The 60,948-nt window shown below is 43.0% G+C and overlaps 1 protein-coding gene, 1 long non-coding RNA gene and 2 pseudogenes across 2 annotated transcripts; 2 read left to right on the top strand and 2 right to left on the bottom strand.

The window, feature by feature from the left end:
* Positions 1 to 266: 266 nt before the first annotated feature.
* On the bottom strand, positions 267 to 24,927 carry GOT1 (glutamic-oxaloacetic transaminase 1). The gene is made up of 9 exons (XM_037050772.1): positions 24,697 to 24,927; positions 14,410 to 14,591; positions 8,564 to 8,687; positions 7,884 to 7,996; positions 7,547 to 7,651; positions 5,531 to 5,681; positions 5,280 to 5,445; positions 4,176 to 4,318; positions 267 to 1,077 (listed from the first exon to the last, which is right to left on the bottom strand). The coding sequence occupies exons 1-9, from the start codon at positions 24,812 to 24,814 to the stop codon at positions 938 to 940; spliced, it is 1,242 nt and encodes a 413-aa protein (XP_036906667.1). The 5' UTR covers positions 24,815 to 24,927; the 3' UTR covers positions 267 to 937.
* On the bottom strand, positions 15,591 to 20,009 carry LOC118990250 (60S ribosomal protein L22-like; annotated as a pseudogene).
* A 215-nt stretch (positions 24,928 to 25,142) lies between the features above and the next one.
* LOC118990260 (uncharacterized) lies at positions 25,143 to 38,898 on the top strand. Its single transcript, XR_005067191.1, has 3 exons — positions 25,143 to 25,180; positions 35,338 to 35,400; positions 38,872 to 38,898. It is a non-coding gene; the product is annotated as an uncharacterized LOC118990260 (long non-coding RNA).
* LOC118990259 (60S ribosomal protein L29-like) lies at positions 28,200 to 28,670 on the top strand (annotated as a pseudogene).
* Positions 38,899 to 60,948: the final 22,050 nt, after the last annotated feature.

Below are 60,948 nucleotides of genomic sequence, written 5' to 3'. Positions count from 1 at the left end.
ACTGCATGGACGGGACTGCGACCCAGAATCACCCTGAGGGATGTCAACCCTTCTATGCATTAGGGTTTTAAGTAATACAGGAAGACAGCTGGCCTCTGTAGGACAAGCCAGGTAACTGGCTGGAGCTGTGGAGCGGTGCGTTCACATAAGAGGAGCCTGCTGCAAGCACGTGTTAGTTTTTTCTTTAGCGAAAATACACACATCCTTCTATAGCATTCATTTTAATCCATGCGTTATAATCCATGAGTGGGTCACAAAACCAATTCCACAGGTTCTCAATCAGCACTTTTATTTCTTTAGTGAAATGGTACACAACAGAATAGAATGGACTAGAAAATAACCAGAACATTGCACGCAGAAGGGCAAATACCGGTTTGTGAAACTTTTCAGTTAAATGTGTGCACATGTGTGTGATGTAAATTAATTTATTTCTTACTTCGGCTGCCCTAAAGGACTAAAGCTTGGGGCCATGGGGACACAACCATGCGGAAAAAGCAGGGAGACAGACACTCTGGGGAGTGATGATTTTTAATGACAGACAACACCCACAATCGCACGCGGCTCTTCAGACGACCTGAACTTTGGGACTAGACTTTGTAGAGTCAGGCAACACACAGAAGCACACAAGCGACACAGGCAAGACTCCTGTTTCTAGCGAGGGGGCAAGATATCTACATCTCATGATCAAAATACCGTTTTATTCTTAAATAGAAAGCTTTGTTTGCTCTGGCCTCCAAAAGGGCTCTCATCCCAGGCCCATGTTTCTTTTCAGAGGCTCTCTCCACGTGGGGCCAGTTAGGCAGAGGCCACCCCTCCAGAGCAGACTTTCAGTCCCCCCAAAATCTAATTAATCCATGATATATACAACTAGGTTTGTGCAGGCAGGGAACACTCATGACAGGACCGCTTTGGTGGGGCTGGTTTCCCAGTTGCTTCTTCACTGGATTTTGGTGACTGCTTCATGGATGGAGGTGGCCACGTAATCTATATTTTTGGTGGTTACGCCGCACATGTTGATCCGGCCACTTGGCAGCAGATAGATGTGCTTTTCACTGATCAGATACTCAACCTGCTTGGCTGTTGAAAACCGAAAGAGATATGTAATCACAGTAGGAATGCTTTAAGCCAAGAAGGTTCAGTGATTCCATGACAAATAGTTTTCCTTCTTTCCCCCATAGCATAGAGAAGCAAAACAGAAGGAATTATTTTGTCCAGTTGGTACACAGGGAAATATCCTCAATCAATTCTGGAAACTAGGCTGGCTAGCCAACTTTTTAATCCCCAGAAAGTTTAACATTGCTCCTCCTCAGGGGAATTTTAATCTGGGACTACCTCCCAACCCAATCTTGCACCAGGGTGTCATTCACCAGGACACCCTATCGACTGAAACAACCCTCAGACTTAGGAGCGTAGCACTGAGAGGAAGAACTGGTTACGTCGTGCTTCCTTCACCGTTCTTTCCCTTACCTGTATTTGCTCACCCCTCACCACCTGGCAGCAACCTCCCTTTGACACCCCCCTTTCACAGTCCATTGTACAGGCCTGTGCTTGAAAGGAGCTGGATAAACGCTGTGGGCATGAACCCACGGGCTGAAACACTGCAGGCGCCTCTCCGACCTGGCACTGCTCCGCTCTCTCATTCAAACCCAAGCAGGAGCGCTCTCCCACGCGTCTGCAGAAATTCTCGTGGATAAAGTAGGAAGGGACTGACTGTGCTTCCTTTGTGTCACAACCTCTAGAGCTTTTCTGCTTTATTGCAAAGCCATGAGAGAATTTCAGCTGATTTTTGTCTTATTTGTACCCTTAAGACACCATCACCTTAAGGGAATGGGATAATAATAATTGTCATGGACTGAATGTTTGTATCCCTCCAACATTCATGTTGAAAGCTGAACCCCCAATGTGACAGTATCGGGAGGTGGGGCCTTGGGCAGGCAATTAGTTTGGGATGAGGTCATGAGGGTGGAGCCCGATGATGGGAGTAGGGCCCTTATAAGAGACCGAAGGCAGCGTGCTCTCTTACCATCAGCGTGCTCTCTTATTCTCTTACCATGTGAGAATAAAGCTAGAACACAGCCACCTCCAGGTTAGGAAGAGAACCCCCACCAGATCCTGACTGAGCTGGCACCCTGATCTCAGACTTCCCAGCCTCCAAAACTATGAGAAATAAATTTTTGTTGTTTAAGTCACCTAATCTATATTTTGTTATAGCAGCCCGAGTAAGATGGTAGTAAAATCATAATAATCAGAGGAGCAAACACTACGTGCCACACAGTGTTCTGAGCACTTTATATTTAACTCAGTTCATCTTGATTGTAACCTTCTCATCCCCATTTTACAGATGTTGCAGAGGGGAGTCGAGTGACCTTCCCAAGGTCACACAGCTAGCCAGTGTTGCATCTGGGATTTTAAGGCAGGCAGTGTCACCCTTGATCCTGAGTTCTTAGCCATGACACTTTGCTACCTCCGTGTGGAAGTAGAAAATCTGGACCCTATACTCTGGGCTGCCCATGGGTCCCTCCAAACAAAGGGACCTTCAGAAGTGGCTGGCATGGCTTTGGCTGTGTAAATTAGAGTCATCCAAGAAAATAAAGTCTAACCTCACACAGCAATGCAGCCACAGACAAACCACTATTTGTAAATACTATGCCCCAAAAGCAGATGTGGTTACAGGTCTCTCATCCTGACTCTTAAAATGAAAATGAAACTACTCTACTGTTTCCTGACTTTTAAAACATTACGGTGGAGAAGCCAGTAAGAGTTATGGACTCTTACCCTAGAAAAAGGCCAATATATACATACCCAATTTTTGAAATATCATTTCAGGGGCGCCACAGGTCTCCTAAAGCACACCCGTGGACTGCAGGAGGAAAGCCCCTGTTCTGATGAATAGATGTAATAAAGGAATGTCATACCATGAGAGCTGTAGATGCCAGGGGATGGGCATCTGGGGCTCACTGCACAACTCCTCCAACTTTTCAATACGTTTTAAATTTTCCCTAAAAAGGTATTGGGAGGGGAAAATACCTCCCTATTTTTATAAAGGGTAAATGGTGCCAGATACTAAAAACATAACTTTTGTGTTACAAGCACAGATCTATTCTCACCATTCTTCAATCCATAATATAACTAATTTCCTACTCTGGAGGGTGGGATGACATAGGAGGTATGTGAAGCTGATGTTTTAGGGGGAGATATCCCCATCTTGTGAGCTTTTACAATATTACCATTAAAACCATTTCCATTACACTTAGTATTTTTAAAATTGGAGGAGGACTATTTTACTCATTCAGGTGAACTAACACCCATTCCAGGGCCATGAGGACAACTGTGGCTGACCAAGCTGTCCCTTTACTTTCCTGGGTAGCCTCTCACTTTGCCCCGCAGTACTTCAAGGGGTCTTTAGCACACTATCTCTACTGCCTTTCTTGTTTTTATATTTATTTCCTTTGGCTTTTTCTGAGCTCCTTTCAAACAGGCATTCTGATGGCCCTGGTTTATAATACCTCCCAGCACCTCTGTCACCCCAAGTTAGGCACACCGCACCGTGCGACCAGAGCTTGGCCAGGAGGTGCTTGGGAATGACTTATTAAGTGAATGAGCCCTCTAGCTTTGGAAAGGACAACCAATTGCAATAGGCCTTACTGACAGCTGACCAAGATCATACATGGCTGCCCACTGGACATTCAATCGTCATTTAATTCCAACTACCAATTTCTTGTTTATGAAATGGAAAGAACTTTGAAACCTCTTTTTGAGGGCAATGCCTATAAAGACCAACCAGCAAAGACCTGTTTAGAAATTAGGTCCCTGAAAAATCATATATAATATTTATACTTAGGATTATGGAAGAGCTGAAAGGTATCCAAGGATTTATGAGAGAACTTTCATAAATCAAGGCTCCAAGGTACAAACCCTGTCACTGGCCAGCTGGCTCTGAGCCACCTCCCTGCCCACAAAAATGAAAATGTGAATTATGGGAGGTGGGACAGACCACAGCAATGCTCTCCTGTGACCCAAGAAGTTCAGGAGGTGGATGGGGCACACCGAGAAACCTGTACTGGGCCAAGCCAATTCGGCGACAACTGATGGAGCCGAGCCCAAGGACACTAAGAAGAAGGAGCGCTGTGTCTAATAGCTGATAGTGAGCACTCGTGGGGGTGGGGGCCACTTACGGTTCAACCCCGTGAAGCTGAACATTCCAATTTGATCAGTGATGTGGTTCCAGGTTCCAGGGGTCTTGAGGGCTTCCAATCGTGCCTTGAGTTCAGATCTCATGGTCAGAATCCGGTCAGCCATTGTCTTTACATTACCGGTCCTGAGTGGACAGTGACATAAATACCAATACAGATAGGAGAGACTGTACAGGAAAATGTGGAGGTTTAAAATCCACAATTTAATCTATAATCTGAAAATGGGATCAGGCCTGCCTGCTATGGTACACGGATGCCTGGATGGGTGGATAAGCGGGCCAGAGAGAGAGCATTACCAGGCCGCAGGAAAGGACTATATTTACTGGTGGAGGTCAGTGCTTGCCTTGGCGTACTAGATGTAATACCTCCTATGTTTTAACTTAGACTTCATCTAGGTGCTGATCTAGACAGAATGATGTATTTTATCATGCCTAATTAAGTAAAGATTTCAGATAGAGCTACTATGTAAAAACTACTCTATTTCAAAATAAGATAAAATATATGTAAAGTTGTTAAGAAGTAAAAGCCCCCAGCCCTGGCTGGTGTGGCTCAATGGATTGAGCACTGGCCTATGAACCAAGGGTCACAGGTTCAATTCCCAGTCAGGGCACATGTCTGGATTGTGCGCTGGGTCCCCAGTTGGGGACACAAAGACGCAACCACACATTGATGTTTCTCTCCCTCTTTCTCCCTCCCTTCCCCTCTCTCTAAAAATAAATAAATAAATAAAACCTTTTTTTAAAATCTAAAAAAAAAAGAAGGAGAATGAGGAGCCCCAAATTGTCACAGTAACTTGAAGCTGGAAATCCTACCTGTTTCCCAACTTTAAGGCGATGAAGCCTTGGTGGGAGAATGGGGGAAACCAGCATTTCTTCCTAGATCCCCAGTGCTTGTTAGGCACAGGTGTTGTATTACACATGTGAGGGTAGGCAACACCCCTATATTATAGAAATACCTGAGACTCAAAAATAACAAAGTAATTATGTCCTGCCTCTGCCAAGATAAAAGGAACAGATGGTTGAATGTAATGGGACAACTATTGTTCTGCTTCCCCACCCCTTGCCCACCAGGCTGTGAGCCCCTTACCATTCCTTAAAGAGCTCAGGGTCAGAGAGGGTAGCGGCCACGATCCGCGCTCCCTGAGCAGGGGGATTGGACCAAGTAATTCGCACAATCTTCTCCATCTGGGAAAGGACCCGCAGGACGCTATCCCGTTCTTTTGCAACCACGGTCAGATTCCCCACACGTTCATCTAGAAACAGGGATAAGAATCAGCCGGGGGGGCCCGATGAGGGTAGGGTGGGCTGGGCAGGTCTGTAACTCAGGAGAACACTCACTGTAGAGCCCAAAGTTCTTGGAGAAGGACTGGGCACAGAAGAGCTCGAATCCTTCAGACACGAAATATCGAATGGCCCAGGCGTCTTTCTCTAGGTCTCCAGACGCAAAGCCCTGATAGGCTGAGTCAAAGAAGGGAAACAGAAACCGGCGCTGCAAGGAAGGAAAGTGAGTCAGAGCAGGAAATCCTTCTGGAATCAGCCTCGGACACTGGCTTTCCTTCCCCAACTGGTGCCCAGAGAGAATTTCTAACACTGTCCACTTCACCTATTTCTCTTTTTTCTGCATCTAACCACCACTTTAAATCTGTTTCTCTGTTCTACTAATTACGGATCCCCAAATCTAACAATTTCTTTACTGAAATCTAACAATTTCAGTAAAGCCTGTATTTTTGAAGTATTAATATATTGTCCCAGGGCCTATTTTTGAGGCACAGAAGTAGTGGCTGTCCTACTACGTTGGTGGATCTTTCCCACGGATTCCTGGTGTGATAGGCTTAGTCAAATGTCAGCTTGGTATCCCAAGGCCTCGTCACAACCTCAGGCTATTCTACTGAATACTGAAAGACCGAGAAGACTGCTTGCTTTCTATTCTAACTACTCCAGTCTCCTCAAATGGCGCCCCCACCCCACCCCACCCCCCCGCACCGAACTTGCTCCTGCTACTTGGCTCCCTCTCCATGTGGACACCGCCCCTCGGCCCCGAACCACTGAAGCCAGAGGCCAGGGTGCATCCTCCACTCCAGCCTCTGCAGCTCATCCCTCACGTCCACTCATCCTCCAAGTCCTGCCACTCCTGTCTCCTGAGAGCTCTAGAATCTTTTCACGTCTGTCACTGCCACCTACTTAGCTCAGGTCCCTATCAGCTCCTACCTGGGTTACAGCAACAGCCTCCTAACGGATCTCCCCGCCTGTCTAACCTTGACTCCCTCTGATCCATTCCCTATCATGCAGCCAAGGTGACCTGAAGACAACGTACATCCAACCACGTCACTCCATGATATCAAAGATTCCCAGCGGCTCATCAGTGCCCTCAGAATGAAGGCCAGTACCTCAGCCCAGGCTCTGGTTTCCATTCACTTCTCTAGCTTCATGACTCACACTCCCCCAACCGTCTAGGAATCTAAGCCAGGAATTACTTTCCTTTCCTTAAGTGCACCATGACCTCTGTATCTTGGGTTTTGGCCATGCTCTTCCCCTTGTAGGGAACACTCCTGCCCCTTCGGCCCCAGCCTGTCCTCATCCTTGAAGTCTCAACATGGAAACCACTTCTTCTAGGAAGACTTCTGCCACTACCACCCGCCCGACACACTCCGCCCCCACCCTCCGACCACACACACTCCTCCTACAGTCAAGGCTGTGTGTCTTCCTGCACCCAACCAATACAGCTGTCTCACAGTACTCTGCTGTCTCCCCAGACAGGCTGAGTGTGTTCTTTGCGGGCAGGGACCACCCCTGCTTCGTTCCCTCGTGCATCCCCATGCTGCCGGTCACAGAAATGCTGCTCAGTAAGCACCCTTTAAGCACATTAATAAAGAACATACATACACTTTAAGCTAGAAATTCCAGGCTAGGAAGTTCTTCGAAAGATATAATACAATGGAGTTTAAATAACTGTTCATAAGAGCAAGAAACCTGAGATCTGAATGTCCATCAACTGATTTAGTCAATCCCTAACGTGACACAACCGTGCACAGAAAACAACACTCCAAAAACAGTTAATGACACATAAAGGAGGTCAAGTGAAGGACGGGGTGTGTTATAAAACAGTGCAGACAAAATGATCCCATCGCTGTAAAACAGATTCTTGTCTAACGACACTTAAAAAAAAACCATTTACACCCTGCACCAAAATATTAACAGTGGCTTTCTTTGGATAATAGGATTTACAGTTAATACTTATTTTCTTTTTCAGGACTTTCTTCATTTACGAGTTCTTCAGTAAACAGGTATGACTCCGGAATACACTAAAGGTCAGAACATAGTACTTTTTAAGGGATGCTCTGAAGAGGCAGTTACCTTCATGACGGAGGCGATCTGCTTCCACTGCTCGGGGGTTGGGTCCGTCCCGGTCGGGTTGTGCGCACAGGCGTGGAGGACGAAGATGGAAAACTCAGGAGCGCTCTGAGGAGAAGGAGGCCATGTCAGCTCTGACACTAGCAGGAGTGGGGAGAAATAGAGGCAGTGGCACACTGGTCAAGGGCGACGTGTTCCATCTCTATGTGCCATTTCAGAAATCATCGTCTGGTTTGGGTAGGATCTCTCAGCCTCTCTCACTTATTAACAGACCCCAAAAGTTTTCCCCACTCCTCCTGACACAATCGGATTCTGTTTACTTTTTCAGCTCATGACCCACCTCCAGATCACTGAGGAAACCCTGGAGGTCAAGTCCTCTCTTCTGTGCATCCCAATAGTGATAGGACCGAATATCTTTAAATCCAGCAGCAGAAAACACAGCATTATGATTCTCTGCAAGCAAAGGGGTAAAACATGAAACGCTTTTACAAACACAAGGAGGTATAACTGGAAAGGACGTAAATCAGCGTCCAGGGCCCTGGAATATCCACTGCGCAACAGCGAGGTGAGGGGTTAAGATTTGGAAGAATGATTGTAACCAAAACCAGTTCCTATATCTGCAGTGGGATATAAGTTTATATGAAGTTTATAAGTTTATATGGGATATAAGTTTAATTATTCATATTCTTATATGAATAAGACTGATTCATATAAACTTATATCCCAATGTAGATACAGGAACTGCCTGTACCTACATTTTATGCCTCCTCTGGGAAGTTTCAACATACATGAAAACACAAGTCTACCAAGATTTGCAGGGGGAAGTACTCCTAATGTGAATTTGAGCACCCGCTTACTCATTTCCTGCCACAATCCACTGCTCAAGCCATTCCCAAATGTCAGTTGATCACCAGCTGGGTTACATTTCTAGATTAGCAGTGAGAGGCATGAGCATACTTGCCTCTGGCCTCTGTTTCTCCTCCTGATACACCTAAAGTATGATACACCTAAAGAACTCACCCCAGGTTGGTGAGGAAACGTAGACAGGTGTGTCCTTGTTGTTTGTTCCATTGTACCATCGTGCTAAGAAATCAGCTCCAATTCGAAGTGCACCTGTTCCCCCCAAACACTGCACACCTCCCACCTGAAATAAAAGAAGCAGGGTCACTGGTTGCTAACAGTGAGGTCAGAAAATACTGTAAAAACTATGGTGATGATAAGCACTTACTGTGTGTCTTCTCTGTGCTAAGCTCTTTAAACGTGCTATCTCATCCAACCTCACAGCTACATGGAGAAGATACTGTTGTTTGCCCCTGTTTGCAAATGAGGAAACTGAGGCCGAGGAGTGCAGCACCCTGCTCAAAGTTACCAGCTAACCGACAGCAGGGCACTTCAACCCAGGAATTGTGAAGTCTGACTCTTAGGGGAGCTTCCCTTGTGAACACAGAGGCAGAGGACATACCTAGGCACATTAGAGTGTGCCCTTGAAGGCGCTAAACCCAAGATCAAAACTGCCTTCCTGCAGAAGCCTAGAAAATGATGCGTGCAGCTTGCTATCGACATCAATCGGAACACTCCTTTCTCCTTCTATAATGCAAGTTTATTAATCCTTAGAAATGGGCTCTAACAAAACAAAGGGGACATATGAAAACTACTTCTCCTTGAGCTTCATCTCATCTTAATATGACCTCACATGGACAATAATAACAATCCTAAATGTTACCATTCACAAAATACCTTCACACACATTCCTATTTGGCCCTCAGACAGTCCCATAAAGTAGTTTCTACAGCCGCAGTTTCCCTGAGGAAACTGATTCAGAGACGCTGCCAGACAGCGGTGAGCAGCAGAGCCGGACACCCACCCAGGCCTCTTCCCTGTGGTCACTGTGCCTTGCTCGTGTTGTTCTGCCTGTGTCTTTGATTTTGCCCTTCCAAATTATAACAAGGTTTCAGCATAACTCTGGCAGTAGAGAAAGAGTGTAAATGACATGCTGCTGACTATGCTTACACGGTTAAGGAGAAAGGAAGAAATCACACGAGAAAGCCTGTCTAAAGAAAGGGAAGGGCACACCAATCTAGTAACAGTGGCAACCTCTGGGAGGGGCCTGGGCTATGGCAATAGGGGTCAAAGGGACTGTGGCCTAACCTGTGAACTGTCTTTTAAAAATAAGGAGTGTGTATTTATGCATTAGTTGTACAATTTTTAAATAATTTAAAAAATATATTATGATGTCTGGGATCTGCTGTAAAATAATTCAGCCTTGGCGGGGGGGTGGGAGGTATACAAGACTGACCAAATACAGATCATCATTGAGGCTAGACGGTGGACACGTGGAGGTTTGCTCATTGCACTGTTTTGTTTATTTTGTATATATTTGAAATTTTCCACAATAAAAAGGTAAAAATAAAATCCTAGGTAAAGAAGAAAAGCCCCCAAAATCTTTTTTAAAAAACTAACATAACACTGGTGTTTAAAGGTGACTGAAAACAAAAACAGAAAAAAGGGAGAGGCTTACCTCTTCCATGAATACTAACTTTCCAAATAAACATGAATGAACAGTATGAATTCAAAAGTACACTTAAAACTAGCCCTCTGATCAAGTGAGAACCATCCCATGAATGCACGATTATTAAGAAACACATTATAAAATTTTTCATGCTGCTAAACAGAGAAAGTCCAAATGATCACCATAAACAGATGAGAAAGACAACATAGATATTTCTGATATAAATGCTCAGGAAGACATAAGAAAATGCATACATCCTGAAAAATAACTGGAAAAAACATCCACTCAGCCACAATGAATAAGTAAGCCTCACGATGAACAATGAATCATTCGCAGAAAGCTCCTCTAAGCCATAAACAAGGCAATGATAACTATCACCACTATCATGCCTCACTGTCCTATTTACATTCGGCGATGTTCACATCTGTGAAGGAGTACTGTCTGAAAGAAGAAAGAAGCAGAGTTGAGATTCAAGGAAATGCGACACTGAGCACAGCTGCACGCTGCAGAGAGACACAGGAGCGTGGACGTGGTGAAACTGGGTGCCTGCCGGCTCTGGCAGACTAACTTCCCTGTTCTTCAGGGATCCCGACCCAGCCTTCCCATTACATAGAAGGCTTCGCGTCCACAATTGTGAGCTATCTGAATTCTTTAATGCAAATCTCTATCAAGGTAATGTAACCTACATGCGTGTTTATTTTTCATGGATTTGTCCCCAAGTTGAATGTCAACTTTATTCATTATTTCACATTTCACACATTAAGTAATTCCGGAATGTTGACCATTCCTATACAAATAAGCAAGGTCTCCCTAAAACAAGGTTTTAAGTTATCATTGACATGTAACAAGTGGGTGTGGCTGTCTGAGAAAATGTTTCCAGGGAAGATTTTTTCTTTCCTATGCTCAGCTTTTAATTCCACCCTTCCTCTCCCAGTCCAGAAAGCAAATTCGTGAACTAAAATAAGTCAGAAAGTCAACAGATGATTGAAAATGTGTTTGGAGAAGATACACCCACTTCACTAACATGAGCTGATCCTTGATATTCATGATGTATATAATGCTTAATAAATCAAATTTTCAAGAAACTAGCACTCCCTAAAATAAACATATATATGGGATGGATGGCTTCAGTGATGTACACATTGCTCTAAACTACATCTGCATTAACAGAAATGAATTTACAATGGATCAATAATGTAGCAATTTGGTCACTCTGTCAACTGATTTTTAGCAAACTGCTCTAGAGCCCAAGAAAGTTCTGTATTTGGGATGAAGGAAAATCATAATATCAAAGGAAATAAATACACACTTCTCAAGAGGCCAGGCAACTAGACCTGAGTGGCCAAACAGTGATATCCAGAACAAGAGAAATCCAGTAAGCCTCGTTGTGAGGCTACGTCAGTAGATCATCCATACTTTGGACTTGGCCAAAATCCCTGCTAGACTCTAGAACATCTGTCTGGATCACAAACTACTAGTGTGGTAACTTCACTGTGAGGGGCAGGACGGCCAAGTAGATGCTGCTTGCAGTCAAGGTCATACTGCACCGATCTGGGTGCCCACAGCAATTCACACAATATCTGGCTCCTGGGACTAAACAAATATGGGCGCAACCAGATGGAGAGAGTGACAGTGATGAGACAATGAGCACCACAGCCAAAGCCCCACAGCTGCCAGTCACCTGGGGGGTCACCATGTGACCCACATGCCCTCCTACCTACAGGGGCTCAGTAACTTCAGAAGCTGAAACAGTACCACGCAGGAGATGAAAACTGGACATTTTTGTCTGGATCCTCTGGTCTGAAGATGGAAAAGCAGTAAAAGGCAGTGAGGAGTCTAAAAAATAGGTCTTTTCAAATGGCTACCAGACCTGCTCATGTTAAATCCTGAGAAGAAAAATCTAAGGGAAGATGACCTGCTTTCTGGTTCATTCGTGGTTCCTCTCCTCAAGTCTTTGCCCAAATGGCATTTCTATTCTACTGTGACCATCCTAGTTAAAACTTGTATCCACCCTCTCTCCTACCCACAGACTCTAAATATGCTTTCCCCCACTCTATTCTTATGGCATTTATCATCTTTTAATGCACTACATCATGTTCTTATTTATTACGTTTATTGTCGGTTGCACTCCACAAAACCGTAAGCCAGGACAGGGGGCCTGGGGTGATCGGGTCACTGCTGCAGTCCAGGGCCTGGCACAGGGCCTACCCCCGGCGGCAAGCACTCATCTGCTGACTGCGTCAGTGAGTAAACTCAAACATCTGAGAATCTCTGAGGGGCCAGCCTAGGAGATAAATGGTGAAGATTTGCAAGATAAATAAGCAAGCCATCATCCCTGCCCTGGGGAAGTTATGGCCTAGTGGGAGAGACAGACTTATAAAATTATACACCTAATTATACTTCTGGGCTTTCAAGAGGTGAGGGAGGCATTCACAGCAGAGAAACACCTGAGGCAAAGGCTCTTGGAATGACAGGACCTGGAGGGGAGGCGGGGAGAAAGGTGTGAATAACTGGAAAAACAGGATGAACAAACAGCTATAAATATGCTGCTCGCCCAGTTCAACATCTGGATTCTACCTTGTAAATAATGGGGGAGCTATAGTGTACGAGGGGGGAGCAGCTGGCATGATTACCTTTTTGGGTTTTTGTTTGTTTGGGTTTTTTTGCTACAGAAGATAATTCTAGCTGCACTATGCAGAATATACTAGAATAGAGAAGAGACTAAAGGCAGGAGACTAGTAAAAGAATCCAAATGAGGCGGTGGTAGGCTGAACTGATACAGGAGCCTGGGGGTGCTGCAGACATCGGGGGACAAAGCAAAGGCTCAGAGCTCACTATCAACTGGTACCTAGGGTAATAAAAGTGCCGTTCCCCCCAAAAAATCTTCAAATATTTACAGACTGACATTTAAATTTGTTCTATGACCAAAAACAACAAAGGATGAACTAGAAAGACTACGAGGGAGGACTCCATTCCACAAGCAACAGCCCCAAGTCTTACAGTAAGTGGTCAAAAATGGGGGGCACTGGGCAAAGGAACAAGAATCGGCCAACACAGTTAATAAGGGTATAAGAACACAAACTTACAGGAAGAAATTCCCCGACACAGAATCGCTGTTTTCATTTGTCAACAGAATGCCAACTATAGAAAATAACCCCCAGTTGCCAAAGTTCCCCAATTTCAAACTTCATCAGGACACTCCTCTCCCCCTGTGGAAAGTGGATCATCAGAGCAACTTTCCAGTGCCACGCCCTTAATCTCCAAACTCTACCATTTCTACCGTATTCCCTTTCAGTTCCTTCCATAATTCTTTAAAATCAATACGCATGTCCTTGGGTGAAGATAAAAAAAAATTCCTGTGAAGGAAAGGGGATTGACAGAGAAAGGTCTTGGAAAGAGAGGATGGTGGTACCCTCCAAGATTCTGATTTAACTGGTCTGGTATGGGATCCCGCCATCAGTATGTTTTTTTAAATTCCCCAGGTGATACTAATGTGCAGCCAGCACTGAAAACCTGTGTTCTGGCCTCTTTCCCCAAGGTTTAGCTGAAGTCTCATCTTTGGCCATTACCAGCCTCCCTCTCTCCTGAATCCCTACAACACTAAAAATCTCCACAATACCACTTCCTGCGACATAGAGCCTCTGTCACTGGCTGCTTCCAAGTGTGCCTTCCATGTGTCATCAGTTATACACAGACTGTACGCCAGGAAGCACCCGAATGAGAAGCTGAGATCAAGGCTAAAAGAATGAAGGGTTATTAGAACTGACAGGAACTTCAGAGAACATCTAGACTAGTGGTTCTTGAATTGGGGGGTCACAGACTCCTTTAGAAAATCTGATAAAAGTTATGACTCTTCTCCTCAAAAATACACAAACACACAGAACTCTGCATAAAATTTCAGGGGAATTTGGAGGCCCCTTAAGTGACCCCTTATGCAAGTTATCCTTATGAAACCATGAACCACAAACTAGTCCTTCAGTAGCATGTGGATGAGACACAAGGGCTGGAAGGATAACTGATTTCCTATGGTCAAAAACAGTGGCAGAGCTGAATCCAGACCCTGGGCTCCTGATCATTCCATTAAGTTCCCATGTCTTGGCATTTCCTCTGGCTGCGTCACACTCAGCAGCTGAAATCTGATCATCAGCTGGGCAAAAGTGAACAACTGAAGAGGCTGTGCTTTATGCAGAAGCACGTTACTGCACTCCCAGGTTCCTGAGGTCACACTACTTAAACTCTTATTCACAGACAGTTCAACAGACATAGCACCTAACATTTTACAACAACTTGAATTCTCACCCTTTTATTATCTTCATTGTTCCTAAAGAGAAAATATACCACCTCATCCAAAACTCACCCGCTTCTCCTGGAGAGCTGGGCTGTCGTCCCCAAGGGCAAGGCGGGAAGCGTGAGTCCGGAACTCCACTAGGCCCAGGATCGGCAGATACTCGTGGTTGAGGGTACTGTCGTTAGCTATCTTCTGCTCCACCTTCCTCACGACAGGCAAAACCCAGGGCTGGGAGTCATCTGTGCGGTAAGCTGCGACAGGGGAAAGAGTTGTATAAGGGAATTGTCTGAGGCTTCGACAAATAAGAGTTTGGAACTGTGAACAGGAAAAGTTCTACGACCATCTGATAAAAACAGACCTGAGGGAAACGACCTGCTTTGTGCCAAGCACTAGACCTGGTGCTGGGCAAGCAGGACAGACATGGTTCCCATCCTTATGAAACTTACAGTTCTAAAATACACGACCACCAAAAACTAGAATGCTGAAACAAAACTGGGACATCCAAGCCCGATAGAGGGAGAGAATGCATGAGACAGCACTCAGCAACTAAAACGGTGCATCTAACAAATGCTGTGTCAGTACTGCTGGTGCGCTGAGGTCTCTACGGCCACGGACTCAGCAACCTGCTTCCTTCTGCACCTTTCCAAGCGATCTCCAGAAAAGGGCTATGATACTGCAGATGAATGTGGTACCTTCAAACATAAACATGGAGAAGGGGTGGGAGGATGGGAGGAGTCCCGCCCTTCTTCTTGTCCTATGAGAACAGAAATGGGACAAGTGACAAACACTCTGTGACTAGATTCCAACAACTGGTTACACAATCGCCAACAACCCACTGAAACACACCTGCGTCCTGTGTTCTGACATCATTTAATGTTTACCATCTTAACAGTTCCTCCCACTTCATGTGCTTCACACTTTTATTGGTCTAAATGCATCTATTTCATCTATTTCACCTTGCTTACAAGCAAATTTCTGAGCACTTCTACACTAAACGTATTTTTTGTCCACTCTGGGTTATCCTATCACAGTTCTCTTTTCCCTGTACCACCCTATGATTATTTTGGGATTACAGCTTTAGCGGGCAGCTGCTCTGGCTTGCACCCAAGCCAGTGATCTCTCCAGACAGAAGTCCTGACTGAGGCCACTTGCCTCTGCGTGAATGTTTAGGTATCCAAAAGCCTGTATTTTTGCAAGTGACTTTGACATTGGAAATTTTCGAGTAGTTCAGATTGAGGTTTTTTTGGGGGGGTTCCTATGTTTTATTCAAGAACTTGCACAAAATGTTATCAGATAAATGAGTTTTAATCCTCATCTTCCTCCTCTTCTTCATCCTGGTTTATCTGGAAGTAGCAGCAATTCATAACTCTCTTTGCTGTTAGCAACTACACGCAACAAATCATGGAGATTACTCTTCTTCAAATATTCTTTTGGTGAGATGTTTCAAATACCTTTTGGAAAAAGGCACCTCAGAAGTCACAGGGATCTTGCTCTTGCTTCTTTCGATGGTTACAACCCCTCCACCAAGGTTTCCAGCTTTTCCATTCACTTTGATTCTCTCCTGAAGGACAGTTCAAAATTGGCAGGATCTACGATTCCATCTTCTACTGGGTGGGTGCAGTCGAGGGTGAACTGCAGAACCTGCTTCTTTTTTTTGCCCCTCTTTGCCACAAGCTTTTTCATGGGAGCTTAGGCAGCCGCAGACCTGATTAAGTTTTATCCAGTTGATTTCTGCCCAATATTATCCCCTTTTTTTAAAAAGTCACTTCGTAGGGTGGTTGGTATTATTTACTGAAAAACACATGTTGATTGTAGAAAACTTAGAAAAGCCCAGAAATGGTAAACATGATTAACATGTAATCCCAGCACCTAGAGATAAGGAGTACGAAAATTCTGGGGTACAACCTTCTTAGGCTTAATTTTTAAATATATTTTATTGATTATGCCATTACAGTTGTTCTATTTCCCCCTTCATTCCCCTCCACCCTGCACACCCCTCCTCCACTCTTCCCCCCCTTTAGTTTATGTCCACGTGTCTCAAGTTCTTTAGATTCTATATTTCCCCTACTATTCTTGCCCTCCCCCCATCTATTTTTTACCTACCATCTATGCTACTTATTTTCTGTATCTTCTCCCCCCTTCTCCTCCTCCCATTTCCCTGTTGCTAACCCTCCATGTGTTCTTCATTTCTATGGTTCCACTCCTGATCTAGCTGTCCTCTTGGTTTGCTTTTGTTTTAGGTGTGGTTGTTAGTAACTGTGAGTTTGCTGTCCTTTCACTGTTCATATTTTTTATCTTCTTTTTCTTAGATAAGTTCCTTTAACAATTCATATAATAAGGGCTTGGTGATGATGAACTCCTTGAACTTGACCTTATCTGAGAAGCACTTTATCTGTCCTTCCATTCTAAATGAAAGTTTTGCTGGATAAAGCAATCTTGGCTGTAGGTCTTTGGATTTCATGACTTGGAATACTTCTTTCCAGCCCCTTCTTGCCTGTAAGGTCTCTTTTGAGAAATCCGCTGACAGTCTGATGGGTACTCCTTTGTAGGTGACTGTCCCCTTATCTCTTGCTGCTTCTAGGATTCTCTCCTTCATTTTAGTCTTGGCTAATGTAATTATGATGTGCCTTGGTGTGTTCCTTCTTGGGTCCAACTTCTTTGGCACTCTCTGAGCTTCCTGGATTTTCTGGAAGTCTATTTCCTTTGCCAGACTGGGGAAGTTCTCCTTTATTATTTGTTCAAATAAATTTTCCACTCGTGGCTGATTCTTTTCCCCTTCTGGTACCCCTATAATTCGGATGTTGGAACGTTTAAAGATGTCCTGGAGGTTCCTAATCCTCTCTTCATTTTTTTGAATTCTTGTAACTTCACTTTTTCCTGTTTGGGCATTTTTTTCTTCCTTCTGGTCCACCCCCTTGATTTGAGTCCCTGTTTCCTTTCCATCACTATTGATTTCCTGTGCATTTCCCTTCATTTCAATTAGTTTAGCCTTCATATGTTCCTCTAATTTGTGGCTAAAATCAACCAGTTCTGTGAGCATCCTGATTACCAGTGTCTTGAATTGTGCATCTGAGAGGTTCGTTATTTCCTGGTCACTTAGAGTTATCGGCTCTGGGGCTTTGAGTTCTTCTTGAGCCATATTTTGGATTGTTTGTGCCTGTTACGTATGAGGAGCAGAGCCCTAGGTGTTCACCAGGGCCCGGCGAACCAGTCGCTGGGTTGTGACGCTGTATGTGGGGGCGGGGCCAAAGGAAAGCAATGGCGGGCGCCCTGTGCTTTCTTCCGCCGCCACCGCAGGCCGGACAAATCATCCCTCTGCGCGTGAATGGGCCTCGTGATCCATCCCACTGCTCACAAATGTGCAACCGTGGTCAGCCGCTGCTGGGTTCGTTGCTGGGGGTTGCGAGGTCCATCTCACTTCTCACTCCCGCCGTCTCAAGCCCTCACTGGGTCCGCCCGACGCTACCCTGGATGCCTGGGCACCTGGGGTCGAGGGATCTTTCCTGCCCAACCCTGCTCCACTGCTGGCTCCGCCCCTCTTACCCGTCCGGTAGAACGGTTCGTTGTTGTTGTTTTTGTTGTTGTTGTTGTTGGACTTCCGTATAGTTCAATTTTCTGATCTTTGGCTGCGTCTTTGTTCTCCAAACCTTTGTTGTATTCAAACTTGGTTGTGGGAGAAGGCACAGTGTTTCCACCTACGCCTCCATCTTGGCGAAAGTCCCTAGGCTTTATTTTACATGAGTATATTCTTTTATAAAATATGGATCAGACTGTATAAAGAATTTTCAAAATGCTTTTTTTCACTTATTAAATATATGAGCATCTTTAATCACCATTAACTGTTCTTCCAATAGGTGATACATTCACACGTCCTCATCCCATCTTTATCATCCATCTACCTAGTTCCAGGTACTCTCCCTCCATAAATAACAAGTGTTCCTAATTTCTTTTTGTAGCCTTCCAGAAGTTCCCTTTGCACACACAAGCAAATACAGCTATGGTCCCCCACCTTTTACACAAAAGGTAACATAGAGCATAGTACACACTCTTTGGTTCCTTGCTTTTTCCACTTGAAGATCTTTTTCTATCTGTGCATACAATGTCTGTTCTTTCTTACAGCTGCAAAAGTGCTAAATGTAGCATAATTTGTTTTGCCAATTTCTGGTTGATGAACATTTGTTTCCAATTTGGGACTATTATAAAACTTCAGTGAACAACCTTGTACACACGTCATCTTACATGCATGCAAATATATCTGTCAGATGCATGGCTGAAAATGGAAGAGTGATCTGAGAAGTATGTGTATTTGTGGGTTTTGACAGAAATCCAAACTGGCCGCCATGGGGATTTTATCAGTTTATATTCCTATCATCAATGTATAAGACTGTCTGCTTCCCCATAGCCTCACTGAGTGATTTTCTGCCAATATGAAGTTGCAAATAGAATCTCAGAGTAGTTTTAATTTGCATTTCTCCTATTATAGATGAAACTGAGCATTTTTCATATATATATATAAGCTATTTATAACACAATTGTAGTGGCTAGACTCTCCATGTTAATTTAGGTTATTTACTGTTATAAACATTGTGGTGAATGTTCTTACAGCTTTACACATATTCATGAGTGTTTCTTTAGAAAAAATTTCTAGATGCAAAATTACCAAATCATATTATATAACTAATGAGACTTTTTATAAGATCATTTTGGTTTTGCATCTGTTTTCTATCAACTAACTCTACCCTACAGGAATGTGTCATCCGTAAATATGATAAGCACATCAAGCTAGTAACAGAAATGTGGCCAGTGCTGCGGACTGACATAGCCATCAAACAACCAACAGTCTCTGGGCAGATAGACCTAACTCCAATGTTGTCATACCCCAGCTCACCGGACTAACTCCCTCTCAACAAGTTCAAAAAGCCCATGTTATCAGGGGAGATCTGGTCTGTTTTTTTAAAGAGATATAATAATAACTACTTACTTCCAAGTAAGAGTTGTCACTTTTGCAATTGTTTTTGGAGGTGACATCTCAATGTTTTGAATATTCTCAATGGTGCCAAATCTTCACTTCACTGGAGGTAAATTTAATTTTTGGAAATGGTACTTCTATCATGTCTAGCAAAGCAGGTGGGTGATTAAACTGGATAATATTAATGCAGAATTATAAAGATAATCCTATGTGAATCTAGGCCATAGCAAGAGAGTTTTCAGGAATCTTTGAGCAATAGCAGTATATATGGACTGCACTACACAGAAAGAATATTATTTAGATATACAAGAGCTTGGGAATTAATAGAAAAAAAACAGTTCTGTTATGCCTTACATCTGTTTGGAGGTTATATATGTAATCATGCTACCTATATTATATTTATGAGACTATCATTTGTAAATCATGTATTCTAAATAAATGAAATATGAAGGATAAAGAAAAGGCCATAGTACTACTGCTCTTACCAGTAGTGTATACTCTATGCAACTCTAAGAAATACTTATGTCAAGGAGGCAGTGTGTCTACACTGTGGCAAAAGATAAATTGGCCAATTTATACCTCCCCTTTCTGCTGCACTTCCCAGTTTCAGTTCCAGATGTATTCCCAATGCCTTGCTTAACTGGCCTAATGAGGTAGAGGCAGATTCCTCTTGGGTGATTGGAGCAATGAGGTCAAGCATTATCAATAACATTATTCCTGCTCTCCAGAGGGATTTGATTTGTTTCTAGACCCATGAGCTTCTCATTCATTTTTTTCATCCACTCATTCATTTCACAAGACTTACTAAATCTTCCACGTATCAGGCACTGGCTAGAAGTAGCGACAGAGAGATGGGCAAGATAAAATAAGACAATGCTCTCCAGAAAACACAGAGCATAGACCCCTTAATTCTTCTGTGAGGGATGAGGGAAGATTTTAGAGACAATGAAGTGTGAGAGGATTTAAAAGAAAAAAGGGCCCTGGCTGGTGGACTGGGTCCCTCAGTGGACTGCGCCCTGGCCTGCAAACCAAAGGGTTTCTGGTTCAGTTCTCAGCCAGGGCCATGCCTGGGTTGCAGGCTAGTTCTCTGGCTGAGGGTGTGCAAGAGGCAGCCACACACTGATGCTTCTCTTCCTTTCTTTCTCCCTCCCTTCCTCTCTCTCTAAAAATAAGTAAATAAAGTCTTTTATAAAAGGGAGTGAAAAAAAGAAACAAGGAAAGAAGAGCATTCCAGGCAGAGGGAACACCTGTGCAAGGTCCTGAAGGCTTGAAGAGATGAGGTTTTGGAGGCTCTGCATGATCACGGCTGGCATGTAAGATCCACACACGGAGAAATAGAAAGGAGTGGCTCAAAGAGTCTTGGAGTCTCTCCTAGAAGGAACTTCATTTCACTGGGCAAGCCAGTGAAAGCATTTAAGCAAAGGAGTGACATGGACAGCTGTACATTTTAATAGGATCACTTGAGTGACAGGATAGAAAATAAACTAGAGAGGAGGACAGAGGCAGATAGTTAAGTCAGGACATTACTGCAATAAACCCGAAGGAAAATAATGAGGTCTTTAATTAAGACAGCAGCAGCAAAGAGAAAGAAACGGAGAGATAATTTTTTAAAAAAGATTTATGAGGCAGAAGAGACATAAGCTAGTGACCAAGTAATCAGACCTGGGACCCAGGAAAGGGTACCTGATGACTCCAAAGTCTCTCTCTCATTTGGATAATGACTGGTGGTGGTGGGGTCAACCAAAACATAGACCATAAAGGGGAAGAAAATAGAAAAGATTGAGGGGAAGGTGAAGATGATTAGTTGTGTTTTAATTATTTGAATAACGTTGAATTTCAGGTGGTTTTAGGATAGGTCCAGCAAACTGTAGCAAGTATGGGCTTGGTGTTCAGAGAAGAAATCCAGGACGGAAAGAAAGACTTCATAACTATAGACATCGACAGTAGCCAAAGCCACTGTATAACAAGGACTTACTGAATACTTAGTACAATACATACAAGGCACTGTACTAAATGCTTTACATTTTTTTTACTCTCAATTCTCATACTAACTCACAAAATAGATATTGTGATCCCTATTTCAGGGATCTAGAAACTGAGACCAGAGAAGTTAAATAATTTTCCCAAGATCCTAACGACTGTAAGAGTCCTATTATTAAGTCAAACTATTAAGTTCATGGATCCATGTGACTTTTTTAAGAGAAAGAGATGTCTAGAAAAAGCCCAAAGCAAGCAGATCCCAGAGGACTGTGTGAGAGACCTCCTTATCAGCATGCTCCCACACCAGTGCCCTTGGGTATAGGCCTTTTTTAAAAAGTCACCCAGGTTTCAGGTGAGTCCAGCAGTCTTGCTTTCCAGAAGAAAAGGAACAAGATAGAAATTTAAATGGTGAAACCACCACCCTCTCCAACTCCTAAGATTTCCTCTCCCCTCACCCTTCCCCACCTAAAAGCCCATGCAGGGATGCCTCTAATGTCCTTCTCCAACTCGGGTCCTGGGGGAAGGCCAGAGGCACTCGAAAACCTGACGCAGCACATCTCCCCAGCGATTTTATCTGAAGATGCCAGAACCCAGATTAAAAACAAATATTAAAGTAAGCACAGTTTGGAGCAAGAGAAAGCTGTTTATGTGATAAATGAACTGGGTCTATGAAGAAAAGTCTTGCTTCAGACTGCACAAAGCTAGGCCCACGGCTCCCTGGCCTTTAAAGCCATTTGTCTGAACCTTTGAGAAGGACCAGAACAGTCAAATCAGACAGCATCATCCGTAACAGTGGGAAATGTGATGCTCTGCTCTCACTACAAGGAAGTTATGCAAACAGTTACGGCAATAAGAAACTCTCTGAGGAAAGATCTGCAAGTAGCAACTAGCTAATAAGGTTATGATTGCAATTTATTTTAAACGTGCCCAGCATCACTAGAACCTGAGTTGGATAACCTCCATTGGGCTCTATCTTAACTTGGAGGGAAAAAGAGTATCTTCCCCTAGGTCAGTGATTAATTACATTTCCTTCACAAAGAACTGACTGTGAGATGCGTATAGAGTTAGGACATACACACACACAAGTTGGAAAGAGACCTCTTCCACTCTACTTTATTTAGACCCTTATCGAAGCACCTGCCATCCACAAAAAAGACGGGTCACAGTGATCATCAAAAACAATATTTATATAACACTTTTCATTTACATATCACATTTTACAAATAATTGTTCATTTAATCCTCAGTCAACTGAAGAGGCCAGTCAGTAACATTATTATCCTATCCTACATTCCAGTAATGTGCTAGTGAATCTTAGAGTAGAATTTTAGAGAAAGGGCATACACATCCTGGCTCCTCATTTAATCAACTGAATCTGTTAAATAACCCATCCTAGGGCACATCACTGGACCTGTATCCAGGTCTATGGCTCTTCCCACTATAGTGCACTGGCTCCCCCAAACAGAGGAGGTGGCAGAGACCCAGGAGCGGGAGAGACCCGGCCTGGAATCCCAGCTCCACACCACCCACGGCCATATAACCTGAGGCAAATTGCTTCATCAGTCTGGGCTTTAGTTTCCTTACCTCTAAAACAGTAACAACCGTACACTCATCGTAACCATTAATGAGATTAAAATGAATAAATCACTTGCTCAGAGTAAGGAGGTGGAGTTCCTGGAAAACATGACAAAGGAACTGTCATAGTTGAAGTGAACTTCTGAGGTACAGAATATGTGCCTGAGCTAATCACTTCTGGCATGAGCACTTTATTCTTGAACCAATGTCAGAAACGTTTTCACTTCGCAGCTCTTGAGCTGATAACTTTTGGTCAACATCTTCTATGTGACCCACCCCCCAAAAATGTCAAAACAATAATAGTAATGGCTAATTCTTACATAACTCCTACATATGTGCCAGAAACTGTTCTGAGCACTTTAAATGTAATTAATCCTCAGAAAAACTCTGTAAGACAGTCCAAAAGTAACTGAGCCAATGAAATCTGAGGTTTTAAAAAGATACATTTAGATCAACATCAGTATTAGTTCTTCACTATATATCTGGCCCTAAGGTAATACTTGGGAGTTTTGGATTGGTACTTGAATGGTACTCACTCCAATTTAATTCCAGGTAATTTTTCAATATTCTCCCAATCTGCTGCCTGCTAAAAATATCACTTTCCCTCTGTGGGTGAAAAATGCTTTATTACGGGAAATTTCAAAAATATACAAGATTGCAAGAATAAGTTAATAAGGTACCCATTACATGTACCCATTTCCCAGCTTCAACAAATTGTCAGCTTCAAAAAACCATCATTTTTAATGGCCTTTTCCTCATTCTTCCCCCATAATCTTGGCAGACTTTTTAACAGGTCCTATGGGCAGGCAGAGACAGCCGCAGTGGGAAGACTGATTCTGAACCTCCTCCTTCTTGCTGCCCTCTGCTACAAAACATGAACTTTCTTTCAAAATTTTTAGTCCTTTTACTCTAAGGCACTTCTCTAGCATAACACATCACCCTACTCATGCTCTTCCAGGTTGCTCTCTGTACGTGGTCAAGAAAGTGTCTGTGGAGTTTCAAACATCCACATGACGGTGACAGAAATAATAAATTCACCAGAGAAAATTAGAGCTAAAGGAATTTCAGAAGCACTTCAGTACAAATCTTTTTCTTGGCAGAGGAGGAAAACAGGCCCAAGCTCTGAACTGTCCAAGGTCCAATACAAGCAAGAAAGAAAGACAAGGTTGAGTGGAAAATGACCTTCTAATGTCCACTCTTTCTCACTATCTCTACGAATTCCATCCACATTTCAGAGCCAGAACATTTTTCCCAGGTTCCCCCAGGAAGGATTAACCTGTCGCAGAAGCATTTTCCACCTCTATTATCTCACTTCACATCTACTAATTTTAAATTGCTTAAGACCAAAACCAAAGCTCAGCCTTCCCCCACAAGCCTTGGGAAAGTACCTGATTGATATTTAGTAGTCATTCAAATATGTACGGACTCAGAACAGAGCTCCCTAGGGCTGAGTTCTTTAATCCACTTCCCATCAACCAGGACTGCAAGCCTGTTAGTATTCCTATCTTCCACCCTCCCCTTAAAATCTCAGGCCGCCCCATTTCTTATTAAGTTAAAAGATGCAGTATGAAGAACACAGAATAGCGGACTGGAAAAACTGAGTTTGTGTCCTGGCGGCCACACCTGGTTTGTGTGACCTTGGATACACCTCCCTTTTCCAAGGATTCTTATACCCTGTAAAAATGACAGGTTGAATGAAACCTCGACGATCTCGAACCCTTTCCGGGCCACCCTAGCACCAAGCTAGGCCTCGGCATCTCCCACAGCCCCCACGGCCGGAATTCTGTCCGCTCCGCTCCCCAGGTTGCACACTTCTGGGCACTGCATCTTTACCTCCAACTCCCAGGTTGACCTTGCGGGGATCTGGATCCTCTCGGAAGTCGGCAGTGAGCTTAAAGACAAGGACAGGCGGAGCCTGAGGAATCTCTACAAACACTGACGGAGGCGCCATAGCGAGAGAGTTGGAGTCGGCCAGGGGCTCCCACCGTAAATCTTAAGCCACTCGGTTCAGTCTAGCGGCGCGGGCTGGAGGAGACTCTCACCTTCACCTAGCCGGCGGGGCGGGCCCGCAGCCTCCAATCGTCGAGCCGCGTCCGGAGCTTGGCAACGCAATTAACCAATTGTGAGCTTCTGACGCACAAGGGACAAGGGGAGGAGAGGTTATCAGCCAATCCAAGAAGAAATGATACGACCAATGAAATGCACTCCGGCGAAGATGAGGGCGGGGGCTGTGGTTGATTGGCGGACCGTGCTCCCCGCCGCTGAGGCTATTGTTCCTTAGCGCCCCAGGAACAATAGGGGAGGAGCAGAGCGGCGAGTGAGTTCCGGAGGCTGCTTCCTCAACTTTTTAGGGTCACCAGGCTACGGAGAGGTGGCCGGCAGGAATTGCCGAGGACCAGCCCTCCGGTACTTGTGGAGCAGGTGCTCTCGCTGCCAGGCCCGGCAGTGCACACGTTTCTGGCCCGTAGTGGGCTGGCAGCCAAGTTCCTGGGTCTGCGCTCGGTACCCTAATCGTCCGCCTGGACTTGCAGCTCCAGAAACGGTGCCGGCGACCTTGACCACGGCCCTCAGCTCCTCAGGGAAATGTGGGTGGGCTGCCTTCCTTGGCCTCAGGGGACATCTTACTAAAAGTGAGAGAGAGAGATCAGGAATTCCCTTCTGCCGCTTTTACAGTTTGAGATGGTTGCTCACCTTTCCTTACGGAGAATGTCTGGTCCTCAAGGACTTTCTGGCCTGACCTGTCCAGCTTTCCTCTCACGCACGTACTCAATCAGATCTTGCTGCCCTCAGCTGGCTGGTACCCAGACCGCCTGTTTTTCAGCCTGGCTGTTACTTCCTCCTGAACATTCCTTCCTCCCCAGTCTCTCCCCACCCCCTACCCTCGTGACCTTCAAGACCCAGAGTGAAATGTTCCCTTAACCCTCACTCTGGTCAAAATCTCTCTCTTTCCTTCGTTTCTGTACCTTGTTAGAAACATTGCCATTTTAGAAAATGCCCTAATGAAGAATCTATACTCTAGTTTACATTCTTGCTCTGCCATTTACTAATCTGGGTAGGTTTAGGCAAATTGCTTGATCTCTCTCTTCCTGCTCTGTAAAGTACATAATGTATTTTCCTCAGGGGTTGTGGGGATTATGTGAGTTAATACATATAAAGTGTTTTGTTGCATCTGGTAAGCACTCCCTAAATGTTAGTTCTTGTTATCATTGCTCATCTACCCCACCTCTTGTAGATGGTAAGCTGCTGTTGGCTGGAGATCTCACCCTGCAAAAGTCTTCCTCAGTTTCTTGCACTTACTGAGCATTCAGTAAATGGTGGGAGGAGGAGCCAGTTCTGCCGTGTCAGAAGAAAACAATACCTCAGCCTCTAATCCTTGGGTAAAATGAGTTTTCCCTTCAAAGTAATGAACACAAGCCAAGAGAATTTTGGGCAACACCTGCCAACCTTTGCCTGTCTCTGTTTGGATATGTTGCCTCTGGCTTTAAAGGTAACTAACCACAGTGTTTCATTAACAACACTTTCGTCTGAGATTGCAAGTTTAAAGGTGAAATGACAATGAACTTGTGGTGCTTTCAAAAGCACAGGCAGAGGGCAACCGCTGAGAGGGGTGTTCTATAGTCCAGCCTCCCTAGAGTTTGATTTAGTGGTAGCATCATCACAGCGTTGGCCAGCAATGTCATGGTCACGCCCTATGTCATTCCCTGGGGTAAAAACAACCCTGGGTTAGCTAAACATGATCAACCTAGCTAAATCCAAATACTTACAGAGAACCGAAGCAGCTCCATAACCAAGTAAGGGCTGATAGGGAAAAGAAAGTGCCATAGGCAGGCAGTTTTCCTCGAGTCTCCATGATATCTATTCTGAATTTTAGGCAAGGGCAAATAGTTACTGGGTATGGGGAGGGGGCGGGGTGCAGAGAGGGACAACATGTGGGATCCAAGTCTCAAACTTTATTCCTTGGGAATATGAGGTTCTTAGAGATTACTTCTTTCCCTGTCTCAATACACCTTTATTTTTCTCTTTTCTTTTTAATTTATTGGGGTAGAGGTTTCAAAAGTACAACTCAGCCAAGCATCACGTGCACACCGCATCACGTGCCTACCGCCCCAAGCAAAGTCTTCTGTCCCCATTTCTGTCCCCACCCACCTCCACTTACCGCTCACCCTCCTCTCTCTGTGCTATCACCACACTGTTGTACACACACACACACACACACACACACACATAATGTTTTTGCTTAATCCTTTCACCTTCTTTCATCCAGTGCCCCAAACCCTCTCCCCTCTGACAGCTGTCAGTCTGTCCATGTGTCCATGCCTGTGTTTCTATTTTGTTAGTTTATTTTGTTCATTAGCTTCCAGGTATAAGTGAGATCATATGGTATTTGTCCTTCTCTGACTGGCTTATTTCACTTAGCATAATGATCTCTAGGTCCATCCATGCTCTTGCCAAAGATAAGATTTCCTCTTTTTTTTAAAACAGCTGAATAGTTTGCCATTGTGTAAATGTACCATAGATGCTTTATCCACTCATCTGCTGATGGGCACTTAGGCTGTTTCCCTGGAGATTACTTTAAGTTCAGTACTGTTCCACTTTGAGCCCTGTAAATTATCTCTCCAAGCAAAATGCCAGTCTTGAAATAAACAAAATGCTTCCCAGGCCATTGCTAATTTTAACACTTTGACTTAGAATTGATGCAATACTGGCTCTCCGCTGAATGGATAAAGACTCCTGAGAGGCCAATACTGCCCAGATAAGTGGGCAGCTGGGTAAAATGAGTGTCCAGGGGAAGGGCAGTAAGGGTCAAAAGAAAGATAGGCTGATATTCTCCTTGCCTCCTGACTTTGCTGCTACTATCTGTTTAAGAGTAACTAAGAGTCCTCCCTACTGTCACCTTTCTGCCCCTTTTTCCCCCTCATTCCTTCAAAAGATTTGAAAGGGAGAACTGGGAACACCTAAATCTCTTCAGAATATAACTCTTGGAAATCTGAAGCCTTCAGGACCAAGCAGCTCTGCTCTATCGCATGAGAGGCAGGCCAGGCCAGGGCAGCAGCAGGCACTGCACTCTGAGCAAACCCACACCTGCTTATTGTTTTCAGTCTTGCCCCTGCTACCCAGACTGTCTAAATTTAGGAACAAGTCAGGGGAGGGAGGAGTTTTTCACACTTTGCATTCAATTACAAAGTGGTTTGAAATGATTAGATTCGGGTGTATGCTGTTACTAAAGAGAGTATTATTTAGCAGCTGAGCTGTGTGCGGTACAAATGTTTCTTTAAAAACCAAAGCTGTAGCTTCGAGCCCCAGGTGCCTCAAGAGCCGCAGGCTTTGGTGCAAATATGGCCAAGTCCAGGAACCACACCACGCATAGCTAGTCTCCAAAATGGCCCAGAAACAGTATCAAGAAACCCAATGACAAAGATACGAGTCTCTTAAGGGGGTAGACCCCGATTTCCTGAAGAACATGTGCTTCAGCAAGAGGTAGAACAAGAAGGGCTTAAAGAAGACACAGGCCAACAACACAAAGACCATGTAGGCATGTGCTAAGGCTGTCAAGACCCTTGTCAAGCCTAAGGAGGTCAAGCCCAAGATCCCAGAGGGTGACAGCCACAAGCTCAATTCACTTGCCTACATTGCTCACCCCAAGCTTGGAAAAGGTGCGTATGCCTGCATTGCCAAGGGTCTCAGGCTGTGCAGACCAAAATCCAAGACCAAGGCTCAAGTCAAGACCCAGGCTGTGGCTGCAGCTTGGGCTCAGGCTCTAGCAGAGGCTCCCAAAGGTGTCCAGGCCCACGAAGGCTCCAGAATAGAGGCCTCTGTCTGCTGATGTGAGGATGGAAGAACTGGTGTGACCCCTGGGCTGCTGTCTGTGTGGGGCTGACATTGTCCTGTACTATTGTAACAATAAACCTAGGCAGGATCTGGGAAAAAACAACAACAACCTTGTAAGAAGAGATCTGTTTCAGAGTCACTGTGTGGCTAAACAGTGATAAGATAAGCATAGAGCCCCTAAGTTGATGCGGTTCTCTTAGTGAATTGAGGGACTCTTGCTAAGGAAAGAGATTGCTTATCAATCCAATTAACTGGCTTGTTTCCTAGGTGTTTTCTTGTGTTTCCTGGGTGTGTTTTGGTGGAACTATATCCTCTTGCTTCTCTTCCACTGCTTCCTTCCTCCCTGGCTTAAGTCTGACTCCTTGCCCAACCTGTTCATGCAGATTGGACCAAGTGAGGGTCTCTTGCTGCTTCTTATCTCATACAAGAGCATGTCCCTTAAAGCCTGGGGTGGTAGGGTGTAATGTTAATTCCTGAACTGGGCACCCACATCAGAACATTTTTTAAAAGCTCCTGACACTTTTATATAACAGAGATATCAACAGGATGACAACTATTAATATCTTTATTTATTTGTTGAATGTTACTAAGTTCCAGGGTACCATTTAGAAATTGTTGTTCTATATAGTTACTTAAAAAGCATTATAGCACAATGGTTAAAAACATGGCCTCTGAAATTAGATTTCCTCTGTATGCCTCAGTTTCTTCATCTGTAACATGGAGATAATAATAGTTCTACCTCATGGGGTTGCTGTGAGGATTAAATGCAAAGTGTGAGGATTAAGTAATTCAATGCAGAATACTTTGAATTGTATTGACTACTTAGTAAACACTCAGTGTATCAGCTGTCATCACCACCACCACCATCATCATCACAGATGTTGTTTGCCAGCACTTGCCTTTGAGATGTATTGACTTTGTTTATTAAATGATGAGGTGCATAGCAGAACAATACATGTACTTTGTCCCTCCAACCAAACTCTACTTTTGCCTCTTACTGGTTTTTGAAACTGTATGTTTGTGTCTGAATTTTGGTATTCTTACCTGTAAATTGGGACAAAAGATATTTTAAAGATTTTATTTATTGATTTATTTTTAGGGAGAGGGCAAGGGAGGGTGAAAGAGAGGGAGAGAAACATCAATGTGTGGTTACCTCTTGTGTGCCCCCTGCTGGGAACCTGGCCTGCAACCCAGGCATGTGCCCTGACTAGGAATTGAACTGGTGACCCTCTACATTGCAGGCCAGCGCTCAATCCACTGAGCCACACCAGCCAGGGCAGGACAAAAGATTTTTGCTTAGTGTTGAATACACACAGGCTTTTTAACACAGTTGTAGAAATTGTTATTGCCATAGAGATACACTTTTGTCCCTGGGTAGTTGTAGAGTAATGATAAGGCTAATTCTCTTGGCAATCTTTCTGCTCTGGCCTCTTGCAGAGATATACCCTGAATTTTTTTAAATGGAAAAGAAATCAGAAAACACAATTTTTAAAAAGTATTCAGAGTTCTCCAAGAACTGATCTGTAAAAATTTCAAAGCAATTTAAAGGTAACACAACAATATATTTCATAATTAAGTTAAATAAAGCAATGCCAGTAATAGCTCTTGGTATTTCTTTATTATCTTTTTTAAAGAGTGGAACGTGTTTTAGAAACACTATTCCTCTACTTTCTCAACATCCCCAAGTGACTGTCCTTATGTCCAATGGAAATACAAAGGAACTGGATTCACTTAACAAAAAGCAAATGAAGATATTCGAATGACAGAACAACTGCAGGTCTACAGACCTTAATTAATTAGGTCAGAAGCAATTTTCCTCTCCTTGCTCTGTTTCTCCCTAAATGTGTCACAAATACAGCCTCTCACTTCTAGAACAATGTGTTAAGCATTTCCCCCAAGTTGTGGTGTCCTTTTTTTTCATTGAGTCATGTTCTAAAATCCTGCACTTTGGTACAGGATGAGAGTAGATGAGAAGATAATGAAGTAAATAAATTCAATGTGTTTCCCAAGAACACATTTATTGGAGACTAAAGCTGTGTAATGGATTATCTTAATCTATTCCACATAGCAGGGAAATAGAAGTATTGTTAACATTTCAATATCTAACAGTAGAGGGCAGCACTGCCCTTCTTTTGCAAAATACAGGGTAGGGCAAAAGGAGGTTTACAGTTGTTCGTATGAGAAATAATACAATATTAATAAATAATACAAGAATAAACTGTGTTTTATGTACTCACAACGTAAACCTACTTTTTAATTTTTTTAAAGATTTTATTCATTTATCTTTAGAGGGGAAGGGAAGGAGAGAGGGAGAGAAATATCAATATATGGTTGCCTCTTGTGTGTCCCCTCCTGGGAACTGGCCTGCAACCCAGGCATGTGCCCTGACTGGGAATCGAACCGCGATGATCTGGTTTGCAGGCTGGTGCTCAGTCCACTGAGCCACACCAGCCAGGGTTGTAAACCTACTTTTGCCTCACCCTGAATTGAGTGCTTATGAGAAGTAAAATAAAAACAAAGTTCTTGACTGCTGTGTCGATGAGTTTACCTTTACCCGATACCTTAAAAAAATGTATATCTTCTGTTTCGATGATTACATAGAAAAAACTTTAGAGACTGTATACCCTTGAAGTAACTGGTGGAAAACAGGGAAGGTTTTAGGTCCTCTGCTCAGGATATGGGTTCTGTCTGGCAAAGATAAACAGTAGCTTGACCCTGAACAATCAGATAGGGTTATTGTATGAACAGACCTAGTGCTCCTGTGCTTTCTGGATAGAAGTCAATCTACTGAACTAGCAGGATGTGGTTTTAAAATGTGTGTAACTCATATGGTCTGAGCACCGATAACTACTTGTAAATTATAATTCACTGACTTGATTGTGCTGTCTGTTAGTTTTCCTGTCTGTCACACCTGAATGGAATTCAGACCTATCTTTACAATACCACATGCACTGTGACCTTAAAGAATGGTGTCCCACATGAGGGTAGGAATGTCTCATGAGATTGCAGTTGGCTGAATGGCTGTGTATATGTAGAGGGGAGAGTGAAGCCTTGTGTGCTAGTCATCATTCTATTGGAGTATTATTTCTCTATCCAGTAAGTAGCAAGGACAAATCTGTTATTTTTTACTAAAAGTTACATGATGCTCTTGGGCAGGATGACAGAGAGGAGAGAATAATCCTAATTCTAGAAAATACATAACCATAGTATCCTGGTACATTTGGATTCTGCTCTAACCCTCAAAACGTTTTTTGGCAGCAAATCTTCAGTGCCAATTTAAATAAATCCCACCAGGAATAAGAGCTGAAAGATGCTGAGCCTAGTTTCCAGCTTTGCCTTGTGAACCTGGAAAAATTACAACCTCTAAGCCTTCGTGTTCTCATCTGTTAAACACAAATAATGAGTCCTAGATCTAGGAAGAGGGTCAATTTGGAAAATATATATTAAAATGCTTTAAAAGTTATTCAAGTACCTATCACATTTCTATCACTGTAGTTCAAAGAGATGCCTGCCTTCTCTACACTGCAAAACTTTGTGTCTCTTCTCTCCATTCGGTGTCATTATATTGCCTGAGATTGTTCATTTCTATGTGTACTTAACTTTTCCCTCCAGCTTGATTGTTCCTGGAGAACTGAAAGCATCAATTATACTTCCTGATATCCTCCACTGCGACAAGATTTTTCATACAGAATAAGTACCCAAATATTTGTTGATTGATGAAATCATAAACTCCCATGCAGAATTAACTTTTTAAAATTCATTAGAATAAAAAAACATAAAATTTGCCATTATAACCATTGTAAAGTGTATAGCACAGTAGTGTTAACTTTATGAACGTTGTTGTTCACCAGCTCTCTCTAACATTTTCATCCAGAATTAATTCTTTTTTAATAGTTTCTTTTTATTGCATTTTATTTCCATTACCATTTTTCCCCATTATACCCTCTTCCACCTCCCCCCACAACAACCTTTCCACCCACAATTACCACATTGTTGTCCATGTTCATGAGTTCCTTTTTTTTTTTTTTTCTCAATCCCTCCACCCCTTCAATATACCCCCCAGAGCTATCAGCCTGCTCTCCGTCTATGAGTCCGTCTCTATTTTGCTTGTTAGTTCAGTGTGTTCATTAGATTCCACATGCAAGTGAAATCATATGGCATTTGCTTTCTCTGACTGGTTTATTTCACTAAGCATAAGGTTCTCAGGTGACAAAGGGCAAAATTTTCTTCTTTCTTACAGCCATGTAGTAGTATTCCATTGTGTAAATGTACCATAGCTGTTTTATTTACTCATCTACTGATGGACACTTGGGCTGCTTCCAAATCTTGGTGATTGTAAATAACACTGCAATGAACCCAGGGGTACATATGTTCTTTCGAATTATTATTTCCAGTTTCTTTGGATAAATTACCAGACGTGGAACTGCTGGGTCATAAGGCAGTTCCATTTTTAATTTTTTGAGGTAACTCCATACTTCTTTCCACAGTGGTTGCACCAGTCTGCATTCCCACCAGCAGCGCTGAAGGGTCCCCTTTCTCCACATCCTCACCAGCACATCAGTGAGATACCACCTCGCACCTGTCAGAGTGGCTATCATCAGAATTAATTCTTAATAACTATCTTCCACACCATTGTTTCCAAACCACTTCTTTAGTGGTTGGGCACAGACAGGAAAAAAGATACAGAACTTTCACTCTGTAACTAGGGATGTGTTAGAACAAGGTAATCAAAGATTTCTACTCTGGTTTGAATTCTTTCTCCTCTCATAGAGGTTCTGCCCTAGTCTCTCTAACCTGTAAATTGGCCATTTTCTATAAACCTGGGAATACATGCCAGAAGATAAGGTCCTTCTATAAAGAGCTTTCAATGAGTCATTTATGTCTAGCATATAATGAAACATTTATACGAAGGACACTATCACATTAAAATATAAACTCACTTGCCAATTATTTTATTTTCAGAGTGTCTGACTTCTGTTAATTACTGAAGATATGGACTTTTTAATCATTATTGCTGTAACAGTAGTATTTTTATTTGGCTGGTGTGTGTGAGGACTGGAGCTGGTATGTGGAAGGAAACCGCCCCAGAGGACCATATTCAACGCCCACCACGTGCTTGTAGAAACACTGTACCTTCTCAAGCACAGATCTTTATCTAATATTGTCATTGCCAATTATGTCAAATCTGGGATTAAAAAATGTGTTTTTCTCTTTTGCATCAAGCACAAAAATAAACTCTAGATGAATTTCAGATTTAAATATTTTAAACTACGAACAAAATAGATAAAGGGGATTTTTGAAACAGTGTTAGGGTAGAATAGACTTTCCCAGTCATGACACGATCTCAACAGCCATAAAGAAAAAAACTGACTTTGTATGGTGATAGTCACCATAAATAAAAGTATGATGACTTAGGAGAATATTTACAGCATGCTTACCAGATACATCTATTACATATTCAGGGCTTCATTGCATTGATAGAGAAACGATCTAAGGCTATGAAGAAATCAGGAAAGAAATACAAATGGCCAATAAACATACTAAAAGTCATCCTCATTCGAAACCATACCAATTTATCCACTTTTGCACATCAGACTGACAAAAACTTAAAATGTTGATAAAATAGTGCTGAGCGTACAGGGGAAAGGGCACTTTCATACACTGTTGGTGTGAGTGTCAATAGAGAAAACCTTTTCAGAGTGCATTTTGGTGATATCAGTCAAAATGAAAATGCAGGTACCATTTTGCCCATCTGTTTCTCCTCCAGTGACTTACTTTAAAGAAATTTATACAAGCTTTCAGGGATAGGTATAGAGATATACAGTTATGTATTGTAGTATTGCTTTAATAGAGAAATATTAAACAATGACATGCTTTTCAATAAATGTGTTACTTATAACCTAAAAAAAATCAACTCTTTATTAAAAAATAACAGATTTGAAAGAGACTTCACAAGAATACAGAATTAAGATAGTCTATAACAATAGTAAGTAGAATAGAAGGGGAAACCAGTTCTTCAAAGTACTACGGAAAACTTTAGAAGTTATGAGAAACTATTATTTTGATAAAATGATGTGCTACAGGTTAGAGCAGATCTGGAAACTGGGAGCTTTTGAAAATTGTTTGATAATAAAATAGTGATTTTGTAAAATATAAATTGCAAGATGCTGTATCCCAGGACCTAAAACAGCTCCTGACATCTACTAGACAATAAATATTGTCTGAAGGAATGAATGAGGATGACGTTTCCACCGGGATTGTCATAAAAGTAGATGTAAAACTGCCTAAATACCGCCACTCGATGCACAGTGAGTGTTAAGTAGTTCACTGCTTTCCCGGAAGCCTGCTGGTACTTAGTGCCTGCTTACCTCATTATCCAAGTTTATTTGTTTGAAACCACACATATAGTGCTTATTATATGCCAGGAGCCATTCCAAGTGCTCTACAAACACTAAATCGTTCAAATTGTAATAACAACTGAGGTGTGTGGCTTTATTATCCCACTAAACAGAGGAGGCCGTTGAGGCAAAAGTAGCTGAGCAACTTGCCTGAGACGGCACATCCAGACTGCTCCATGTAACAAAAAATCATTGTAGGAAAGAACCAATGAGATTTTACTGTTTTTATATTCTGCTTTTATTCCAGACAGCTCAGAATATTTCCTATTAAATCACACCTGGAAATCAACACCACAACTTCCCTTTTGAGGTACAGCATATTTTTAAAACATTATTACCAGCTCATTAATTGTGTTTAAAAAGACCACAGGAGGTCCTTGTTCCTGTGATAAAGTCATGGTATCTGCCTTCTGACATCACATTAATTTCCATACAGCAGATCCAAGTTTTGAACAGAAGGACATCCTGCTCTAGAAGTGGAAGAAACATAAGGCCTTACAGGGAATTACAGAACAATGTCAAAAATATTGAAAGGGGCCCTGCCTGGTGTAGCTCAATGGATAGCGTGCGGGCCTGTGAACCAAACAACCGTGGTTCGATTCCCAGTCAGGGCACATGCTTGGGTTGCAAGCCAGTTCCCAGCAGGGGATGCAAAAGAGGCAACCATACATTGCTATTTCTCTCCTTCCCTTCCCCTCTAAAGATAAATAAATAAAATTTTTAAAAAATATTGAAAGGGGTAAAATATTGTGTATTAGTTTTAATCTTCCGCATGACTAATGCAGTGGATCTCCAACTTTTTCAACCAGGAATATTTCTTCTGTAAGCTAAACTTTGTAGACTTCTTGAGAGTTAGTGTTAGGTTTTTAAATTAATTAATTTATTTTTAAGATTTTATTTATATATATTTTAGAGAGAGGAAGGGAGGGAGAAAGGCAGGGAAAGGGAAGGAGAAAGAAAGGAAGAGAAAAATCAATGTGCGGTTGCCTCTCATGTGTCCCCTACTGGGGACCTGGCCTGCAACCCAGGCGTGTGCCCTAGACTAGAAATTAAAACTAGTAACTTTTTGATTCACAGTCTGTCTGGCACTCAAGCACTGACCCACCCAAGCCAGTGCCTAGTTTTAGGGGGTTTTTTAATATTTTATTTATTTTTAGAGAGAGGGGATGGGAAGGACAAAGAGTGGGAGAGAAACATCAATGTGTGGTTGCCTCTCATGTGTCCCCCACTGGGGACCTGGCCCACAACCCAGGCATGTGCCTGGACTGGGAATTGAACCTGCAACCCTTTGCTTCACAGGCCAGTGCTCAATCTACTGAGCTACACCAGCCAGGGCCCTAGTTTTAGTTTTAATTTTAGTTTTAACCTTAGTTTAAGTTCATCTCACAACATAATAGCAGTGTTTCTTTTTCTTCATGCTTTATTTATTCATTTGATTAATATTTATCGACAATCTATAAATAATGGGCCAGGCATTGCACTGGATATTCAGGATAACATGGTGAACAAAAAGACAAAGTCCTTATCCTCATGATTTCTCTAACTTAATGGGGAAGATGGTAAGAGCATTGAATAAACAAAATTACTAAAATTATAGCCATGGTAAGTGCTACATACCTGTATGGAAAAGACATGTGAAAGCACATAATAGGGGGAATTAGCTTAGTCAGGCCAGTTCACTTCACCTCAGGACGTGCCCTCCAGCGTGGATAGCATCTCACCTCTAATTCCTATCTCAGCCGTACCTCTTGGTTCCTATCGCTCACATATATTAATCTTCAATTTCTGGGATCCATTTAGCAGCCAATGTTTTCAAGAGCAAATGGCCCATTAAACATAATTCCTTTATTATTTTATTATTGCTTCTAGCTCTTCTGTTCCAAAAGATAGAAATGCAAAGACATTCTTTTTTAAACTCTGATTTCCATCAGTAAGATGCAGATCTTTTTATCTTTGTGATTCAGTTGAGAAACATAATGCAAGTAAGAAATTAAGAGTAACAGAATTTTATTAAGTAAAGAAACAAGTATCAAGAGAAGGTAAAATCAGAAACATTTATGTTTATCATTCTTATCCTACATAAGGACAAGAATTTCTAAAGGTGGAGAGGAAAACTGAGGATAGACACTGTCCAAAGAGGACAGCCCTGTTTCAGAAGTTGAGTAGGTACCACCAAGAGGCTTGCAGTGTCTCCTTCATGTCTGATGGGCATGAAAGTCAGTACTGGGCTGCAAAGTCCCCTCTGGAAGAGAGTAAATAATGGGCAGAGACAAGCCACATTCAGAGTTGGGTCCTCTGGTTCCCCGTGGGAGGATTGGTCTATAACTTAGGCATTGTCTATCATTGAGGCATGAAAGGCAATAGAATGAGCACTAAAGGCCCCATGAACCCTATTAGGTTTCCTCAACAGGCAAGGGTATAATCTGAGACAAGAAACAGTACCAGGCAAGCCCCAGAATTATAGATGGTATGACAGCCAATAGGCTGAGAATCCTTTTAGCCCCATATGCAGAATGCACTCCTATGACACCCAGTTTCTTCCACTGGATTGGGTTCCTCCTTGCATCTGCCTCACTACCTTTCATACAGGTGCTTACTAATCAAAGCATGGTCCTCAGACCAGCAGCAATGACATCACCTACATGCTTGTTAGAAGTAGAACATCTCAGGCGCCACCCCCCCGGCCTACTAAGTTGGCTTCCACATTTTAAGAAGATCCCAGACATTTCCTAGGCACATTGAAATTAAGAAGCATCATTTTTACCCCCATCAGCTTCTGAGACTGTAAAATAGATAAGGTCCAGCTTGCTCACAGCTTTGAATTGAAGACAACCTGAGATTAAAAATAAAAAAGTAAAGAGGAAATCATTTTCAAAAGATGAAAGTGCTATACAACTATTAAACACCATATTTTTTCACCTGTACAACTTGATTTACTCAAGCTGTTTTCAGAGTAGACAATCAGTGACTGACTGACCCAGCTTTTATAATTGTTGTACTGTCCTAAAATGCTGTGGAGTTCTGGTCCGTTTTGTTTAATGTATAGATTAGTGATTCTGGATCTTTGCTGCATATTAGAATTTTCAGATTTCTCTCTGACAATCCAGGGCCTGAGCCTTTTCTCAAAAAATTCTGGTTTAGGGGGTATGGGGTGCAGCTTGGGCATATGTAACTTTTTTAAGTTCCTCAGGTGAATCTAACGCACTGCTGGGGTTGAGAACCATTCATAGAGCTGAATCGAGAGATGAAAAGAGTTAGACATACGGTCCAATAAACAAATGTAAAAATGTAGAAAAGGGTTATCAGTGGGGCAGTGGGGAGGGAGGGGGGAAGGTACAGAGAATAAGTAGCATAAATTGTAGGTAAAAAATAGACAGGAGGAGGTTTAGAATAGTATAGGAAACCTAGAAGCCAAAGAACTTATATGTACAACCCATGGACATGAACTAAGGTAGGGGAATGAAGGTGGGAAGGGGTGTGCAGGGCAGAGGGGAATAAAACAGGGGAGTAGGACAACTGCAATAGCATAATCAATAAAGTATATTAAAAATAATTGAAAAAGAAAAGAAAAAATGCTGTGCCAATGTTGAAATGAATGAGGAAGACATTTCTGCTGCCATGAAACGATCACCAAGGTATACGTACACTACTCAGTTTTTTAAAGTTACAAAACAATGTGTGATATATAAACTCATTTATGCGAAAAGATAAATATATATGTTTATGTTTACTTTTATTTTTTGTCCTCACCTGAGGACATTGTTGTTTTCATTGCTTTTAGAGGGAGAAGAAGGGAGACAAGAAGGAAGAGAGGGAAGCAAGCATTGATTGGTTGCCTCCCGTATATGCCAAGACCAAGAATCAAACCTGTAGCCTAGGTATGTGCTCTGACCAAGAATTGAACCCACAACCTTTTGGTTATGGGACAATGCTCCAACCAACTACACCACACAGGCCAGGGCAATTTATGTATTAGATGACTAAAAGGTACTCACCAAATTATTGACAATGGTTACCTCTGGGAAAAGAAATGGGAGGGAAAGGGACTTTTTTGCTATGTAAACTTCTAAATATTTTACAGCAAGAATGTACCCACACACTACTTGGGTAACTATCCAAAGCACATTCCAGGATTGTTGACTGCCATACCATCTGTAACCCTGGATTACAGATTATTTAAACTAATTATCATTTTAATATTATAATCTTAAATGCATAATTAAAATAGTATAGTGGCTGACAAAAATAAAACAAATCTATACACAAAACAAAAACTGCCAGGGCGCCCAGGGTTTTCATTAGTAAGCCCGTCACTTCTCAATTCTGGGATCACTGGAACCATGTTGCCCCGACGTCTCCAGATACCCTTCCATCTGCTGTTATTTTGGCATCAACTCTAACAACCTCCCTGGTTCCTCTGACAACTCACCGACGCAGGCAGACCCCACGTCTAGAAGGATCTCCACAGCAGCACTTTGTAAATTCTCCCGTGTTCCACCCCTAAAAATCACCTGGGACAGAGGGCCACCTACCACTCAGCCTTGCTGCGAGCGAGGTCTTCCCCACTTTAAGCAGTTAAGACAAGCATACTGACTAAGCTGTAGTATGAGGGATGTGAGTCCTTTCAGGGCAGAATTCTCAAAGTCTGCTATGATGGCTCTTCGTCTTTGAAATGGCGATTGAGCCGTGAAGTGTATAATGAGAGAAATTACTTATGAATCTGTGCCTCTCAGCCGCAGGCCACTTCTTTCTCTGAGAGAAACTCCAGGATTTTACCCTAATAGCACGGGAACAGAGCTGGGACTGAGGCAGACCGACAGAGAGGGCGGTTTCCAGCTGGTGGGGGGGCCCTGCTGACAGCTCGTTAGAAACTGTCCCTCTCCGGCTCCTCCCTTCATTTCTTCAAGTTACAAAGCCTGACACTTGATGGGAGAATCAAGGTGGTAACATCCCCCACGGCAACCAAGTCCCTGCTCATCTCTCTTTGTTTGACAGATAAGAAGAGTAGATGTCACCTACAAAACGCTTCACTCAACTGAGCCAAGTGTGCCAAGACAGCCTTGTCGCCTGCAGGACCCTACAGGAGGGACCCAGGCAGGGCCCACCAACCACAATGAAGATTTCTCTCAGAAGAAAATAATTTCAGCCAGATAACCTGAAAACCAAATGCCCCCTCCAGTTGTCCTCAGAAAAGGGCATAACACCTCATAACTCAAAGAAAATTATGCTTTGATTTGCAGAAGTCCTTTTCAGGTTCTGCCCTCCGCCTGGTCTTTCTGATGACCATCTAAGGTCTGAGAAATCAGTGTGAGGTTCCGTGCAGAACGCCTGGGCCTCCAGCTTGGCCAGGTTGCCAGAAAGGGGGGTGTGGCAAAACAAAACAAAACACCTCCCCACCCCTGATGGCAAATGGGACACACTGGTGCCTCAACCTTCTGTCAGCGTTAGCCCTACACAGAAAAATCTGTGAGGCTTATTTAAAATGCAGGCCCTTTTTTAAATCGTATTTTATTGACTATGCTATGATAGTTACCCCGTTTTTTTCTCCTTTATTTCCCTCTGCCCTGCACCCCCTCCCTCCAGCATTCTGCCCACTTAGTTTATGCCCATAGATCATACACGTAAGTTTGTTGGCTTCTCCATTTCCTATACAGTTATTAACCTCTCGTTGTCTATTTCATACCTACCATTTGTGCTTCTTATTCCCTGTACCTTTTCCCCCATTTTCCCCTCTCCCCCTCCCCGCTGCTAACCTTCCGGGTGATCTCCATGTAAAATGCAGATCCTGGTTCAGCAGGTCTGGAGCAGGAGAACTGCTCCTTGGGCCAACGCCTCCAGCAATGACTCTTAATGGCATTTACTGCACATCCCTTAACAAGAGTTCCCTCAAGGAACTCAGGACCAGTTTGGGGGCAGCTGTTCCTGTTAGAGGTGGAGTCAGTTGTCTCTAGGATTCTCCTGGAGGTAACAATAGTCTCAGAAGCCACTTCCAGCCGCAGGATCATCTCCCAGAGACCAATCTCTCAGAGTACTTTCTAGAAGGCAACTCCTAGCATAGCCCTGCTGAGCCCAATGCTGCTGCATGGTCATAGTAGCTGTTGGTTTTGACTAATTTCTTTTCACTACATCACAGGTTTTTAAACTTTGGTATGCATCAGAATCACCAGGAGAGCTTGATGGAGTCCACGGACCCAGGTCCCATCCCAGAACCACCCAGGGATAGAGATGGTTGATCGGGAGTTTAAAAGCTGCCAGATGAGGCGAATGCATGCCAAAGTTTGAGAACTACCACCTAGAACAAAAGCAATGAACATAGAAACACTTTCTAAAGTCCAACTACTGTATTACAAAAACTTAAATATAAAACAATGTTACCGCGATACTATTGGTTCTCCTTGCTCTCCTACTGTCCCTAATAAGGCTCCACCCAAGTGTTCAGATACTTTCCTGGAGAGAAGGGCTACTAAACTAGCTGACTTACTAAGGACAGATATTCTGTAGTTTAGGAAAATCTATACTCTGAAGTCTAAACTTTTTAAATTAATTAGAGATTTTTTTATCAGTACAAAAAAATTAAAGTGATAATAAGTATTTACTATTTTCTTTTTATGTGCCAGGTACTGCTCTAAGCATTTGCATCTTAAAATACTTGATATTTATTGAGCACTTGCTTTGTAATGAAAAAGGTTATTTCAATTAGTAGAGTCCTTCATTTCCTCTAAGCATTTTAGATGGGATAACAGAAGAAACTGAGCACAAATAAGTTAATGTACTTGCCGAAAGTCATGCGACTGTTATGCAGTAGAGTCCAATCCTTAACCATTATGTCTCCTCCTTCATATTAATAACAAACAATAGTTCTTTATTCAACAAACATCTAAGACGATTAAATGCCAACATTGAGGACTATGTTCTAAGTATTGGGGGTTGTGTCCTAAGTATACAGTGAGGAACAGAACACATATGCTCCCCACTTTCATGGGGCTCGTGAGCTGCTAAGAGATCCAAATCATGCAATGTAGTGTGGAGAGCAATACCAGACCAGGTGGAGAAAGGACAGTTTCTCAGAAAAACCGAGATGTAAGATGAGATCTAAAGGATGAGTGTGAATTAACCATGAGAAAAGAAGGAGACAGGAGGCTCAAGGCTGTGGAGACAGTAGCTGTAAAGGCCCAGAGTTCAGAGAAAACATAAAACAATTAGTCAAAGAAATGAAAAATGGTTTGGGGTAGCCTGGAGCAGAAAGAGAAGAGGAAATGTGTGAGTAATGAGATTGGAAAGATAAACTTGCTGCCAGTTTTTGAAGGACCATGGAAAGCATGTTAAAGGATTTTAGCATGTGGGAAACAGGGATCCCTTAAAAGGCAGTAGGCAGAGCATGTAGCTGAGGAGAGAGATTGGCCTGATCCACTGACCTGTATGTCAGGGGCATGTGGTGGTAACTGAAGCCACGAGAAGATAATATTACCCGAGGAAGGGAGAGGAGGGTCCCCAGACAGCAGCTTTGGGAACATTTCAGGGTTGGAAAGGGAAAGGGGAGCCCCCAGTAGAGACTCAGAAGAGGTAGGAGGAAAATAATGAGAGGTGACACACAGTAAGTCCTTACTTAAGGTCATCAATAGGTTCCAAAACTCTGAGTGAAATAAGTAATAAAACCAGTTTTACTATAGGCTAATTGACATAAACAAGAGTTAAGTTCCTAGGCATCCCATCAACATTATAACGAAATGATGTTGAAAAGGCCACATTATTCCAGGACCTGCTGTAATTTGCTCAAGATTGCAAAGCTAGTTAAGTGGCAAATTTCAAATTCAAATGTCTCTATCATCACACAACCATGTTCTTAACTTCAACATTTCTTAAATATTATCTTCTCTTAGTGCCTAAAATTATGGTTCACATAAAATTGTATTTATACATATTTTTCCAGGAGTTCATTTATACAACAAAAAAATTGTCAAGGAATTTGTTCAGTGCATCCTTGGGTTGCATTAGGAAGCGAACTCATGAAACGTGCTTCTAGCTGCCTCCTCATCTCTCTCCTTGTACATCTCTCTCCTGCCTTCTTTCCGATTTAGATATGCTTTTCTTCTACAAGAGTGTCCCTCAGGCAGCGCTGTCTCCCTTCAGAGTCCGTTGGCAAATCCTTAGAGTTTCTCTTCAGAAGCCCTCCCACGTGGACTTCTCCAAGAAGCAAACCAAACTTTAGTAATGATCTTTCTTCCCTACACCATGTGTTTCTTCTCCAAAAGACAGATTAATAAAAACTATGGCTGCTTTTGTTAACTACTTATTGTCTTATTAAATCAATAAATGCTCATTCTAAATATATATATATAATTAAGTGCAGGATATACAATAGTTCAGAAGTTACAAAGAAAAAATAAATTATTAAATTCCCCTGTCTCCCTCACCTCATTGCCTATAACCCCAAATGGTATTTCCCAGAAATACTGTTATTAACAATTTGGTATGTATCCTTACATGCATTTTTCTATACATATATAAATACAGATTTTTAATGAGAAGGATCATATTATTTTTGATACTATGTATAGATTTTTAATTAAAAGGATCCTAATGAGAAGGATTGTATTATTATGAGACTTCTTCAATTAGGTAGAGGCCATCTCTTTACATCAGTGTATAAGTTTTACCTGTGTTATTCTTTCCACATACCAGTCCACCACAGGAAGGTACCACTATTTCTTTAACCATTCCTCTAACCAGTCCATTGGTTTTGTTTTGGAGGGCGGAGGGGAGGGGCACTCTTATTCTACAGAGTGTGAAGGGTCCAAAGGAATGTTTGCGCTCAGTTTTGGTCTGAGCATTTTTCTGAATATGCCATTGTCTGTCCTTACCTGGCCTCCCTTTTTGAGCTTGTTGGATATTTCTGCCTGCTGTTCTCTCTCATCTCGCCACTACTAAGTCTGAGGTATGTCTGTTGCTTTAAAGATCTCTTTACAGAGTCTAGGACTCTTGGAGGAGGTAAATTCAGCAGGTAAACAAACTATTGTTCTAACTTTACATTCTTATTCTAGAGGATTTCAGAGGCACTGTTATCTGGAAATCAGCTTAAAAACCTTACCATGTTTGCACTGTGTTTTTCATCTCCTTTTAAAGAGCATCCCAGATAGAGATTGACTGAATATATTAAATAGAAGGCATATCCCACAACTTCAAAGAATCTGCTGTCTCCTACAGTCTGTTGAGAGGCAAACTTAGCCTCAGGGAAACAATTAGAGAGCAGCTGAGTGCTAAGCTATGTGTTACAGGCCCCTGGGCACCAGGAGCTCAGGGAAGAGAGATCTTGGAGGCAGTCTGTCCCTCGAAGGGGAAGGTGGACCTTGAACTGAGTTAGGAAGCAGGAGGTAACATTTGAAAAGTCTAGGCAGAATGTAGAAGGCTTTTCAAGTACCAGGTAACTTTTCATGCGTTTTTATTATCTGATATTTTTAGTGTTTGTTTAGGGTCTGCCTACCCCCATGAGAATATCAGCTTGATGAGGGTAGGGATCATGCCTTGTTCACTAGTGACTCCCCAGTTCCTGGTACATGGTGGATGGTCAATGATATATGAATGAATCAATCAATCGATCGATCAATCAATGAAGGAAGGAAGGGCCACGGGGTGTGTGAGGAACAATGAGAATGCTGGCCTGTTTGAAAAGAGGAGTCTCCCCAACAGACGGCCAGAGGGACAGCTAAGTGGGCTGGTGTGATTCAAAACACAGGGGCAGGTGCAACCGGCTGAACAGGGAATGGGAGCCCCTGATAATTACCAGGGTGGGCCCTGTACAAGTGCAGTCGGGGTCTTGAATCTGAAAGTAAAGCACAAACAAGTAAGACAAATTTGTTACGGACAGCCTCCTGGACTCTGTGCTTGGCCAGCCAACAGTTACATTAAAGTAGAACAGATCTGTTTGGTCATACCTTTCATTTGTTAAGAACATAGTAAAATGTTAATGTTAGTACAACAGTTTTAGTAATACCTACTGTGATTGTAGTCACTATTTAAGCAGATAAGGTTCATTGTTGTCTCACATCAAACCAGCTATTGACCAAAAAATGTTTCGTCTGGCTTGTTTTGTTTTTGTTTTTCACATAAGCTTTTGTTTTGCAGATCTTTCCGTCCTATACTTGTGCAATTGATTACTGGACCTAAACGCAGGGCTTCACATTCCTGGCTCACCCTCTCTATCGTATTGATTTTAGACTGTCTTTCACCTCACGGAATTCATGTAAAGCTCCATCCTATCATCAATCAGTAGTTACTCCTCTTAGCTGGGTGTCATCCATACATAGGACCCTCCGTGCTCCAGGGATTTGGATGCCCAGAGACACTTTGGAGAGTTCAAGGGGGCAAGGCAGTTTATCGGCCGATGCACCACAGTCCATACATAAAAAAATAAGTGCCGTTTGGCACCAGGACTTGGGTATGTAGTGCAAAAACCTAAGGGTGGAGCTGAGAAAGAAGAAACTGTGGGAATTCCAGGATGGAGCAAGCCAAGGTCAGAATCTCCAGTTTAAGCAATCCAGAAAGATTTCTTCTAGGAAGCAGCGTTTTAGAACTGGAGGTGAACACAGCTTGACAGGTTTTCAGGCAGACGGAGGGGGAAGGGGCATGTTGTTCAGTTCAGAAGCAAAACTGGGTGTGCGAAGAGGATGACCAGCCAACCTAGACTGTGAACCTCACTCCCTGGCAGGCAGATACAAATGTACTCAGAACCACGGACTTCTTTGAATATCCTTCTACTGTAGCGCTGGGGAGTAAATCCCACTTTGGTGACCCAAGATGTTCCTCCTCGTTTAGCCACCCCCAAGGCTTTTCTCGGGAACTGTGCGTCATTGAGTCTCAGTAACTTATGCACCTTGCCTCTCACTCTGCGTCTGTTGTAAAGTCAGTTACCATTGGCTTACATCTCCCGCGATGGGTACGTTTTCCATCTGCTCCAAACACGCACACCCTTCGGCTGCACCATTCCCCGCTCCTCCCACCTCCCCCACCGCGTCCTTCTCCCCATTAACTTTATCTTCTTAAGCAGCCCAGGAACACAGATGTTTTCACCCCGTCGCTCCAGCACCAGGGTATTTTCCCAGTGTCTCTCTGTGTGTATGCTCCAGGCACCGACTCTCCGACTCTCCGGGGAGGGAGAGAGTAAATGTTTTCATTCCAAACCCTCAGGGTCAGGTCTTGTTTTTCTAAACTGTGTTTGTTGCCATAATTATCAGATTAGCTGATCTCTGGCAGCAAGTTGGGGGACAGGAGTGGGGGGGAGGAGTATTAACCCTTTGAAGGATGGTTGCTGCGCTTTGTCGTGGGAATACTAGGGGAGGAGCTGTCCTTTCTCCCCTAACCTGGAAGATTTGGCTAGAATTCTTTTCGCCAACCCTAACAGGCCTCAGTTAACAGTTTGCTCTGAGTCAGTCCAACCATCCAATGGGCTCTACTGCTGGGACCTGAGAGGCATTTAGCAGAGATGGAGGGTTGAAAGGGCATCTCTCCAGGGATCTGCTGGAAAAAAGGAAGAAAAGGAGCTTAAGAAGGCTTGGGATAAGTAACCCAATAAAGGGTATGGGTGTCTCCCCGGCCAAATAAGGAAACCAGGAGTGTGTGCTGGAGGTCTTTGGTGTGTCCATCAACCCCTCCCCCTTAGGGTAACTGCTGTGAGACTGGCAGGCCCCATTTAGGCTTGTTCTGAGGATTTTTCTGATGCACCTAAGAATATTAAGAACACTTTTCACCGCTGCTGTTTAAACAAACAAATAAACAAACAGCAGTTTCTCCCCTTGTTAAGCCATTCCCAATTCTTTGTCAACACACCCAAATGGAGGGTCATTTCAAGATTTTTCTCATCAGTCCTTGCCTCCAACCCATAGCACCACTGAACTTGTGTCTTGGTCTCTAAAGAACCATCAACGCAGAGAAAGATCTCTCCTTACAACTCCAAGAGCAACAACTCCTCAACTCCTCTGCTTTTTAATTATCTCTCTTCCAAGTGAATAAATCTTGCCTCACTAAAATCACTGTAGGCCCTCTGAGGATAAGCACCATGCTTGAGTCCCGTACATTGGTTACCTGGTGGAGAACAGAGACATTTAAACAGGAGGTGCTTAGTAAATACTTGTTGATAGCATTTTTCTAAGCTTCTTGTTTTCCATTTCTCATCTCTGTTCCTTTCTGTTTTGTGTTTTTTGTTAGTTTTATTGTTTACAGATCCTTTATCTCTGGAATGGTCCTCCAGTGCACACTCATCAACTCATGCCCTTCTCTTCACTCCAAACACACAAAGAGAGAAACAGGCAGGCAGACAGACAGACAGACAGACAGACACTAACATCTACCGAGGGGCTATATACCTAGCATTATGCAAACATATTTCACGTGCTTTTCAAATATCTCATTTGAAACCCACAGTGGCTTAGGAGATAAATGCTATCACATGGAAGGAAGCAGAGACCCAGGGAGTTGGATCACGTACACAAGCTCCCATGATTCTAAGTGGTAGAATGCAGACTGAACTCCAGGCGTGTGTGGTGTGACCCTAAAATCTATACACATTCCATTGTTCCAGTTAATGAAGAAGAAAAAGTTCTGACTATTAGGGAAAATGCCCTTTTGCGTGAGACCTAACCCGTCTCTCGTCAGTATTTTTTCCAACCAATCCAACTATAATATCTGTACTTTTATTTTAAAAAGTCGCTCAAACCCAATAAACAAATTTTGAACAGTATTTTATATAATAAAATAGTTTGGGAATTGCCTTAGCATTAGTTATAAATTGAACTGGACAATTTCATGCCCATGCCCATACTATTTACAAATGTCATTGCTTGAAGGCAAGTATGACTTTAAAATATCCTATAGCCTCACACTGATGCATCAAAATTATATTTTAAAAAAATTTTCCTGACCTAGAATATTCCCATGTTCTGAAAGGACAATTGGCTTTTCTCCCTACTGATGTTCCAAATGTGGATAGGGCACAGACACAGGTCCTTGGGAAGAATCGAACAGAAGTTTCCATGTCGAGTTCCTAGGCTGTCCCAGGAGCAAAATTCAGGTTGATTTCCATGGAAGCAAAGAGCCAGACAGCCAGCTCCCTTCTCTCGTGCCAGAGACGTGCTCTGTTCAACACGCAGCCAGCCCCTCGTTCTGCCCAGAGTCCACCTTGGCCTGATACCTGCTCTCCCACGGCCTCTTACATCCCGCCCCATTAGCATGCAAGAGGAGGATCCCGTGGGTCTTGACTAGGTCAACTGCACTGTGTTTGTCAGTTGTTCTGATAAGAGAGTCAGTGGCAGAGAAGTTAAATGATTGTTTTGTTCCCAATCCAGAAATCTCACTCTAACTTGGAGAGAGATGCATTTGGCTGCGTTAGAAACACTTTAAAATAGACCGGGAAATGGAAGTGCCTGAAGAGAAACATAGAGAAAGGCTTATGTTAAGGGGGTTAAAAAAGACAGGAAAGTAGGTGATTTTGGCACCTCATGGCAGAGTATCAGCCACATGTAGAGCAAAACAAAGCAGATTCTTACAAAGAAAGGTTTCCCGTTCCTGAAATACTTTTTTACTTGATCCTGGCTAGGAATGATGAGCCTGTTGTCATTCAGACATTTGAGACCCCACTCTGCCACTAATAACTGTGTGACCCACAGGGAGGCATATACCCTCTCTGGGACCTATCTGCAATGTTGGGCGTTGGACTAGATGACTAGGTTCCGTCTTTTGCTGATGTGCCATCATATTCTGGGCCCCTGTACAGAAGCAAATAGTGGAAGTTGTTCAGAGAAATTATGTTTTCTTGATTTAATATATGCAAAATGCTGGAACAATACCTGGCACATAGTAATTCATTAAAGTGTTAGCTATTATTATGACACATGATAATGAGGGTGATGAGGAAGGATCCATGCACTACACATACTTACCTCCACACCTATGCATTTTAAAGAGACAAATAACCCAATATTCTGACAACTTGAAAGCCCTTTCTCTTGCAAAGACCTTAATAGAGGGGGAACAATCTGTGGCTACTGAAAATTAAGAATTGCTATCATTCATTGAAAGATAGTTTGCTGAGCAAACAACCACCGTGACCAAACATAGAAATGTTTTCTTTGAAAATTCTGCTTTTTTATTTGACTATGGAATGAATTGGGCTGTTTGGGAAGTGGCGAGTTTCCCTTCCCTGGATTCAAGGGTATCCAGTGGCTGGATAGACCACGTTGACTTCGATGGATCTTTCTGCCAAAGTCTGTACAGTTCCAAAGCAAAGCCCCCTCAGAATGACCAAGTGCCCTGATGCCTGTGGGCAGCAGCGTGGCAGAGGCTGGGCTGCAGTCAGAATATCTAGCCCTTTAAAAGCATAATATCAGCTTGGAACATCTTGCACCTCAAATGGTAAAGCTGGGTCTTCTAACCCTTTAGTGGAAAGGTGATTCATGGAGCCTATTGCTGAGCAGCATCCTAGTCCATTCCCTCTTTTCCACGCTGATACTAGGAATACAAGTACTAAGGGGGAAACGGAGCTATATAACAAGAGAAGGGCCAGAACCCAGAGCTTTAGGGTTTTTTCTAGCTTTTTCTCCTTACAAAGAGATAGAGTTATCTTGGGCTGAAGATGTAAACCTGAATATGAGTATAAACTCATACAACATTAGAGCAATAAGAATAGCAAGTAAGACAGAAAAGGAAATGAATAATAAAAAAGAACAAAGGTCCAAAGGGCAGGAGATAGAGAATTGGAAAGGCAGAGGAAGAGAACGTGTGGAAATGAAGGGACTTTTTTTAAAAAAAGTTTATACTCTAAATGAAAGATATAAAGAGATATTTAAAAAGGATAGGGATTGCAAAGGAAGAAAGATAGTAACCTGCATCAAGTACTAAGAAAGCTAAGTGAAGACGGTAATTAGCATTCAAAAGAGGAGGAGGAGAAAGGTGGGGGGGGGGGGGAAGCAGCAGTCTAGCCCTGCCCACTGTGGCCCGGTTGGCTGGGCGCCCTCCCACGAAGCCAAAGGTCCTGGTTCCGTTCCCATCAGGGCACATACTTGTGTTGTGTGGTTCAGTCCCCAGTCAGGGCATAAGTAAGAGGCAATAGATCACTGCTTCTTTCTCACATTGATGTTTCTCTCCCTCTCTTTCTCTTTCCCTTCCCCTCTCTCTAAGAAAAGATAAATAAAATCTTTTTTTTAAAGAAGTCTATTGCAATTTAGGTTAGATGATCTATAAGAGATGATAGCTGCCTCTGGTAAAGAGATTCGCAGCCAGAGATCTCAGAACCTAGAGGAGAAACCTCCTGCCTACTTCCCAGGATCTCAGCCTATCCGATATAACATTGATCAGTTTTTAACATCGTCACTAGAAGCAAAGCTTCTATTGAACCACCCTAGCCACACTGCCTGGTCTTGAGCACCTAGGTGCTGGATACAGGCTGCGCAGGTGACATTCAACCAGTTACTAAATCCTCATATCATTACAATGAGGCAGGTACTGTTGCTGCCATCCCCACTTTACAGATGAAGTGGAAGCTAAAAGAATAAATGGTTTACCAAGAGTGCTCAACCTGTGACAGATTGAGATTGAGATATGTTTGGAGGCACCTTACTAGACTGCCTTCAAGAGTCCACTTTCTGCATGAGCCAGAACCCATTTGATGGCTCAAGTCTGACTGCATGAGGAGTGAGGTCCCCACATTCATCTCACTCTTATTTCAACACTCATTTTGAGGATTCGTGCTTGGGAGCCACTCCCATGGGCCCTTTCTCACTGTGTCACCTGTGATCCAACCTGCTTTAACCTGTCTGTTCTCTTACCTGTCTGAACCTGCAGATGCCCACACGGAGGGATCCTTGGCCCTGGGTTTCTCCCTCTCTCCCCTCCTCTCCACCAATCCATCCACAACCCTAACTGCACCAAGCCTTCTCTGCAATGATGGTGTTATTCCCAACTACCTGTGCGTGCCTCTGCTGTGTGGGGTTCCTACCTGTGCTGCTCATCCCCTTTGTAAACCAGATGAATGCCCGAGTCAAGCAACATAAACCTCCTTCAAGACACGAAATCCTGATCTTTGGAATCTTGTCCTCCAATCCAAGGCATGGTGTCTTCTTTTCAAGTGTTTTCTGCCCATAGCAACAGTCCAATAAAAACTTTCACTTGGACTCTAAGCTATTTTGGAATTTAAAGTCACTGGTTTGGGAGATTATGCTAAGTATTCATGTAACCAGGATTCAGGGTAGAAGAGGACAGAATGTTGTCACATAACAACTACTAATATGGTTATTATAAATTATATTATAGTATCAGTTTTTACTTTCTCTAGCAATACTTTTTTAGCCTAGTTTGAGGCTTATAATTATCTGAAAATAATAAAATAGTATTAAAAACTATAATTCTGAATTTTTATTTCATCGAACCAACCTTTTTATTCCTCTAAGTGCCCCCACCCTGCCTTCCCCACTCCCTCCAGGCATCCAAAATGGTACAGTGTATATGAATAGGGCCAGGTATCCAATGAATACTCAGTAAATATTAACCAACTGCCTACATGAATTAATCTATTATCCTCTGGTATAGGTGCTTTCTCTGTTTCTCAAGTTCAGATCACTTCCTCTCTTTTTACTAACATAGGCATTCATGCATCCAATTCAAACAGTGGTTTACCTAGGGCTGTTCTGGCCTCCACAAATGCACAGTCTGATAAACGGCACAAGGTAGAATGAGAACAAGGGCCCACATGAGGGCTGCAGCCATGAGCAAATGAAAGGAACACGAGCCTTGGCCACAGCAGACCTGGGTTCAAAGGCTGCCTCCTCTGTAAAATTGGAGTATTGACACCTGGCTCATAGGGTCATTGGTAACAGTGAACATTTGGGGAGGATGCTGAGTGCTGTGTTCATTTACCTCTACAGTTGGAATTTAAAGTCAGCAGTTCAGAAGCTTATGCTAAGTATTCATATAATTAGGATTTGGAGTAGAAGACAGGATGCTTTCACATAACAACTACTAATATGGTTATTACAAATCATCTCCTTGGTGCCCTCCGTAAGAAGGACATGGCACTTGGAGGGCATGACTCTGCCCAGCCTGGGGCCTCAGAGCTAGTGGGGGCACTGCTGGAATTTGAACACTCTCTTAGCTCTTCTTTATAATACCTGGTTTGTGGGAGTGGCCTGGAGAATTAAACTCCTGTCAGTTCCTTTCACCCTACGTGTTCAATGTGTCGGTTTCCCCTACCCCTTGTAAGGAGAGAAGGACACTGGGTTCCAGGTATGGAAATCAGTCTTGTTACTTTAATGCTGCAGAGACGTGAAGGTTCTTTCTTTCAGGGCAATGGTCTATTCGGTGCCCAGGCCCATAGTTGGCCCTGAAAGGACGAAGGAACCAGGATTCTGTGTCCTTCCCCCCAAGGGGCTTGGAGATGAAGATGGGGAATGGAACTTCAGGCAGGTGAACCAACAGCCACTCTGGAAAGACAGCAGTTAAATTATGAAGAGGATTCTCCCTGTCAGTACATCTGCTCTGATACTTTTGTTTTTCCTGGTTGCAGTTTGCTTTGATTTCATCTTACATTCACAGTAAATGTTCCTTTGCTTTTGAAAAGTACTCTTCTTGTTTCTATTCAAAAAAGAGAAGGGGAGGATTTGTCTCCATGCAGGTCAGCTCAAGGAGAAGATTGAAGTGTCCTTTGGGTCAGATGAGGTGATGGTACCAGGAGAAGTGAGGGAACTGAGAGGAACTAGGCAGATGGAAAGGGGAGAAGGTGGGAAGTGAGTCGTCTCTTATTGTGTGGGATTCCACCACCAGCTCTTCCCGGCAGGATTTTTTCAGTCCCCCACAAAAGGCAGTCAGTGCTCCAGGAGGTCAGCAATGGAGCTCTCCCAATGCCCTCGAGTAAAAGGAAAAGACTGGGTGGAGGCAGCAAAGCACAGAAAGTCATTACAAAGCTTTGGAGCCAGGAACATCAACTTTAGGATTTGAACAAGTTATTTAACCTTTCTGAATGTCCCTGTGTGTACTACACAGACCTTTGAGACAACCCAATGAAATCATGATCACAAAGGGCCTGGCAGAAAAGGTGACTGCTGAGTGCCTGCGGAAAGATGCAACACTCAGACCACAGCCCTACTAAGTGGCAGAGTTCGGCTCTAGCTGCATCCTACCCAAAATGTGGTTGGGTTATTCTGACCCTCCCAAGAAAATGTGTAATGGTGGTAACTGTAACAGCCACTGAAGGTAACAAAAGTTAGGCCATTGGAAAAGAAAAGGAAACTGCAAAAACAAAACAAAAACTCCATTATCAAGGAGGGTAAAAATGAAAAAGAAAATTTTAGAAGAAAAAATATATACTGTAATTCTAGAAAAGAAATCTAGAGTACCTCAATAGAAGACCTAAATTTAACCTTAAAAATAAAGTCCAAGTGCCTGAGGTGGGAAAAAATTTTTGCTGACTGTTCAAGTAACATATTTATAATAGAAATAGAAAAGAGCATTTTGAAAAACATGATGGTAAAAGTAAAGTTTAAAAAGGAAATTCCACATATGAGTCCCACCTTTTTTTTCAGTTGTGGCAAAATACACATAACATAAAATTTACCATCAACCATTTTTAAGTGTACAGTTCAGTGGTATTAAATACATTCACATTGTTGTGCAACCATCGGACTATTTATCTCCATAACTCTTTCCATCCTGTAAAGCTGAAACTCTGCCCATTGAACAGTAGCTCCCCATTTGCTCCTCCCTCCAGCCCCACCACCGTTCTCCTTTCTGTGTCTACGAAGCTGACTGCTCCAGTTACCTCTAATAAGTGGAATCGTACAGTACCTGTCCTTTAGTGACTGGCTTATTTCACTTAGCATAATGGACTCCCAACTCTTAAAGTAGGTATATTCCAAAGCTATTTACAAAGTGATTATGGGTGTAAATTGCAGTAAATGTTTTCAATAAAACTAATTCAGATCCTACCAGGTTGGCACAATACAATGCCAATATCTATATGGAAGGTGAGTGAGGATGGCTCTTGCCAGACCTGGGGGAGGGGGGGGATGCAGATGAAATGTGGTCTCAAGAAACCCCAAATACAGCTTTTGGGGCCAGAGACTTCTTTCCCTTTCTTGAATTCTTTTGTGTTGACACACCTAAGAGTTCAGAGAGGTGCTGGCCTTAGGATTCACAGCATTTCCCTTTATGTTACCCCCTCCCCAGATATAGACAGGCACATGGTCAGTTGGACAATTCATAGTTATTCAAAACTTGCCACATGCCAGACAGAACAGTGTGAAGTGAATTGTTTTAAAAGAGGAAGTTATAGTGGATAACAAAATTACCTCCCATCATCTCTACTCTTTTCTTTCCCAGATTATGAAGGAGCTGTGGAATTCGGATGGCTTGAACCTGCCTTCAGCTCTCCAAATGAACTCTGAGTGGTTTAGGTGAATCAGTAAAGCCCATCACATTGCCACAGTAATTGTTCTGGGAATGGGTCCGTGATACAATTCCAGCTAATGAGACATGTTCCCTGGAAGTGAACTGGGAAGCACCAAGTCTCAGACACCCTACAGTGAGGGAATAAGCAATCTCCGTGCGAAGACAACGCTATGGACTTCAGAGTCCTTGGTGATATGGTGCAGGCTGGCTCACCCTCGTTCGCCTCTAGTTATCTGGACCAACAAATCCCTTTATCATTTTAGTCTCAAAGGGTCTTCTGTTACTTAAAACTGAAACATCCAAAATGATACTGAACTGTGTCCCCCTCCAAATGCATTTGTTGAAGCCCTACCCCTCAATGCAATGATATTTAAAGATGGGTCCTTTGGAAGGTTTAGATGAGGTATGGGCATTCCCTCAGTACCTTTATAAGAAGGAACACCAAAGAGTGAATCTCTCTCTCTCTCTCTCTCCTTGCATTGGACATGGTGAGAAGTAGGCTGTGTCAGAAGCCAGAAAAAGAGTCCTCACCAGAACCTGACCGTGGCATCCCCATGCCTCTGAAATGACCTCACAAGTAAGCTGCCTTGGGGGTGGGGGGTGGTTCTGGAAGTGGCAGCATTAGCTAAACAAATACAGATGAGGAAGAAATCCAAGGAGGAGGAAAAAAGAAGAGGCGAGAGGCAGTGTGATAGAGAAGCAGTACCTCTCCACCAGAACCGCAGAGAACAATGAAGCACACCATCAGAAAGTTTGGGGGCATGGCCGGAAGGGCTCCACATTAGTGGCAAGGGATATTTTTGAAATCTTGTATTTTATCATAAAAAGTTATGCAAATTCTGCATCTTACATTATAATGTGCCTTCATACTTTTTATATCAAAATATTTCCTAAGAAACCTTTGAGAAGTGCCATTTTATCCCAAATCTTGAAACGATCTCTTGGCCCCACCTGCCTACTTGGTATGCTTTACCCCAGTCCGAGTAGAACAAGTGCACCAGAAAGAACACTGGACTCAGGGTTTTGAAGTCCAGGTTGTTTTTCGGATTCCATTTTTCCTAGCCACATGACCTCCACAAGATCACTTGCCTTCTGTAAGCTTCTCTTTCCTCATGAGTTGGAGGGAAGATGACATCTTTTCTACTGACCAATCTTAGAGGAGTATCCATCGCCAAGGAGCGAATATGAGAGAAAAGATTTGGAGACCAGGAAACTCTGACTCCTTGGCCCTGTAAGGTGGCATCAGTATTATTCCAAGACCATGTTGGAAGTTTCCCTAGCCCAGATTAATCAGTTTTAGGACTAGCCTTCTCTATTCATTCCAGTGCCTTTTCGCCCAATCCTTGTACCTGTGCTAAAAAGAGGAGTACCGGAAACCGAAAGAACGAGGAGGGTTGTTTATGATCAGTTGTCAGTGGGAATGCAGAGAAGTCAGATCTTGTTCTCCGGTGATTCTACATCTCTTAGTTCCCCTCATTTCCACATCTTCCATCTTTATTAAAAAGTCTCAAGCTTCCCTACACAGAGGAATTTCAAGCCCATATCTTTTGTACTTGACTTATGATCGCTTAAGATAGAGGGTGGAGCAGGAAAGACAAGTTGGTTTCATCTTCAGCACCAGCTGTGATTTGTTCCTTGCTCAGAAACACTGTATTAGGAAGTAAAAATTACTCAATGGGAAAGCTTGTAGGGGCTGATTCGAGATGTCTGCCACAAGCGCGGGGAGGGAGAACTGGCTACTTCTTGCTCAGAGGCTCAAGATGAGTCAACTCTCAAAAATGCAGCAAATATTGAAAGCTGGAAAGTTTTCAGAAGAATTCAAATGTGGGAGTTTTCATCCTGGTATCTTAGACTCCTGGGACATTTATGAAGTTGGAATTAATGGTTATGTCTAGTTTTATTAATATGAAGGGCCAACTCCTTATCTGTGATAGGGTTGACAAGGTTAACTAAATGTCAAGTTTCTTTCCCTTTGAATAGAATACTATCAACTTTCTTCACTAACCTTGGGTGTATCATGTTAGTCACTATGATTTACATTTATTGAAATCACAGAATTGGAGGGCATGTTATTTGGTCAACCTGACAGTCTAGCATTAAACCCATGAGCGACTGTGGACCTGAGTGGAGTGAAGACCCAAGATAAGGGACTGATCACCGGGAACGATTGCTGATTAAAAGGTCGGAAATCACTGTTCTATGGAAATCTGCTGTCAACCTTAATGTAAGTGCTTCAGGTCCTATGCCGCATTTCAGAGAACTCTAGGGTTTTCAGGTTTGGAGGAATGCTCTGCAAGTTTATTTTACAATGCCTATTTCTATTTTAGCATGTGTTCCTTGAGACTTTTAAAAAATAACAAACAGCTTTCATTAAATAATTAAATGTCTTTTTGTTGTGGAATTCTAAAGAGTTTCGCACTGTGTACATGCACCAAGTTTAAGCTTTTAGGAATTCATTTTACCGCTTTAGTGCTTTCAGTTTGCTTGAAAGCAGCCCTGCTTGGGTGAAAGGTCCAGTTGGTGTTTAAAAGCTGTCAGTTTGCCTTCATCTGCTCCTTAGGCCACGAGACTTCCTGGCTGTGTTGAGTGTGTTTATTTAGTTTCAGTCACGTCCTATTGTGCTGCAAGAAGCCACATAACAACAACAAAAGGCATACTAATGAAATAATTTTGGAATTTCTTATTTTATGTTTTATTTGGGTTTTGGGGGCCTACTTTTATCTCTATCTTCTGAGCTTCCCTTGCAAATGAATTCTTGCATTTAGGTGATAGCCATTGAGGGCAGGGCTGTGAGAAGGGGAACATTTTATAGAAAACTCCCTTGCGGAGTGACGTGGGGGGTTGGGAGGTCTGTAGTGGGAGATGAGCAGGAAGGAGATTCCGGGCAGCTGGGTCTCTCCTACGAGCAAGGGGGAGGTGGTCCTACAAATAAGGAAAGTCTTTACTGGTACTTTCTGCTCCCACTTTCTTAAAATTTTCCTCCCTTTCTTTGCATCCCTTTCCCATTTCCCTTTTGTGTTTCTCTCCTTTCCCTTTATTTTTAAGAGTTAATTTTTAAACAAAGGAGCAGGGAGGGAGAAAGAGAGGGAGAGAAACACTGATGTGTGGTTTCCTCCAGCACCCCCCCCCCCCAGCTGGGGACCTGGCCTGCAACCCAGGCCTGTGCTCCGACTGGGAATCCACCAGACACCCGTTTGTTCGAAGGCTGGCACTCAATCCTCTTAGCCACACCAACCAGTGTCCTTTTCCTTACTCCTAATTTCCCTTGCATTCTCCTGCTTTTCTTTGTCCCCTTCTTTCTCTCTCCCCCATCCTGTCTTTTCTGTCCTACCTCCCATTCTCTTCCCTTGCTGTGAAAACCATTTTCCACTTATGGCACCAGGCTGTTTCCTAAGGTGTGTTCCACCAAGTGCTAGATCCCTGAGATGCACTGTGGGAAATTTTTATAAAATGAGGTGAGGGGGCTGAGCTGGATCTGTGGTTAAATGAGCTGAGAAAACATTGCTTAACCATATTTCCTGCTTTGGAGTGCCCTACATTAGCGTGATAGGTTCTGAGAAATCCTGCTGTGAAGAGACTGATCTAACCTGTCTTATCCCACTCTTCCCCAAACCTCCTTGACCTCAGGGTCTTTTTCCTCCAAATACATGAATCTCATTGAGAATACAAAACCCACCATGGTAGAGCCTCTTGTCTTGGCTCACCTTGGGGCTACAGAGCACAGACTGCGTGGTGTCAAGGTGACTTCTCACTTGTCTGAGGTTTTCTCAAGGCCATCGCAGCCAGTGTCACTGCCCAGTGTTGCAGCCACCTACCTACCTCTCCTCCTGCGACTGGCAAAAGTTCCACATGGCTCAACTCTTGTATCAAATGTTTATGGTTACTTGCTCTTTTTTTTTTTCCTAACAAATTGTTGAAGAACAATTTTGAAGAATAGACATCGTGACAGAGATACAAGCAGGGGACTGTTTTGATTCCCTGCTGGTGGCAATATAAGTTGGTATAGTTATTCTGGGCACAATTAGGCAATCTGTAGCCAAAGTCTTAAAATTAGGATTTTATCCTAAGAAAATAATGACGAACATAAGCAAAGATTTAGCTACAAATTTTTTTTTACTGGAGTGCTGTTCGTAACAGCACAACTTTGGAAACAGCTTGAATATCCAGCAGTGGGAGACTGTTTGGGACATACTGCGGCATATTCATATGATGCAGTGTGACGCAGCCCTTACAAGTAGAGTCAGGAGGATATAAAATAGATGTTCAAAATGAAGTCTGTGTCAAAAAAGATACATGTGTACAGTGTGAACCATTTTTGCAAAACTGACCTTTAGGGAGTATGATAAGTATGTAAATATGAAAAGCTGGAAAGAATATTTACCAAAAATTTGTAGTAATTATCTCTTACTGGGTAGTACAATTTCAGTGGATTGACCTGTGCTTTGTGATTTTTACATAAAGAGCATATGGTTTTTGTATATTGAAAGGAAACAATAAGTTAGAAAAATTAACAAAAATCATGGGAGAGCCTATACAAGCTTTGTCACCGGTTGAACTTCCAGATCACTCCAGATAGGGTCCTGTCAACACCAACTGGGATTTTTCTGTCTCCTGGGGGGCGAGTACTTCATAAGGAAGGTCAAAGAGAGTGTCAACCTTCCTTCTACTATCTGAGGAAGTCTGGATACAAAAACTGGCCTCTATGTTGTGATGCAGCAATTTACTGGGGGGGAAAAAGATCAACACACCCACCATCTATTTATTTAATATTAAAAATAATATTTCACTGAGTATGGCTGGCGTCAGCTGGAGCAGTTACTCATACAGGAATTCAAACAAAAGCAACATTGGCGCCAGGCCAGTGGGCTGGTGCTGGGTGGTCCATGTCTGTCCTTAGCCCAGAGAAGCTCCTAGGCTGCTTTCAGACCTGCTTCGGGTCGGAAAGATGATGTATTCATTTATTTATTAGAAATGTTTTAACAGGAAATGCTAATAGTTTGCATTTATGGAGAATTGCCCTGGAGACAGCTGGAGGAACCCAGCAGACGTTGCTGGAGAGGAGCTTGTTGCTCTTGGCCTTGGAGCCAGATCAGGGCCTGTTGAAGGACTCTGCAATGCAGCCCATCACACCAAGTTCGCCCAAAAGATCCTGGTTGCTTTATGCCAGGAGCAGAGCCATTCTTTCGACTGCCTTCTTTCCCTTCTCCATTGCCATCTGTTTCTTAATAGATCTAAAGGTATGTTTCAGATGTGGCTGTGAGCACAGATGTCAGCTCTGCTAAGAATGAACAGGCCTTGTGTACACAAACCTCCAGGTGGGAGCGCGGGAGCCGAGGTGTAAGCAAGCACATGTGTAACTCGAACCCACTTTTAGTGTGACTGTGGGCTGGTGGAATCATGTATGAGTTCAGGGGTTATATGTGCATATCCTTTCTGTGTATGAGGATGAATGAAAGACAAGTGTTTGCAGGGGACTTCAGGTGTGTCCTCAAACTCCAGGGCACATTCCAATGGTTGATCATGAGTGATTTTTTGTGGAGCCCAGAGAGAAAATGAAATCCAGAGGGAAGTAGGAGTCAAGCTCAAATGCATGTGTATATGAGAGGGACATGAGCAGGTTTGTGTACTTTTAAACTCTCCTCCAGCTGTTTGGAAGACGACAGAACTTCACTAATGGGGGGAAGGGCATGGCTGCAGGGCTGTGGGGACTGGGGCATAATGTCTAACCCAGTCTGGCAATGCAAAAGGGCTGTTCCTGTGTTTCCAGATAACAATGGAGGTGAAGCCTGACCCTGGAAGCAAGTCAAGATTCCCAGAGATAAACCTTTGGGCAGCAAGAACACTGTCAATGAAAAGAAACTGACCTTTCACCTTCTGGAGTCACAGAATTCCCACAAATGCTGTGTCCCCATCAGTTCTGGCAGGCCTCACCACCAGAGCCTCAGACTGCGACACCAATTCATAAACTGCACGCAGGGTGCTGCTGGAGTCTCTGAGGAGGGGCCTGTGCTTGAAGTCAGGGCATCTCTATGTCCAGCCCCTCAAATGTAGGACTCCCCCCTCCCCAGTTTCCTCCTGGCCCACAGAGTTATGAGAGAGCCCCTTAAAAGGTTTTATTCTGATAGTGTGGTCTGGTCTGCTCTGCTGCTGCTGCTGAACATATCTTGGATGAGCCTGTCCCCTGACAGAAATGTGTTCAAAATCTGAACTGAGAGCCCTTGGAAGAATTCACAGCCTGGAATAAGAGGAAGGTAGTCTCAGCATGGTAGAAGTCTTGGGGAGGGGTGAGGAAGAGCAGGGTTAGAGAAGTCAAAGTCAGGGGAGAGAAGTTTAGGTCTGTGACAGTGAGACGTAAGTAGGAGGTTGAAAACTCATTTAATTTCTTGTTTAAGGTCACAAAATTAATCTCTTTGAGCCTCTGTGCCTCAGC

The sequence above is a fragment of the Sturnira hondurensis genome, unplaced genomic scaffold (genome assembly GCF_014824575.4).
Source record: "Sturnira hondurensis isolate 20B ecotype Veracruz unplaced genomic scaffold, ASM1482457v3 Scaffold0006849, whole genome shotgun sequence".
Lineage (NCBI taxonomy): Eukaryota > Metazoa > Chordata > Mammalia > Chiroptera > Phyllostomidae > Sturnira > Sturnira hondurensis.
Note: the sequence above shows the minus strand (reverse complement) of the source record. Positions and strands in the feature narration are given on the sequence as shown.

Bases quoted from the DNA above. Each gene is read 5' to 3' on its own strand.
- GOT1 (XM_037050772.1), bottom strand. From the start codon at position 24,814: ATGGCGCCTCCGTCAGTGTTTGTAGAGATTCCTCAGGCTCCGCCTGTC. The intron at 14,592-24,696 runs GTAAAGATGCAG...CCCCTGTCGCAG, and splicing joins GGTCAACCTGGGAGTTGGAG to CTTACCGCACAGATGACTCC. The intron at 8,688-14,409 runs GTGAGTTTTGGA...CTTTTATTTCAG, and splicing joins CAGCTCTCCAGGAGAAGCGG to GTGGGAGGTGTGCAGTGTTT.